The sequence below is a fragment of the Urtica dioica genome, chromosome 9, assembly GCF_054948205.1.
Source record: "Urtica dioica subsp. dioica isolate 48M chromosome 9, U.dioica_male_clone48M_v1_H2, whole genome shotgun sequence".
Taxonomy (NCBI): Eukaryota; Viridiplantae; Streptophyta; class Magnoliopsida; order Rosales; family Urticaceae; genus Urtica; species Urtica dioica.
The window spans coordinates 6,464,039-6,536,127 of record NC_142764.1 but is presented as its reverse complement, the minus strand read 5'-3'; the positions used below and the strand labels follow the sequence as shown (position 1 = coordinate 6,536,127).

General features: G+C 37.4%; 3 protein-coding genes and 1 long non-coding RNA gene across 5 annotated transcripts; 2 read left to right on the top strand and 2 right to left on the bottom strand.

Moving 5' to 3' along the window:
• Positions 1 to 28,933: 28,933 nt before the first annotated feature.
• Positions 28,934 to 32,159, bottom strand: LOC149384729 (hexokinase-1-like). The gene is made up of 9 exons (XM_089625750.1): positions 31,748 to 32,159; positions 31,242 to 31,392; positions 30,946 to 31,128; positions 30,707 to 30,781; positions 30,459 to 30,614; positions 30,270 to 30,368; positions 30,052 to 30,182; positions 29,725 to 29,806; positions 28,934 to 29,625 (listed from the first exon to the last, which is right to left on the bottom strand). The coding sequence occupies exons 1-9, from the start codon at positions 32,017 to 32,019 to the stop codon at positions 29,275 to 29,277; spliced, it is 1,500 nt and encodes a 499-aa protein (XP_089481876.1). The 5' UTR covers positions 32,020 to 32,159; the 3' UTR covers positions 28,934 to 29,274.
• Positions 32,160 to 53,349: 21,190 nt separating this feature from the next.
• Positions 53,350 to 55,525, top strand: IQD27 (IQ-domain 27). Of its 2 annotated transcripts, XM_089626000.1 has the most exons (4): positions 53,350 to 53,893; positions 53,983 to 54,389; positions 54,454 to 54,663; positions 54,754 to 55,525. In XM_089626000.1, the coding sequence occupies exons 2-4, from the start codon at positions 53,997 to 53,999 to the stop codon at positions 55,285 to 55,287; spliced, it is 1,137 nt and encodes a 378-aa protein (XP_089482126.1). In that variant the 5' UTR covers positions 53,350 to 53,893; positions 53,983 to 53,996; the 3' UTR covers positions 55,288 to 55,525. The 2 variants fall into 2 exon arrangements, with proteins under 2 accessions (XP_089482126.1, XP_089482127.1); XM_089626001.1 differs by having other exon boundaries at positions 53,350 to 54,389.
• Positions 55,526 to 57,570: 2,045 nt separating this feature from the next.
• Positions 57,571 to 58,286, top strand: LOC149384727 (uncharacterized). The gene is made up of 2 exons (XM_089626138.1): positions 57,571 to 58,148; positions 58,223 to 58,286. Exons 1-2 carry the CDS (start codon positions 57,571 to 57,573, stop codon positions 58,284 to 58,286), a joined length of 642 nt encoding a protein of 213 aa, XP_089482264.1.
• Positions 58,287 to 63,936: 5,650 nt separating this feature from the next.
• On the bottom strand, positions 63,937 to 65,007 carry LOC149384726 (uncharacterized). Its single transcript, XR_016301507.1, has 2 exons — positions 64,774 to 65,007; positions 63,937 to 64,183 (listed from the first exon to the last, which is right to left on the bottom strand). It is a non-coding gene; the product is annotated as an uncharacterized LOC149384726 (long non-coding RNA).
• Positions 65,008 to 72,089: the final 7,082 nt, after the last annotated feature.

The following is a 72,089-nucleotide window of genomic DNA, read 5'->3' as shown; positions in this document are numbered from 1 at the left end:
AGTCACTATGTATGAATTGCATCATGCTTACCTTAATCCTGAAATGAGACATGCCATTTCACACCTTAGTATTCTCATTTGAGAAAGTCAAAGTTCGGACTCACTATGTGATTCCGAACAAGGCCTATTGGTGAAGTACTAAGTTGTGAGTCTGTCATGAGTAACTTTGTGAAGTTCTCATAGATATGGAATTCATGTACAAGATTGCTGAAATGCAATGTATGTCACCTCATGCTTTGTTCCTTGGAGTGTGAATAAATGAACTGGCCAGTGTCCAAATTGAGTCCTGACTCTTTTGGATGAAACAATGTGACTTGTTAGCTCCTCGTCAATACATTGTTTCTAACTTATTCACAAGCGACAAAGGAGTTGAGGAAATAACAGCTAGAAGGGTAAAATGGTAATTTAGTAAATCCCGACTAGCTGATGACATTCATGAAGGGTAAACATAGATAATATTCAGTGGATCCACTCATCATAATTAGGTCGAATTCTTGAGTAGAAAATAAATTCATTTGAACCGAGAGATTTTCATTGTCAGCTCTTTAGTGGAGTCAGTTGGCATTAAGCTAAACTTGGAAAAGGTTTGTGAACTTTTGAGTCCAAGTGTTTAGCTCAAGCTTTGTTCATTTGGGTCCATGAGGTCACTGTCACGAATCACATCGATAGGAATAGTTAAACTGGAAGCTAAGTCAAAACAAGAACGAAAATTGTCGAAAGGGTATTTTTGTCTTTTGAGACATAAGGATGAAATGGATGTCAATAAATTTTGACAAGTTCATTTGATGACTTAATGTCACTCGGCCATAATATGATTAATTGGGCCTTGTGAATTAATTTCGTTTCATAAGAATTTTATTGAAAATTCTTAATGGGCTTTTCTCATATTGTTATGAACAAATGAAGAAGCTTCTAGAAGCTCCTTCTAGATGAGGATAGGCGCCCAAGTACCCAAGGAAAAGAGAGATTATTTTGTGCATAAATGTATCAAGATACTTGCCAAAAGAAAAAGAGGAAACAAATCTCCTCTATGAGGAAAGTAGATGTTCGGCCAAACAAGCCAAGAGAAAGTCAAAGGCAAGGCATGGAATAAAAGAGGAAACTAATCCCTTGGGGATGTGTTTGATGTAGGCGCCCATTTAGGGGATTTGGGCAATAAAAGATTGCTCAAAAAGGCTTGGAAAATAAGAGGAAACTACTTCCTTCCAAGGCCAACCTTTCTCCTATAAATAGGACCCTCATTCCTCTCATTCCATTCATTCCACACAAGTTAGAGATTGAGAGACTCTCTCTCTAGACATTGTGGCCGAACTCCTCTCTCTCTCTCTTTCTAGTTTATTTTCGATTTTTTCTTGTCTTGGCACCTAGGTCCTCACTCGACCTAGTGTTTAGCTCTGGGACTTCAAGACTCGTTCTTAAGTCGTAGTGTTTAAAAGTGCCCACTCACTGATTCCTTCTTTTCGAGTGATTTAGTGATAGAAACTTTCGTGGTTGCTCGAGGTGCCGAGGAAAGAAAGAGAGACGTGCTGCGAGGGGAGACGAGCGTTGCAAACTTTCCACAAGCTTCTTCAAAGTTCAAGCTTCAAGAAAGGTTAGTAAACTTCTAGCTCATATTGGTTTTTAATTACATGTACTTGCACTTGTCTAGGTTAGTAAAAACTGTTTTACTTGTAAAAGAAAATTTTTAAAATTCCGCCGCTTACCGAAGCGTTAATTATTTTCTCAAACCCTAGATCGATTCCAACAAATGGTATCAGAGCTATGGTCAAAGATTAGCATGTACATGTTTTTCAAATTATGAGCTTGAAAATCGTTTTCGAAAGTTTACTAATTTTGTGACAAGTTAGAATTGTAATCTTAGATTTTTTTTAATTTAATGCTCTTGTCTTTAAATTAAAAAGCATGTTGATTTTCTATGAGTTTGGGATGTTTTTAAAACACATTAGAATCATTTCTAAAAGTTTTTAATTTTTTATATTGAAAAACGTGTTTTAAAGGTTTGAGAAATTTCGAGTAAAATTTTGTGACTAGTTTTGATATCTTGCTAGTTTCTTATTTTTACTTGAATCGTTTTATGCATGTTGTTATTTTTTTTTATTCTATGTTATTACCCTGCTAATAAAACACAAATAAAAGCTTTAAACAACATCTTAAAACGTTCCGTTACACTCGATTCTTTTTCGCACCTAAAAAGGACCAAGCTTCAATTTATTTCTTTTTCTTCGAGCTGGAGTAAATCCGCATTAAAAGTGGCATAACTATCTGCTCAGAAATCGAAATTTAATGATTCTTGAATCAAATTAAAGCTCTATCTGTCCTCTGTCCAATGCCACCTGTTTCGGCTCAAAAGGACATCGGAGCCGCCAGATATGGCGATTTTACTCCGAGGTGCGCGGCTGTCTGAAACTCCAGTTTTTTTAGAAATCCGGATTTTCAAACCCCACTACCATGAGTTATAGAACTCTAATGAGAAAATTTTCTTGAGCAAAAATGTTTTTCATATGATTATAAACATGATGTGTCAGATTAAAATGTTTTGATTTTTGAAAGTTTAATTGAAATTGAATTTTTACAAAACTAGTTTGAATTTTGAAAAACCGTTTTCACTTTCAAACTTGAAAATATTTTGTCATCCAAATCAAATAAATTTTCAAAATGTTTTCAAAACTATATCTATATCACATATGTTCAAAATCTATATGCTCTTGAAATTTTGAGTGGGAGGTCTCCTTGTAGACAAGCCGAAAAATAAAAAGATGTGTAATCTCAAACTTTCAAGTGTTCGAGTGAGTTGAAGTTCACACTTCCCTCACGCACTTTCCCGAAATAGAAAATAGGAAAAGATCGAGTATGTACCTTGTGCCTTTATGCACTAATACTGCTCTGAACATGTCGATCTAGGATTCTCTTCTAGTTGTCCGCTCTGTCGCTCTCTAACTAGGAAATTTGTTTCCGAACTTATAAGAGTCGATGAACCAACTCCAAAAACTAAGTGGGAGGGTTATATTCGTTGTTTGTAACCCACGATCCCCAACACTAGTGAAAGATGCAATAACGTAGGACTAAGAGCCGCTCTTCCGACCCTCACTTAAATGTGAGTACTCCAAGGCGTTATTGCTTCGATCATTGCTCAATGAGCTACGTCCGAGAGTGATGCAATGATGATAAGGCCTCCCCTTGGGGGATAGTTTTTCAAAGCTGATCTTTTGGACTAAGTGGTTGGTTACACACTTAGGCTCAATCCCTAGTAATCCTCCCTTGAGGCTCTGCGAAACGATGTGAGTGATCAAACCAATTTAAAAGGTGGCTAGTCAAAATAGATGTATTGACATCTTGGCTTAGCATTAATGATGTGTCATTTACTTATAAATGGAGATTTTTTGCGGCCTTCTCTTGAGGGAGTAAATTATCGTTTGGTTTATAACACCTTTGGATTTTATAAAAGTCTTAATAAAACTTAAATCCTAAACCAAAGACTAATCATAAACTTGTTTCAACTTATATAGGCAATATGTCTCTCAACCATCTCTCTATCTTTCTTTCCTCGATCAAACTCGAAAACGAAAACTACGTAGATTCGAAACGTAACCTCGACATAATACCTACCGTTAACAAGCACAAATGGGTACTCACCACCCCGTGTCCTCCTCTGACGAATGATGATTCAACTCAAGAGGACAATGACGCCTTAGCGGCCTGGCTTCGATACGATGAGATTGTGAGGTGCTATATCTTGGCATCTATGAACAATATGCTGAAAGAGCAACATCGTGACTTCGAGACTGCCGCTGACATGCTCTACAATCTCCTTGAGATGTTTGGAGGGCAAAGGCGTCAAACAAGGCTACAAGCAGTCCGACAGTTTATGAACTGTCATATGCAGGCTAGGACTCCTGTTGGAGACTTTATGATATTGATCATTAGTCACCTGAGTAAAATGGAAATCCTAGGATCTGAGATTGATGGGAAGAATGTCATAGATGTGATCTTAGAAACTCTCCCTGCATCTCTTGATACCTTCAAGATGAACTACTCCATTAACAAGCTAGAGTACACTGTTACCAAGCTTATGGAGGAACTTCACACTGCTGTAGGTTTCACTAAGAGAAAGATGAATCAAGGAGGCACATGCTACTGAGCAAAAAGCCTCCGCCTCTGGAACTGTGAAGAGACCTTACAAGGCCGATAAAAACAACTGTCCCGCCTATCTCAAAGCAAAGGAACATAGTATTGTACTAGTTACCGAAGCATGCTTAGTAGCGGATAATGTATCATCGTGGATTATTGACTCCGCTGCTACTAACCATATTTGTTGTTCCTTGAATGGTTTCAAGAAAACCAAAAGCTTAGAGGAAGGCGAGTTCTGTTTCAAATGGGGTGATGGGAGCCTGGTGTCTGCAAAGGCTGTGGGATCCGTGACGCTGTCTTTTGAAGACCGCACTTTAAACTTGAATAATGTTTTGTTCCTACCTTTGGGAAGAACTTAATATCCGTTGCTCGACTTCTTGAGCAAGATTATTGTTTAAAGTTTATAAAGAATGGAATTCGTATTTCTTTTTCTAATTCTTTTGTCACTGATGCATGTATGAAGAATGGTCTTTTTTACATATATCCCACTCAACCTTCTCTTTTAGACACCGAAATAGATAACGATCTAATTAGGGAGCCAAAGAGGATCAAACTTTCTGAATCCTCCGATCTAACAAAATCAACATACCTCTGGCACTTAAGACTTGGTCATATCAGTCTAGTAGATAGGATTAAGAGACTTGTGAGGGATGGTCCACTCCAAGCCTCTGCAATAGGTTCACTACCTACTTATGAATCCTGCATAGAAGGAAAAATGACTAAGCGACCTTTCTCCGATAAGGGTCGAAGAGCCACTGAGTTGCTGGAACTAATACATTCTGATGTATGTGGTCCGCTCAACCAACAGGCACGTGGAGGATGTGAATACTTCGTTACCTTCACTGATGATTACTCAAGATATGGGTTTGTCTATTTGCTTAAACACAAATCCGAGACCTTTAACGTATTTAAGGTCTTTAGGGCTTTAGTGGAAAAGCAAACTGGCAAAATGATCAAAACCCTTCGATCTGATCGAGGTGGTGAGTATATGTCTGGAGAGTTCGATGACTTTCTTAAAGAAGAAGGTATCGCTTCTCAGCTTACCGCACCTGGCACACCTCAACAACACGGAGTGTTAGAGAGAAGAAACTGAACTCTTATGGAGATGGTTAGATCGATGATGAGTTACTCATCACTCCCGCTTTCCTTTTGGGGATATGCCCTCGAAACAGCCGCTTACATTCTGAACCAAGTTCCGTCTAAAACGGTTCCTGGTACTCCTTATGAACGATGGACTGGCCGTAAAGTGAATCTTGGCCGCATCCGAATTTGGGGTTGCCCTGCACACGTGCTGAGGCAAAAGACTAGCAAGTTGGCTAGTAGGTCAGAATTGTGCCTGTTTGTAGGATATCCGAAGGAAACCAAAGGTTTTACTTTCTATAGTCCCGAGGACGATAAGACTTTCGTTAGCACGAATGCTCGTTTCCTTGAGGAGGACTTTATGAAGGATGCGAAACCTAGAAGCAAAATTGTGCTTGAAGAAAAGTTGGGTGAGGAAGCTTCTACCTCATCTGTAAGAACTGTTCTTACCCCAACTGAAACACAACCTAACTCATCAGAATCTCGTCAAGTAGTACTTAGACGTAGTGGGAGGGCTACTCAAAAGCCTGACAGGTACATGTCTTATGGAGACTCTCTTGTAGCCGTCTCCGACATGGATGACCCTGTTTCCTATAGCCAAGCGATGGCTTGTTCTGAATCAAACCTTTGGCTTGACGCCATGAAAGTTGAAATGCACTCGATGTATGTCAACAAAGTCTGGAAACTTGTAGACCTTCCTGAAGGGATTAAACCCGTAGGGTGTAAGTGGATATACAAGAAGAAAAGGGGTCCTGATGGGAACGTTGAGACGTTCAAAGCACGACTTGTGGCAAAGGGTTATACCCAACAAGAAGGGATTGACTATGAAGAAACCTTCTCGCCAGTCGCGATGCTTAAATCCATCCGCATACTCCTATCCATAGCTGCAGCTCTCGACTATGAGATCTGGCAAATGGATGTCAAGACAGCCTTTCTGAATGGCAATCTTGACGAGCGCATTTACATGGCTCAACCAGACGGTTTCGTGGATAAAGGTCAAGAGACCAAGGTTTGTGAGTTGCTTAAATCCATTTATGGACTAAAGCAAGCATCTAGGTCATGGAATATTAGATTCGATGAAACTGTGAAGAGCTTCGGCTTTGAACAGTCAATAGATGAGCCTTGTGTTTACAAGTTAATACACGAAGGCAAAGTTGTGTTTCTGGTACTATATGTCGATGATATACTACTCATTGGTAATGACGTGGGTAAGTTATCTGAGGTTAAGGTCTGGCTGGCAAAGCAATTCGATATGAAGGATCTAGGAGAAGCCGCGTACATTCTGGGGATCCAAATCTTTCGAGATAGGAAAAACCGGACCCTGTCGCTCTCTCAAGCATCTTATATTGATAAGATAATGAATCGCTTCTCGATGCAAGACTCCAAGAGGGGTCAAACACCCTTTAGGCATGGAGTTTCACTCTCTAAGGACCAGTCTCCCAAGACTACACAAGAGATTAAAGACATGAGGAAGATTCCTTACGCCTCTGCCGTAGGAAGCCTCATGTATGAAGGTTTTGGGTTTGTTGATAGTTTAGGGGAAACTCTGTTGAAATTTCGGTAGACATTTTAATCAAATAATCTAAGATATCTAATTTTTTCGATCATCGTAATTATCCCACATCAAACTACAAAAATAATGTCCATTCTTAATCTCGTTACATATATCATCCAAATTATTTCTAATAATATTTTATTCCCAACATTCAGCATTATGTCAAATCCAAGTAGAGATTGGATTACTGAGAATGACTGAATGAGTCTTCAGTAGCAGTCTGGCGTGAATGAGTTTATCCGTACTGCACGTTTCCGACTTAATAGTGATGGAGAAGTCACGTGTCCACTGCGAGCCACAACATGCCATCGTTCCTGTAGAAGAAGCAGCTGTTGAGAATGAGCGAGACGGTGGCGGATTACACGACGCCATTCACGATATCATGAATCACAATGATTATGATGATTTCGGCGACCCGACCCCGTATGAAGTGCGCGAAAAAGAGCAGATCGATGATCTCTTCGTCGAGTTATAAGCAGAGTTGTACCATGGTTACAAGGAGTTTTTGTCTTTGTGATTCTTGGTTTCGTTGATGCACATAAAAGTCACGAAGCACTGGACGAACAAGTCATTCACTGAATTATTGCAACTTTTGCGAAAGTCGTATCTTGTGTTGTCAATGGTGCCCACAAGAAGAGTAGTAGTGTCTATTTATGTACATTTGATGTCATATAGTCTTACGAAGACTCTTGCTTGTAATTGCTTATTCATCAATAAAAAGTTGAAACGTTCATTCATTCTTTCTTTGTTTGAAGCTTTATGATAAAACCTTAGTCTTTTAGTCCATAAACAAACTTAACAACTTACGAAGAGACAAATGTAGATTTGCATGAACAAACTCTTCGTAGTTTGCTTAAAACGATATATTCGCAATCTTAGGGTCAAAGGACTATTGACCTCAGTATGATGATGTCTGGTTATGAGGCATTGAGAGTTTGGGACTCTATAGTTCTTCTAGGTATCTTCCGAAGGTACTGAATTGACCAGTGCACTTCTAGAGACAATATAAGAACAAACCATTTAACCTCTTATGTCTCGAAGTCACTATGTATGAATTGCATCATGCTTACCTTAATCCTGAAATGAGACATGCCATTTCACACCTTAGTATTCTCATTTGAGAAAGTCAAAGTTCGGACTCACTATGTGATTCCGAACAAGGCCTATTGGTGAAGTACTAAGTTGTGAGTCTGTCATGAGTAACTTTGTGAAGTTCTCATAGATATGGAATTCATGTACAAGATTGCTGAAATGCAATGTATGTCACCTCATGCTTTGTTCCTTGGAGTGTGAATAAATGAACTGGCCAGTGTCCAAATTGAGTCCTGACTCTTTTGGATGAAACAATGTGACTTGTTAGCTCCTCGTCAATACATTGTTTCTAACTTATTCACAAGCGACAAAGGAGTTGAGGAAATAACAGCTAGAAGGGTAAAATGGTAATTTAGTAAATCCCGACTAGCTGATGACATTCATGAAGGGTAAACATAGATAATATTCAGTGGATCCACTCATCATAATTAGGTCGAATTCTTGAGTAGAAAATAAATTCATTTGAACCGAGAGATTTTCATTGTCAGCTCTTTAGTGGAGTCAGTTGGCATTAAGCTAAACTTGGAAAAGGTTTGTGAACTTTTGAGTCCAAGTGTTTAGCTCAAGCTTTGTTCATTTGGGTCCATGAGGTCACTGTCACGAATCACATCGATAGGAATAGTTAAACTGGAAGCTAAGTCAAAACAAGAACGAAAATTGTCGAAAGGGTATTTTTGTCTTTTGAGACATAAGGATGAAATGGATGTCAATAAATTTTGACAAGTTCATTTGATGACTTAATGTCACTCGGCCATAATATGATTAATTGGGCCTTGTGAATTAATTTCGTTTCATAAGAATTTTATTGAAAATTCTTAATGGGCTTTTCTCATATTGTTATGAACAAATGAAGAAGCTTCTAGAAGCTCCTTCTAGATGAGGATAGGCGCCCAAGTACCCAAGGAAAAGAGAGATTATTTTGTGCATAAATGTATCAAGATACTTGCCAAAAGAAAAAGAGGAAACAAATCTCCTCTATGAGGAAAGTAGATGTTCGGCCAAACAAGCCAAGAGAAAGTCAAAGGCAAGGCATGGAATAAAAGAGGAAACTAATCCCTTGGGGATGTGTTTGATGTAGGCGCCCATTTAGGGGATTTGGGCAATAAAAGATTGCTCAAAAAGGCTTGGAAAATAAGAGGAAACTACTTCCTTCCAAGGCCAACCCTTCTCCTATAAATAGGACCCTCATTCCTCTCATTCCATTCATTCCACACAAGTTAGAGATTGAGAGACTCTCTCTCTAGACATTGTGGCCGAACTCCTCTCTCTCTCTTTCTAGTTTATTTTCGATTTTTTCTTGTCTTGGCACCTAGGTCCTCACTCGACCTAGTGTTTAGCTCTGGGACTTCAAGACTCGTTCTTAAGTCGTAGTGTTTAAAAGTGCCCACTCACTGATTCCTTCTTTTCGAGTGATTTAGTGATAGAAACTTTCGTGGTTGCTCGAGGTGCCGAGGAAAGAAAGAGAGACGTGCTGCGAAGGGAGACGAGCGTTGCAAACTTTCCACAAGCTTCTTCAAAGTTCAAGCTTCAAGAAAGGTTAGTAAACTTCTAGCTCATATTGGTTTTTAATTACATGTACTTGCACTTGTCTAGGTTAGTAAAAACTGTTTTACTTGTAAAAGAAAATTTTTAAAATTCCGCCGCTTACCGAAGTGTTAATTATTTTCTCAAACCCTAGATCGATTCCAACATCTTGCTGGAAACAGAATTCCAGAGAAGTACTATGAGGCGAAGGCGAAGTTGAAGTGGTTCGGCATGGGCTACAAGATGATCGATCTGTGCGCGAATGATTACGTCTTGTTTTGGAAGGGATTGAAAACCGTTGGCGTTTGCCCCGTCTGCAAAAAAAGTAGATGGGTAGTTGGGAAGAAAGTACCTTGTAAAGATTTGCGATACTTCCTGGTAAAAGATCGACTCAAGCGGTTGTACGCATCTCGACACACGTCTCTCGAGCCTTTTATACTCACGACTCAAGCAAAACAAGTCTTCTACTTGAATTACCCTCGTAATATTGATGATGGAGAATGGAATGTCGTCGAAGATTGTAATCATCGATTTGTGTGGGATTTAGTAGACATCAACTCCTCGTCTTCGGTTGTAGTTCCATTATCAGTACAACAAACCGACTTTGAACTTCTTTCGCATCGTCACGAAAATTATGAAGCAACTCTTGTGAGTGACGATAGTAAAGACGAACCAATTGATTTTATAGACAACGATGAAGACGAGGAAGATGTATCTCATGTTCTTGGAGATAATGTTGATGACGATATTGAGATAGAAGAGAAATGAATTTATATGCGATGGTGACGAATGGGTAATGTTTTAATTGTGATTTTAAATGTTTTATATTTAATTTTAACTAAGCTTTATATTAGGAACACTTTCTAATTTTTGTTTTCAAATACAGTATGTCCACAAGCTTAGGTGATAGAGGCGGTGATCCACCGGAGACACCTCCATATGGAGTACGAGGTGTTACGACGAGTGTCGGTTCCCAAAAGGTGAGAAAGGGAAAGAAGGTTGTCATAGTTTTCAATCCGATTTTACGGCAGTTTTTTCCGCTTAAGAAGAAGGCACTGCAAGGCGATAAGGTCAAGAAAGGCGAGAAGATTGGCACATTTGCCAATAGTTTCGGGGGTTTGGTACGAGCACATATTTCTCCCGTCACTCCATCGTGGAATGATGTTATACCATAACAACAAGCGGCTATTTTGTCTGGTCTTCATGCAGAGCTCGACTTTGTGTCCGAGGACATGGAGACTGGGGAGTATCAGCCGGCTGATTGTCATCACGCTCTCATCGACAAGACTATCGTCTATGAGGCGAAAAAGCATTTTCGTGACGGAAAGGCTAAATACAGTTCCCGATCCAAGAATTTATGTGGCGACAAACGAGATGTAGCATTGGCTAACATGCCGAAGACGTTGACTGTCGATGAATGGACGGCTTGCATTGATAGGATGGAGACCGAAGACTTCATGGTATCAAAATAATATTATTACAAGATAGAAAACTGACCAATTGCATTTCTCGGATGCTCTTGCTCAATACGACACAGATCTTTGATAAAAAGACTTATCAAAGATGTATCATTTTGAGTATAAAGGATCTGAGAAATTCAAGCGAATACCTCCACTTGGTTAGTTTTCTAACTTGTAATAATATTATTTTGCAGAAAAAATCTCGACAAACACTACCAGAAATATGGGATACAACTACAATTTTTTTTTAACTCCAGTTTCGCCTTTTAAAGGAGTCTTTTAATACAGACTACGGTCACCCTTTTTTTGGCATATATTAGACTCTAGTCGAATATAAAACTATAGCTAATAGTCTTTTTTTTTCTCTATAGTCAACATAAAAAAGTAGTATACTCAAAAAATTAAAAGTTACCAGAATTTCACCATTTTAAAATGGAGGGAAATTTCCCACTAAAATTTGGAACATTTTCACTACAGCCAAATCTAATAAAGTAGTGGTAACACTAAAAAAATAAAAAATTTCAAGCATTTCACTCTTTTGTTAATGAAGGGAAATTTCCCACAAAAAATTTGTTTGGCGGTATATGAAAACAAGGGTCGACTTCCCGGGGGTTCTGGTCGGGATCCCGGGAACCGGAGGGGACCGGGACGAGACTTGCAGAAACCGTTCCCATGAACCAAACCCGGTCGAATCCCGGTCAAACCGGACCGGAACCCCCCGGACCGGATCCCATTTTCCATTTAAAATATTTTGCTCCTCATTTCGCGAAACCCTACTGTCCCGAGCTTGAAATCAGAGGATCCCGTCCCCGCCGAATCCCGTTTCTTCTCTTCTTCATTTGCTCAAATCCCGGCCAGATCCCGCAAATCCCGGTGTTTCTGGTGTGCATGCCGCCGGATCCCTCTCAGCGGAAGCCATTTTTGTCCAGATCCCGGGTAACCCGAGAGGTATCATCCGAGTTTTTCATTTTTTAGGATTTTTTTTCAATTTTTTTCTTATGAATTGATGATTATTGTGATGATATTGTAGAATTTTAATTAATTTCAAGATTATTTGATTATTGTCATGATGATGATCTTGAAATGTTGAATTAATCTTCATTAGATTATGAATTGATGGTTATTGTCATGATTAAGTTGAATTACTTGAAATGTTGATTAAAATGAATTTGATAATTATTGTGATGGTTATATTGAATTGAAATTATTTTGATGATTGTTATGGTGATTTGTGAACATGTGGAATTGTAATGATTATGATTATGAAGTATGACATCCGACCCGGCATACAAGTATTGCGAGCCTGTCGAAGGACGACCGAATGCAAGCAAATGCAAATTTTACGGGTACATCATTGGCGGTGGTGGAATCACTCGTGTGAAAAATCACTTGGCGAATATAGAGAAGACAAAAAGTGTGAAGATGTGCGACAAGGTTCCTTATGAAGTACAGGAGGAAATACGGGAGTTACTCTACGTACGTTCTCAAAACAAGAAGGAACGTGAGAGTTTGTGTGAGTCGATGAGAGCTGACCTCCGAAAAAGTCTAGAGGACTCTGACGAAGAAATAGACGAAGGTCCCGGTGGATCTTCGGGGTCCTCTGATCCAAGAGGATCGCACTCCGAGATCAAGAGGTTGGCCAAAGCCGTCGACCGATTCTTCATTCACGAGTGACGAGACACTCAAGACACTCCACGTTATACATATGTCCTACGATTATCACTTCCGTACGTGGTTCAACACATATTCTAGTTCCATGACGTCGTACCAGTATAACATGATGGTGGATGATCAACCACGCCGCAGATCTAGGCGACGTAGATTTCAACCCCCGAGACACTCCACTTATAGTTAGTGTATTTTATCGTACGTGTTGTAATAAATTTATACTCTACTTATGGTATTTTTTGTTTAAGAACCCAGTTTATGTTTGGTATGAACCTTTGTTTGAAGTTTGAACTATGAAACCTATTTTTATTATTGTAAAATATTTATCTGAATACCCCTCGGGTTCCTACATTTTTTGTCGGGTTCCTCTCCGGTAAAAGGTTTCCTACCGGTACCGGTTTCCTTTTTTTGTCAGAATCCCCATCGGTTTCCTCTCCGATAAGCGGTATCCCCCAAAATTGGGGTCCCGGTACGGTAACGGTACGGCGATCCTTGGATGAAAATGGATTAAAATTGACTATGTATAAGAAAATACACTCTCTCTCTCTTTCATCTTGTATATCTCATCTTTCTCTATGTCTGAAACACCATCCTCGTCTCTATATATCCGTACTTGTTATTCTCCTTCTTCATCGCCATGAAACCCCACTAAGATTTCATTTGGGCGGTAGATGAAAATTGACCGAAATAGACTATCTCATCTTCGTATATCACAATCTGTCTTTCTGTCTCTTCTCTCATCGTATAATACTAGCCCTAGTTTATCATATCCGACCTCCCCCTCTCAAATACCTCACTCACAACATTAAATCTTAACCTAGAAATATAAAGATCTCCAAATTTGCCATTGAATCTTCAAATCAACATAAAACCTAGATTTCAGGACTGATTCTCTTAGTCTCGTTGCTTCTCCGAGGCAATCTCTTTAATGCACATTAAGTTCAATGCACATTAAGTTCACAAAGAAAAAATGTGCATCAAACAGCAGTGAACCTTGAAATCAGAGTCATTTTTTCTTTGTGAAATTCAATCTTGTTTGGGTATTAGATGTTGAAGAGATTGAAAATCTTAAGATTGGACTATGACTCTGATTCTGAGATAATATTTTGTTTTTTAAATAGGAAACGACATTGTTAATTATATTAGTAAAGCTAAAGCACATGTGTAAATATAGTTGTGTTGGGTGTCTTTTCATTCTTTATATACATAATAAACCTATGATGCTTTTAATCGATAATTTAGTCTTTAATTAAAATATGGCGGGAATAAGATTTGTTTAATCATGAGATTTTGTTTGTGCATCTCATTAGTTATAATAAATCACAGAATTGTCACAACAAAGATGAGTAAACATAGCAATATATACATTATTGTCGGTGAATTAGCATCATTTAAGCTTTTGATGCCGCAATATCTTAGACTCAATCAGGCCCAACTCAAGAAGCGGTGGGAGGCATGGTCCAATGCTTGAGGATAGGCTTCAACACCTTATTTACATCCAGGACGTTCACACCGAAAATGGTACAAACCTCTCTCCCCCCTTCTCTCTCTCTCTCTATCTCTCTCTCTCTCTCTCTCTCTCTCTATATATATATATATATATATATGTGTGTGTGTGTATATATATATGTATACATGGATATTTAATGATGTATTTGTGTTATTATGTTGAAGAAATGGACTGAGTTTATTTTGTATGCGTCCAGTTATGGCTTGTCAATCCGTTGCAAACATCGTCAAATCGTCTCTCGGTCCTGTTGGCCTCGATAAGGTATTTAATGTTTTTGAGTTTTGAAAGGTATGAAAAAAGAATAGATCAATATGAGATGGCTGGTAGAAAGTTCAAAATTCTTATGTTTAAACGAACAAATTTTTTTTTTTTGCTAACTAGATTCTAATAACGCTATCGAACTTTTTTGGTGGGCATACTCTGTGACCATGATTAATAGGCAGCAAAGACAGCTTTATCACTCTTAGTATCTGAACAATAGTTGAGTATATTTTATGTGATTTAGTTTGTAAGAAATAATTCTGGGAATTGATTGTCGTCCTTGGAGGAAAAATATTGTGCAGGGGGTTACCAAAAGAAATTTCTTATTCTGAAGTGAAGATAATCATTTGAGTATTGATGCATCGCTCGATAACCTAGATAAAGATTGTATTGTCAATGCAGGCTCTCGAGGAAGATATGAAGAAATGACTTGGTTGAGATCGACGAGCAACGTTCTAGGGAAGATTTAAAGTGCTGTGACGTCTCTAGAAATTTGGGGTAAGCTTTACTCATTTGGTTTGTGTGTATGAGTGTGTGACTCTGTACATATTGGTTCAGTTTTTAGTCCTCGACAAAGCTGATTAGATGCTCGCTGTCGGGTGCAAAATGATTATGTAGAAACTTACTACCCTTCGGCAAAGTTTGTTCTTCACTAACACTTTGCCCACTTAGATCAAGAAGTTGGTGAGGAAGTACTTGGTCAATCTGGTATTTTTTTTTAATAAATGTTTGTTTTAAGTTTTTATGTCATAACTTGTTTTGATCTGGTTTCTCTGATTCTCTGCTCTCAAGGTTGGCGACCAAGATAAAAAGCTCACAGAAGGAATTAGACTTTATGTCGTGCGATCCAGCCACTCTCCCCGCTGAAACTTCATTGCGTTTTGTTTAATTATTTTTTCATGTGACTGAGTATATTAAATTTTGCAGATACATTAGCCCTTTAATAACAGTGTGAAGGTTCAAGATAAGCCAAGGTTCAAGGCAGATACATTAGCCCTTCAAGTTGATTGAAGCAGCTAACGGTTGTGAGTTTTTTGTTTTAGGATTAATTCCTTTTTTACCCCCTGGACTCGTACCTCGACTTCATTTCACCCCCTAGACTGGAAATGTTGCAGAACTAATCTCAGAACTTAGACACGTGTTACAACTTGCCACTTCCGTCAGTATTCGGACGTTAAATTTAACTTTTTGATGACGTGGCAATATTTTAAAGGGTATAAGAGTATTTTCTATTATTCTAAATACTTTTAATCTTTAAATATTATTATCAGATATATTAATTGTTATGAAATAATTAAATATAAATATTATTCTCTCTCTTTCCTTTCTTCTTCTTTTCTTCTCTGCAATTTTTTTCTTTCCTGGTTCGCGTAGGTTGTGTTTTGTTTCAGCTGGGTTGTGTTTCCTCCTTACGAAGATGCAGGAAACAAGTATTAGAATGTATTAACTAAATTACCATAACTAATTACCAGGAAACAAGTATCATAACCAGCTTTCAATTTGAGGTCCTTGCCACAGTTTTGTTTGTACACGGCGCTCCAGCTGTTGGGCATCAAAATTGTACCAGTAGCTGATCCATTAATTGATTAGAAAGAATAAGATGATGACCCATTCCATACATACATGGGATTACCTGAGTTTGTGAGAAGGGGAGAATCGGCGTTTGAAAGCCAAAGAGAAGGCGTTTGAGGGGAGCGAGAGAGAATGGATCAAGGACAACTCGTTGTCCTTGAAGGCGAATCTGAGCCTGAGGCCTTGGTCGGAGTACTGGGCGGAGCAGAGGCCGCACACACTGAGAAGGGCGGAGACGGCGTCGGGGTCCATGTCGAGGTCGGTGATTGGGCATTGGAAGAGCGCGGATGGGAGGGCTAGCAGACGGACAAGAGAGGAGAGGCGGAGATAGTAGGTGTTGGATTTGGAGGCGGCAGAAACAAAAACCAGGAACCGAAGGAGAGAGATTCGTTTCTCTCTCTTCGTTATTTTTTTTCTCTCTCTCTCTCTCCCTCTTCGCCAATCTCTAATTTCGTAGGGCTAGGTATGTGAACCTGCTTTATTTACGATTTCGACATTTAGCACCCACAAATGGGATTGGGTTACCATGACGAACCAGTTTTTGGTTTTTTTTTTTTAGAAAGAGATGACGAACCAGTTGAGAGCACAGAGTTTGTTTTTGCTTCTCTTGCCTTGGAGGAGAAGCTGCACTGATTCTTGATTTTAAATCAACTATCAATGAGTTGTGAATAATTTTATGTTGTGATCTTCTATTTTAGTTCCCGCTGGGGTGGATGTCTTTGCCGATGGCGGTGATGTCGAGCCGGGGCATGCTGAACAGGGCCAACTGCCGGCCGTGCAGGGCGGCGTGCGGCGGCAAGCGAGCTGAGGAAATGGTGGCGAAGCTGAGGCGGGACTACAGCTGGATCGAAGCCGTCAACGACACGGTGGATCTCTGCGATGCGCGTGGCCCTTGGGCTGCCGGCTGGGAGGAGAGGTTTGACGCCGACGCCGAAGAAAAGCTTGCGGCGGCACGGAAGAGAGTTATGGGGCTGAGCGTGGAGGACTACGTCACTGATTTCTAGGAGATGAAGAGACGCTCCGGCGGCACTTGGGAGGCTCCGGCGCCGGAGAAGGTCTGTAGGATGGGCATACACAAGAGTTTTTTTTTAATTTATTATTATAAAAATAATAAAACGAGGGTATATTGATAATTGCACATATTTTAAATCTCACGTGACAAAAAACGTGACATTCAACGTCCAAAATTAGACAGAAGTGGCAACGTGTAATAACGTCATTAGTTAAGAGATTCTCAATGCAACATTTCCGAGTCCATGGGGTGAAATGAAATCGAGGTACGAGTCCAGGGGGTAAAAAATGAATTAATTCTTTGTTTTATTTTAGTGGTATTTGTTGAGTGAGAACTGTAAATTTTGTGGTGTTTGTGGAATGAGCTTTGAATTGATATTGCATTGCTACTAAGTTTAGGAAGACATATTCACTAGTACAAAAAATAGCATTGGGTGCGACTTTTTTCGCACCTAAAAGTCAAAAGTCGCACCCAATGATACCTTTAGGTGCGACTTTTCCGCACCCACAAGTCCGCACCTAAAGATCTTGGGTGCGAAAAGTCACACCTGAAGGTCATGAATTTTAGGTGCGACTTTTTTAAGTGCGACTTTGCGCACCCAAAATCGCACCCATAAGTCAGAAAAGTGATGTTGAAAAAGTCCCAAATTTTGGCGGGAAGGCCATTGGGTGCGACTTGTCGCACCCAAAGGTTTGGCGGGTAGGCCTTTGGACTTCCGCGCCAAACCATTGGGTGCGACTATTCGCACCCAATGGTCTTCCCGCCATAATTTGGCGGGGAATATTGACCTTTGGGTGCGAAAAGTCGCACCCAATGGTCTTCCCGCTATAATTTGGCGGGGAATATTGACCTTTGGGTGCGACTATTCGCATCCAAACTTCTACCCGCCTCATTTTAGGGTGCGGATAGTCGCACCCGATAGTGTTTTTTTTTTGTTATGCTTATATATTCTATGATTGTAATCAAATAATATGTACTAAATAGTTTATTAATTAGAAAATTCATTAATGAATATTCATAATTATAATAAAAATTATCCGTTTGTTGTTCGATTACAATAATAATTATAATGTACGACAAATAATTAAAAAAATATATTCAATCTTTTTCTTTTTCTTTTTCCTTTCCCTTTCCCTTTCCTCGGTTTGTAAACCACTCCTTGAATGTTTTACCTTCTCTTCCGCCAAATCATCCTCCGGAACTGCTGCAACCTCCTCGTGCATTGCCGCTCGTACGCTCTTGCTGAAACTCTGCTTAAGCTGGCGGCGTCATCTGAGCATCCGCCATTGAAACTGATGGCGGCGTTGTCTGATGCATAGGTTGCATCTGAGGCGACGGGTGCATCTGAGGCAATGGCGTCGTCTGAGGCATCTGTGGCATCATGCCGGACGACATCTGAGGCATCTGTGGCATCATGCCGGGCGACATCTGAGGGACGAAGAACTATGAAGGTGAAATTATGAATTTTATGTTATCTGAAGTCGAATTGAAAAAATTAGGGTTTTGAGAATAATTGGTTGGAAACTCTATTCGAAATTTCGGCAGAATTTCCCCTATAATTCTAACAAACCAAAAACCTGCAAACTCATTTATAAAGCATATACAAATCATCCAAAACTATCCTCATAATCAACTAAACCCTAAACAGAACCTCCGTGGCTCGATTACAACAAAAATTCAATAATATCAACTCCTTTATCAAAAATATGTAAACTAAAACTAAATTATACAATAAGTTAACTAAATTCAATTTCATGATTAACAATTGAACAAATAACTTAAATTATATCATATTAACTTAAAAAATTACTAACTAAATTAATTTCAACTACATAAACAATTTTACCAATTTTACTAATTGTATCAAATTAATTTCAATTACATGATTAACAATTTTAATAATTATATCAAATTAATTTCAATTACATAAATAATTTTACCAATTTTACTAATTATATCAAATTAATTTCAATTACATAGTTAACAATTTTAATAATTATATCAAATTAATTTCAATTACATAATTAACAATTTTACTAATTATATAATATTTACCAATTTTAATAATTATATCATATTTAAGATTTACAATTATCAAACTAACTACATTATTAATACACACACACATATATATATATATATAACTAAACTATTTAATTACCTAACTAATTAACTACTAGATTAATTATACTAATTACAATTAATCTAAAGTAATTAAAAATACATAATTAAAAGGGCTGCCAGAGGCAGGAGGAGCACGGCGGGGCTGCGACGAAGCTGGAGCACGGCACGCGGCAGAGCTGAAGCACGACACGGTTTTCCTGAAGCACGGCACGGCAGAGCTGTGTTCTTGTACCCAACCAAGACAATAATTCAATCCAAAATCCAAAGTCTTAAACAAATTATCACAACCTCAAAACAACAATACAAATCCAGAATTCTTAACCAGAAACCAAAGAATTCACACGGCCAAGAGTAACGAAATACACTAAATTCATCCAAAAATTAATCAACACTCAAACTGCCATTTCCAATCAATACCCAAACACTTTAAGAGCCACAAAACATCACAGAATCATCAATCAAACTTCACAAATCAAAAAACCCCCAAAAACTCGGGTTCTCTAACCCTAGTTCATCCTAAAATTCGGTCAATCATACCAAAACCAAGAAATTTGAAATCAATTGACAAAATCAAGACATCAACATCAATAATCAGGCTCCAACATCATCTAAACACGGTCAATTCCACAGATTTCAACCCGGAACCAAAACCCCCAAAAATTCAAACCAATAACCCTAGCTTTGAATTTTAATCCAAGGAAGAGAAATTCTCACCTCAAACCAAGGAATTTCTCGTTCCCACAGCTTCCTCATCCTCTTCCTGATGGTTACCCCTTGGTCCGGCGCCTCAGCGGTTCACGGCGGCGTCTTCTCTCCTCAGTTGGCGCGCGCGGTGGTGAAGAAGCTCGGCCGATAGCGCCCTATGCACCCTATCAACATGTTGTTAGGGTGCATTGGAAAAGAGGAAGAAAAAAAAAGGAAGTCGGAGTTTGGCGAATAGTCGGAGTTTAGCTGGCCGGAAATTAAAGAGGAAGAAAAAAAAAGAGGGAGAGGAAACACACCTTAGGACGCTCGATGGTGGTGGTACCCGTCGGTGGTGGTCGGAGAGAGAGGCTCGGTGGAGAGGACGCTCGGAGTGGACTGGTGGTGGTGGTAGGAGAAAAAACGGAGAGAGAGAGAGAGAGAGAGAGAGAGAGAGGCTCGAAATAGAATGAATGAAAATCGAAGTGAAAATTTATTTTATATCCTGACCTATATTTTGGGTGCGACTTTGTCGCACCAAATGACACTTTTGGGTGCGACTTTGTCGCACCCAATGACCCGTGTCAGTACTTTTGGGTACGACAAAGTCGCACCCAATGATATTTGTAAAAAGGGGGGGGGGGGGGGAATTTGGCCGCGGAAAAATTTAGGACATTTGGGTGCGACTAAGTCGCACCTAATAGTTTTGATAAAGTATTGGAAGTCGCACCCAAAAGTTTTGACGGACTTTTGGGTGTGAAAAGTCGCACCAAAAGTTAAAAAAATCAGCGAAAATTTTCCAATGCTTGTTTGAGTTTTGGGTGTGAAAAGTCGCACCTGAAAACCTCATTTGGTGCGATTTTTTTGTGCGAAAAGTCGCACCTGAATGTCTTCCGAACCGGAAAACAATATTTGTAGTAGTGATTTAAAAAAAAATTAGGAAGACATAATTGAGTTGCATTTGTTCAGCCATTTCTTTTGACATTATCGAAAATCTTAACACTGTCATTTTGATGCAAAACTATGTACTTGACGCCGAATCCATATTTGGACAGTATTGACTGTATTTAATCCATCTTGACAAAACTGTAAAGCCTTATTATTGACAATTTTTATTTTTGAATGCTAATGAACTGATCTAAAATTTTAGATATTGATGATTTAATGGAATATGAGATTTATTTGGATATCATGTGTTTTTTAGATATCCATTTATTAATAATGTATTTAATTTTATATTTATTTAAATATATTTTTATTTAAAAAATTACTCTACATAAATAAGATGTAGTCTATATTGTTAAAATATAATTTCATGAATATAAACTACACTTAAAAATGTAATCTTCAAGAGAAAAGACTGGAGTCTTCATTGCAATAGATGACACAAAAACACAGTAGTCTGTCAAATTCAATTAATTAAAACTACTTTCTAAAGCTGTAGTGTTTATACACTCTTAACTTCAACAACAACATTTTAAAGATGTAGTCTTCAACAGAAAAGACTGGAGTCATAGGCAAAGAGATAAGACTCCAGTGCAATAGATGCCACAAAAGCACCGTAGTCTGTCAAATTGAATCAATTAAGACTAGTTGTTAAAATTGTAGTGTTTTTTCTTATGTAATTGAGTTCTATATAACTACAGCATAACGTTGTAGTATTTATAGATGAGATTAGTAACACTACATCTATAAAATGTAGTCGTATATTTTAACTACGGTCTTATAAAACAGATAAACAATACAGCAAAAAACTGGAGTCATAATCAAAGGAGATAAGACTCCAGTGCAATATATGACAGTCGGTAAACTGTAACCGACTTAAAATGACTACGGCGTTCTGTAGTAGTTAGATGCCGAATTTCTGGTAGTGAAAACAAAGCCAACCAAGCAAAAAAGATCACACAAATTCGATAAGAGACGGTATCATTTGCTCACTCTCGATGGATGAACATAAGTTTTTATTAAAGTATAACTTATTCAACTTATTTAACAAGTATACTAATTTGTTATCTACTTTTGCAGAGACAGGCTAATGGTTTGATGCTGAGTCTGCTCATTGCGTAGGAGAGACTCCATCAAACCACTCATGGGGAATGGACGACGTCTGCTTCTGGACAATACTACGTAAGTTTAATTTAATTTTCAATAACGCTTCATGTTTTCAATTAATGTAATTAATTTTGTAACTATTGTTTGCACGCGCGGATTGTAGATCAGGTAGTTGATATACGACGACAAGCTGAGGCGCGAGGGGAATCCCGGAGCCGAGACGCTACGGAGGGGCTGCCATGGCTATTGTTCTCGGCATGAGACATGGTTAGGCTACGGGGATAGGTTCATTGATCCCTCGTTCGGATCTTCTAGAAGCCCAGGCTCACGATATCGAGGCAGGACCTTCGGCAACTCAAGTCTAGGAGGAAGAGATGTCTATGCTTCGGGAAGCAGTGAGAGACTTAGCTGGTGCATACGACGCAATGTCTAGAGGAACGTTCGACCCAGAGATTGCATCGAGGTTGAGCCAGATTGTGAGCCATTACAGGCCGTCGGCATCGAGCTCCCCGCGTACATCCGATCACATCCCAGAGGAACACCTGAGGATCCTCCATCGTCATCGGCTCGAGCAAGTTGTCGCCCCAACCCTGATGAGCCCCGATATAGACCAAGTGGAAGACGCGCCTCACGAGGACGACGTTGAGCATAATTATTCTTATTTAGACATTTTATTATGTACAGACACATAATGTTTCATTTTTATTTTGCTAAAACTTATAATTAGTTTTAATTTTGGTATAAATGAAACTTTTAATTTTAAGTTTCTAAAAATTAAATTAAATTAAATTAAATAAAAACCAGCACTTTTAGAAGCGACAATCCGCTTCTAAAGTCGCTTCTAAATATTAAACGCGATATGGCGGGAAAGATTTGGAAGTGTCAATACACTTAAGTTGCTTCTAAACCATTCCCATCATTTCGCGGGAGCTTTTTCCCATGCCAAATTTTTGTTTTAGAAGCGACTTCAGAGGTGACATGTCGCTTCTAAAAGTGTTGCTTCTAATTTTTAGAAGCGACTGACCTTTAGAAGCGGACTTTTAGAAGCAATAAAATCTTCTAAAATCGCTTCTGAAGGTCATTTAGAAGCCGACTTTTTGGTCTTTATAAGCGACTTTTTTCTAAAGGCCATTTTTGTAGTAGTAAATATCTACCAGAATTTCTTTCACAAAAACGCACACCTTCTCCTTATCCAATCCACGTACAATATCATACACAACATCCTCCTCCGCATGACCAACCTTCTAGGTCCCACCAACATCCAACCGAAGACCCTTACCTCGTATATCAAGAACAACTACGTAGATTTCAAGACCAACACAAGTCACCTCCTCCACCACATCACCATGAGCCACCTCATCCACCACTTCACCATGAGTCACCTCTTCCACACAAGAAAACCCACAACCTCAACAACCGAAGAAGAAAAGAAAATCAGGTTCCAAAATGTGAAAACACTTCCGGGAAATCGTTGATGACGAAGGAAAGAATGATCTATGTAGTAAATGCGGGAAGCTCATCAAAGCCGACTCTTCCTCTTACGGTACTTCCTCGTTGCGCCACCACTACAAGATGTGCATCCTTATGGGATCTTCTTCATCTTAGGTCACGTTGAGTTTAGAAAAGTACTTGCTAAGTATATAGTTTCTACCGACCAATCATTTTGTCACGTAGAAAGTGAAGGCTTTGGTAGATTTGTGCATTATCTGCTAAGTATATAGTTTCTACCGACCAATCCTTTTCCCACATCTGAGTCTGAGTACATTGCAGCTGGAAGCAGTTGCACTCAGCTTCTCTGGATGAAACAGATGCTTGCAGAATATGGTGTCGGACAAGATGTTATGACATTATTCTGCGACAATATCAGTGTCATCAATATTTCAAATAATCCGGTCCAACATAGTAAGACTAAGCACATTGAAATCAGGCGCCACTTCATTCGAGATTTAGTAGAAGACAAGAAGATCAAACTCGAATATATACAAACTGAAAAACAACTCGCAGACATCTTTACTAAAGCCTTGGATGCTTGCCGATTTGAAAGTCTCAGGTCCTCCCTTGGATTATGTGTAATTGAACAATAGCAATTACTGAATTATGGAGGGGAGTTTGTTTGTATTTTTCCTTTCCTCTGGGCTAATTTGTCTCTGATTTATGCTATTGCATTATACATAACTATGTGTTTGGTTGGCTCATTCGACCTATTTGCTGGGCTAAAATGCCATCTAATTTGAGTTTGGGCTTGAGCTGGACCAAGGCTCATTTATTTGTACGGTGTCGGTTTGATCATCTTCAGCTCATCAAACATGCAACTGACGGTTTATTTCTCAAGGAAGGCTAGGAAGTTACCTTTTTTTCTAATTTCGCTGAAGCCTTCTTTCCTGTTTTCTCGCCCTCTTCTCACACAATTTCTTTGAATTGGGTAACCACCTCCCCTGACGGTTATTTTTGTGGTAGTTATCTCAGTTTCTCCTTCACTATGGTGGGTGCAAGAAGTGGCAAAAGCACAATCGGATCAGAAAAGAAAGAAAAGCCTAAGATGAAGACGAAGAATGTCACTAAGAAAGGGGCTGGGCATGAGCCGGAAAGAAACAAGCACGGAGTCCGGGTTCGTGGAATGTGACCTAGTAATCGCGCCGATGGTCAGGCTGGAGGTGCCATTGCTGGGTCGTCAGTTCCACCTGTAAACCATTCCCTTGCCACCACGAGAAATGCCATGATCAAGAAAGCTGCATTATCGATCACCGACATTACAGGCGATGTCAGTTCCAGTAGCGCGTCTGAAGAGAGAGATAGGATGTTGATGTCGCTGCCATGGAAGAAGCCCTCACAAGCGCCTCTCCTCTTGAAAGCCGTCCTCTGATCTCACTTCCAATTACTCAGTCCTCTATCGCATTGGCATTGCTAACTGGGATTCCTCTTCTCATGGGTCTAGCATCAAGGCTGAGCTGTGATCTACCAGATAGGTACACGCTCTTCCTTTGATTTTGGAGAATTTATATTTGATCATCTGGCAAAACATGCCAAATCTTATGCCGTGAAGCTTCCCATTGGATTCCCTTCCATCATCTCTGGCATTCTTCTTACGCAAAACAAGAATATTTTGCGTAGCACGGATGTAGCAGGGAGAAGGCCTGGTGTTCTTACAATCAATCACAAGCTTTTCGAGGGGAAGCATGCTCGTGATCTTGTCAAACCTTCTGTCGCAACATCTTTCGCCTCTGGTAGCACGATGAAGATCGGTCCTATTTCTGATAAAGTTCAAAGGAACATTTTGAAAGAGTTCTTTGAGGAGATTGCCATCCTCAAGAACACCATCGAAACCCTTTCTCGCAGGAAGTCCATATGGGAAGGTCTGGTTCGCAACATAACTGCTTCTCCTGGTAATGATGATGCGGCTACTACTCAGCCTGGTCAAGACAATGATACTGGTGGTGATGAAGACAGTGAGGGGTCTGGCAACAGTGGCTCAGATGGCCTAGGTGATGAGAGTGATGGTAACTCCGCCCATACTGCTGCTCACTAGTCTTCTTTGTCTACGGTTTGTAACTTTTGAACTTCTGCTTTTCTTTTTTGCTTGTTGATGTTGTGTGTACCGGTTGAAACATCCCTACTTCTTTTTGTGTTTAACCTCTGCTACCTCTCTGGTTTGTTTGTTCAAGACTAAGTTCAGACTTTGTTGGGTGTTGATATATCTTTTGCTTGATTCAGTTCTCTTGTGTATGCTCAGACTGTTTGCTGTTTTTCTTCCCTCTCTCTTGGTCGATCCTTGCATTTGGTATGTTTTTTAGGCAATCAGGGGGAGAGGCGTCATGAGAGTCATTTATTTTGACACGAGGTCATTTATTTTGATGCTCTTTTCTGGCCATGACACTTGTTTGAGAACTGCTATAGAAGTGTTTTCCTAAAAAATAGCCAAAAGGGGAGATTGTTGTCACGTTAAGTTGGCCTTATTTTTTAGTGCAAGTTGTATGGAAAGATATCGGTCTTCATGCTCCAGCTTCTGATAAGACATCATTCCTCCTGTGCGTAGACAATATTTCTGGCAAGTTTCCGGTTATGCCAGATTGCCTCGCTGGTGACTTTATTGCGTGATATTCTTGCAAGAATGGGTAAGGAAACCCTAGATACACTTCCAAGATTGTACATCTACTATAAAAGCTCTGCGCTTCCCCCTTAGCAGCCTTGACGCTTTTTCAAAATACTTAGAGCTCCTATACGTGCAAGACCGGCGGATTGTGAGGCTTTGTGTTTTGATAAGAGCGGTGTTATTCACCAAATACTATTCGAGAAGATTGAGTGTTTGAGTGATTTGGGTTCTGTGTTTACGTGATTGAAGACTCACGTGCGTTTGAAGACTAAAGTCATCCGAACATAGGTGTTTTCTCGAAGAGTGGAATTGAGGAGGATCTCAAATTCAGGGGGAGTTCCTGGTCCAGGTATTCACTCGTGGTAATAGTTTCTAGGGCTTTGATTTTGTGTTGTAATCATATAAGACCTTGCTTGTACTATTGACTACTATATAGTGAAATCATTTCCACTGGCAGAGTGCCCCCAGAAGTAGGTGATATTGCACCGAACTGGGTAACCATATTGTGTGTCGCTTATTTATCGCACTGTTTGTTGATTATCCATTATCCGTGTTCAAGCAAGTTGTCGGACACATTGTCAACACATTGTGTGTGACATCTTATGTTTGTGACTAATCAGAATTTCAAAAATTACAATTTTCAAAAGTTCAAGAAAGGCATTTGACACCCCGAAACCCACGTAGCTCCGCCCTTGGTCACAAGGAAAAGATACGAGTAATTAAACTCAGATACATCATACACAAGCACAAAGGTAGGATTCTTTTTCTCAACTTTTTTTTTAAATATTTCCTGAAATTTAAATAAGAAAATATAACTAAATCATATAGTTAAAGCTTGTTTAGCAAAACCCAATATTTGAAATTATAACTCGTTTAAAATTGTTTCACCGAATTCGGTCTAGTAGTAATTCCACACTACCATCAGTCAAGATTGAAGTAGTGTTGTCAATTGGGTCAGACGGCTAATGGTCTAACCGGTCCGGCCATTTTTTTTTATAGATTTTGGGAAGGTCATGCCCTTTTTAGCATACTGATCTTAGAGTCTCTTCGCCTTGTATGAGCATATTGATTTTTTATTTTTTGACATGATAAGTATTGTAAGTATACATTACTTTTCTTTCTTCATCTTCCTCGTTCTATTTCATTTTTGGAATTTCCTTCTTTTTTATTATTGAACCTCTTGAGAATTTTTTTTAAGCAACCGCAAGGGAAAAACGGCCAAAGTCTAGGGACGGGAGGTTATTTCTCGTTCGATCTTAGACTCGGTGACGTATTTTCTATTGCTTATTGTATTTATGACTAGTGTACACACACACATATATATATATATATATATATATATATATATATATATATATACTTTTGACACGTTTGTTATCAGGATGTATACATTTGTTTCCTTCTCGTAATCGAATGTATGAAACTATATTTTACTATTTTTTGTTATTTTAAATGTAAAATAAAAACAACTTAAAATGTAAATTGTTGAAGTAAATCATAAAACACAAACAAAGAAGGGCTGGAAGCGACATGTGGCTTCTAATCAGAATCCCGGAAAGATCTATTAGATGCAACATGTCGCTTATAATGGGCTCCTCACTATATGACATTAGAAGCGACATCCTGCTTCTAAGACGTCTCCCGCGAAATGACGGGAATAGTTTAGAAGCGACATGTACATTCTAAATCTCATTTTTCTACTAGATTGATGAGGCATTGTAGGCGACACCATAAGTGACATGTCGCTTCTAGTGTGTCACTTTTAAAAATTAGAAGCGACATGCCCCTTCTAAAAAATTTAGATATCGACTTTTAGAAGCTATTTATGTCGCTTTTAACGAATTTTAGAGGTGACGTTTTAGCTTTGTCGCTTCTAAAGGCCATTTTCTTCATAGTGCTTAGGGTCTAGTTTTCTATTATTGATGTTGAACTAAGGATAATCAAGCGAAAGATCCTGATCCAAAAAACAAACATCTTCGTTGGTTAATTAGGATCAATTTATTTAGGCAAACCCTCCCATATGATTCTTTGTGAGATGTTGACTTGTGGAATAGAGCCCTCTACTTATCCCATGTTATTGTAGACTGTAGAAAAAATATACTCCCCCGACCAGCATGATTTTAAAGCCGAGCAACAAGAGAACAATCTCTAGCAGGATTACTAGGTTAGATATGATTATACCGAGCGCAATCATGATGATTGGCAACAAAGGTCTTTTAGTCCATTGTTACCTAATATTGGATAAATTGTGGGAGATCTTGTCATTCTATAGAACATAGAGATTATTGTCACATCTTTTGATCAACGATTTTTCAATCATCTCATAAGAATGGTTATAGTTAACGCTATGATCTTAAGAATCGTAGGGGGTATTCCTTTATTTCTCTTCATCACTTGAATCCTTTCATGTTTGAATTGGCTGCAACGTATGTAAACTTCAATTTCTACCATGGCCATTATGTGGAGACTAGTTTCTTTAAGCATTTGTGTATGCCTCATCAATTGTCATTTCATTGAAGAAGGTTGAAAATTCTACGCATGCCCTTAAAAAGAAATATTTTGATTAGTATATACTTATTTTTAATACATGTGTCTCGATATCTCGTCCGCTTCTTAGAATACAACCCTAGATTTACATTTGATTTATTGCGGAAATATATTTTAAGATAACACAACCCTTTTCGTTAGATAACGACCCACAAGTACAAACCACAAGTTGCAAGAGCTTCAAAACTAGAATCAAGTGATAGCACATCATGTGTAAACTTCCAAACTTGTCCAAAAGATTGAAATTTACGGTTTATGTTCTATAAAGAGAAAATAGAAACGTGGTCCGAGGGAGAGAAAAGGGGTCCAACATCAATATTTACGGAAATTTGAGTGTATATTTATAAATTTAAAAAACTAGAGCAAACTAAAGATTTATGAAGTTCCGGGGATAGAAGAGAGGTTTAAACAAAATGCAAAAGATACATTTAGACGGAAATTCTTTATATTTAAAGCCAAAACCTACTTAAAATCCTAGCTAAAACCGCATTACTATAGAGCAAATATATCAAAATTGGTAATTATCTGTGGATAAAAGAAGGGCAAAAAACAGTGTAGAAAATAAAACTCTACGTGGTAGGCCGAAAATAAATACTGGGGCATATTATTAAGTAGCATGCTCCTTATTATATGTTTATGTAGAGCAAAGACATGGATTTCAATGAAGAAGAAAAAGAGACGAACAAAAAAGAGAGGAAAAAAAGGACAAAAATTTGCAGGCCGAAGCAGAAATATCGCGCCGCTTGCAGGTCCCGCCTCGCTTTCTTAAGTAAATTAAACTTCCTAGACCGGCGAAAAATAAAAACAAAAAGGATGGGCTAAATAATTTAAGAAGAAAAAAAAATCCCTTTGGGTGGCTGAAAAAAAAAAAAGAAAAAAGAGAGAGCTCAAAACTCGAAAACTCTATTGTTAGAATCCTTAGTTCTCGTCGGCTCCGAGGTACTGGGAGTGAGAAGCAGCAAGGAGGGCAGCTCCGATTCCAGAGCCGTCATTAGAGTGTTGGACCACAATTGTCTCTGCCACCTTTTCGCCGAGCAGCTCCGTTATGGTGGTCTCTAGGCACTTGCTGTAGCTCGCATAGTGCTCGTACAGCCCTCCATCCATCGCTATGATAGTCTTCTTCTGGCTCTCCCCATCCTCAGCCGTGTCTCTCCCGATCTTTTTCAGAATACCCAGAATGCCAGCCGCAGCCAGGCGGGCCCCACGCGACGCCACAATGTCGCAGATCCGGACCACGAGTTTTCGGATGCTCAGCGACGCATTCGATATCTGATGAAACAAAAACCATTTTATATGATGTCGTTTTTGTATAACTAAGAAAAAACTGTGCAGAATGATTATAACAAAATTAGGGAGTCAAGTACATACCCCCAAGATGTCTTTCAATTTTTCACCGACTACTTTGAGATCAGAGGTTGTGTCGTGATGCATCGCAGACATGTGAGGCGTTCTGTAGAAAAAAAATAATAATTTTCAAACGCTCAAAATCAGTCTATTTTTAACAAGCTCTTTTCTTAAGCTTTATGATCTCAAACATAGTATAAATAAATAAATTACCATTTACCCTTCAGTGTTGTAACAATTTTTTTTAAAGTGTTCAAAGCAACAATATGGTTAATTTATTAGGCACTTCTAATTTAAGACTTTACAGCGGAAAATAGAGGCCGTACTGATAATCAAAGGCCGAGAGAATACCTCAGTACAAATTGAACTTTGAGTTTTTCTGGAACAGAGTCGCCGAAGAGGGAAGATTCTTCAGCGATCCTAACCAGAACCCTCCTGACAACTTCTCCCAAATACATTCCAGAAATTATCTTCTCGAAAATCTGAAGAAAACAGCGGAAATATAAGATATCTAAATAATTAACCTAAGAAAAACTGGGGGAAAAAACATGTTCAATATTATATATTACTTGTTCCCCAGGATTCAGACTCTCGATATCCAATGCGGTATCATACTCTGTCAGTGGCAAGTAAGATGACCTAAAGTTACCCCACTCCATGTTGATAACCTGGAAGAAAATCTCAATCAATTTTAGTTTCCACATTTACCCGATCAAGTTCCTAGATTTACGCATATCATAAGCAAATCAACAACTGACCATCTCTCCAGATTTAGGCAGAAGACCCTGCCATTTCGGTATAGCATTGGCACGCTCCACATAGGCCGCGTTAGTTCCGGTACCTAAAATCACAGCAGCAGCGACATCATTGTTCTCGTATCTTCCTCCGGCGAGTGTCCCCACAGTGTCATTGACCTGGTAAGAAAAGAAAAAAAAAAAGAAATAGAATCACTCAGGCCCGTAAAGGCGACAACGTTACAAAGAAGAGGATAATGAGCAAGGCTTACCAGAGCTGACACCCGCATGTCAAGGCCTTGTCTTTCCATTGCCCGAGACAGCTCAGCAACAACATCTTGGCCAATCTACGAAACCCCACAAACTCAATAACAATAGTTCTAAATTCCACAACTCTAATAGGCAGCATTATGGTAGACAATACACACACACAATTCCCTCAATGTTGAAGCCCAACCATAGTTCCCTAAAGACGATACACACACAATAGTTCTATAAAAAGAATATTCACCGCGTCCTCGATGTTGAAGCCTTTGGTCCACTTGATGAGAGTCCCGGAATCAATTGAGGTTTGCATCACCGGGAATGAGAAAGTGAAACCCAACTCCCTCTGCCGACCGGGAGGTAGTTGAAACTCTGGGCCTTCTTGAGAAACAAACTTTGCAAGCTCCACAGCAATGTAGTCAAACAACGCCTGAAACAATAAGAAGCCAAAACGACAAGTTCAGGACACCTTTTACGAGGTAACGGAGTATTAAATATCAGCATTTAACAAGGAAAAAAAAAATATGATCAAATGACACTTACATCAGAAGTCCCAACCATGAGGTCTTGAGGGATCGAAACCTCGGCGAATTCTTGATTGACAATTCCACCTTCCTTACCCCCCAATTGGACTCGCAGTACACGGAAGTTTGTTCCTCCGAGGTCCAATGCATAAAACAATCCCTTTTCATGCCTATAATAAGGAACAGAGAGTAAAAACTTGTAACCCTAATACGGAAGAGAAAAAGTAATCCGCTCATACAAGATAGACATAAATCCACCAATAACTTTTTATTCCCATCTTTACGAACAAGAAAAAGAAAAACAAAATAATCTATCCTTTAACACACGACAATCAGAATTCAAAATTATCCAACTCAATTAAATTTAAACCAGGCGGCCGAGACATGCAAAATCATCCTAAATCCTGAATAAACCTTCCGATGTACAATTGAATTAATCAAGCCACTTAATCAAAAGCTTCAAACTTGAGGATCGAATGGGATCGAATCGAATGAAATTTAGAATCGGAATCGTAAAATCGTTACCCGGTGGGAAGATTGTCGACGTAGCTGATGAGCATCTTGAGCTTGCTACCGCCCTCGGAGGCGAGGCCGGCGTGCATCTCGACGGTCATGGCGTCGGCGACATGGACGAGCTTCGAGAGAGGAGTTCCACAGCGCTCCTCGAGATCGGCCACGATCGCCATCGCTCGCGCCCACCGTGCCGATCTCCGCATGTTCCGCCGCACAATCAGAGCCACCGCCGCGCAAGCCGCGGCCGTGCAGATCACCGCCGTCGCTGTCACTGCCTTACCCATCGCCGAATAGAGAAAGAGAGAGCAAAGAGAGACGATCGAGGTATGTTCTGAGTTGGCGGATATATCTTCTCTCGCTCTCTCACGCTCGCTGATATTTATAATATTTTCAGTCCCTCACTCTCTCCAACCGAAAACACAAACCCAATAACAGTTTTTTTTTTTTTTTTGTGGGCTTTTTAACTTCATAAATTTTCATACGTGGCTTTAGTCGCATTTGTCATCATTTTTTATAAATTTAAAATATATATTTATGTAACTACTTTATTCTCGTAATATTTGATATCATATATAGCGTCCCGCATTTCGGAAAAATCGTGTTTTCAGTTAAATGTAATTTTGTTTTTATAACGATTTCATATATAAATGTTTAACTGTTGCAAAGAACCAGGGATGTTTTTGTAATTAGATATTGTTAGTAATGAAATTAAAAAAAAAAAAATTATTATTGTTTATTTGATTTTAATGGGTTCATCTTAGTTTTTTCAGGAGATTAAGACCGAATTTTTATATGAACAACTGTTCAAATAGTGATATCAATATTAATACTGAAGTTTGATTTTAGTGATATATCAACTAAAAAGTGTTGTTCTTAATGTAACCTAATTGATAATTTTATAACACTTTCAAAATAGAGGTTCTGGGTTTAATCCCCACTCGCAACAAACTGCTTAAAAAAAAAAAAAAAAAAAAAAAAAAAAAACCTATCGAGTAAGCCATAATAATTTTAATGTGCAAGTCATAATGATTTTAATGCCACTACCGATATATATATATATATATATATATATATATATATATATATATACGATATATATATATATATATATATATATCGATTCAAAATTACGGATATACCGAATATCGATATGCATATCGATAATTTTAATATGAAATAACATATACAAAAAAAAATGTTATATGCATACATATATATTATAATTACCTCGATAATTTTTCATTCCCTAAAAATAAAAATAAAAAAAATAATTCTATATATTTCTTTTCTAATTACCTCCATACTAACTTCTTCTTTTGATCTAAGGCCCAATTTTACTTTTTTGGATGTAAGTTCATGTTGATCATATTGTCTCTCCATTTTTATCCTCTCTTTTTCTTTACTTTTTTCTTTTGGTTTGTGTGAAAAAATCTATTTTTTATTTATTTTTTTATTTTAGAAATCTGAATTTGTTTGACAATTTGTTGACATGTATATGTCAACAAATGACAACACTGGAAAGTTGATTGATTTGTTAACATAAATGTCAACGATTGTCAATAATTGGCATAAGTTGTTGAAATAGATATCAACAATTGACACATATGTCAATAAGTGAGACAATTTGTTGATATGTATATATCAACAAAAAGCAACACTGAAAAGTTTTTTTTTTTTTTTGAAAAGTTTGTTGATAATACACGATTTGTTGACATATTTATGTCAACAAATGACAACACAGAAAAATTGGTTGAATTGTTGATATTTATGTCAACAAATGACATAATTTGTTGACATTTATGTCAACAATTGGCATAATCTATTGAGATCATTGTCAACAAATGGCTTTTTTCTCAAATCATCATTAGATCGTTAATGAGAAATTTGCCTACTTAATAAAAAAAATTAAAAAAATTAAAAAAAACCACACACAACCAGCTACACAAAACTATTCCAATCTCACAACTTGTTTGTGATAATTAATCTTTATGAGTTTCCGAATGAGATCTGAAACCAACATGAGAAAAATTACAAGTTAAAAATAGTTGAATCTTTGTATAGTTTGAAGTTCGTACATATTTTATTCAACCCCAAATCAAACTCTAAAGCATCGATAAAAATAAAAATAAAAATAAAAAAAGAGCCATAACATCTTTTTTCTTCCAAACATAGCTAATCAACTAAATGCGTGAATGTCAATAGAATCCTACCAGAATTGTTAGGTCATTGATGCAGAGACCACTAAAAATCAAGATAACATGCTTTGTCATCTTCATTTTGCTACCACAGTCTTGATCATTTTGAATCAATGTCCATAGACAAATCAAGCTCGACTTCTGAACTCCCAGGTCTAACCCTAACCTACACAAACATATAAAAATAAATAAAAGAGAAAAAAGACCATAATATCAAATACACCAAATACGATATATATATATATATATATATATATATATATATATATATATATATACATATACATATGGGAAGACGAGCTTGATTAAGTTGGAATCAACAATGAATGACAAGAACATAAGATCTGTAATAGGAAACTAACACTTCAAAAGTTTAATAACCAATACCAAAAGACAAGACACGATTAGATATAGATCGAAAGACAAGATCTATTTATAGTTGAGGTCGAATCATCTTCATCATCGATATGGAGGACACGTGTTCGGACTCGAGCTCTTAAAGGAGGTTCGTACGTGTTGACTTGAGTTGGTGGTGATGAGAAGATCGGATTAAGACCATTTCCTTCGGAGTGAGCGCCTCGTCGTATTGGACACAGTTTTGGTGGTGGTTGAGGTCGTCAGACGAACTAGGCTTCGTTCTGGTCAGGCTGGATAGCATCGGCAGATTTTATTTTACTTGGGCTTCCGACCAAATGGAGAATTCTGGGTGAGGATGTCGAATCCTACCCCTAACAATTAGTCCCCTAGTATAATAAATAAATGTATTTATTAAATAAATAGACTAAAGAAAAATCAAATGCGCTGGATTTTTCATTGATTTGAAATTTGAATTTCTCGACACACAGAAGTGGAGTTAGGCACGTGACATATCGTTTTTGTATCAACATGACATATGTATACACCGAGTTGGTTGGCGTTTGAGATTTTCCGGTGAGTCTATATATTGAGATTCCTACTCAAGTGGGAATTTTGAACCGACTGACATGATGGGCTCTTGAATTAACGTCAATTAATAAAAGGAAAATGAAAAGTTCTCATTTTTTTACTTTTCTTTCATTTCGCTCTAAAATTATTCTCTCTAGAATCTTCCAAAAAAAAATTAGTGTACCATTAGAAATAGGATTTTCTTGAGCTTGACCCTTAGAAATTCAGTTCGACTCGGTTCACCTTGAATTTCTTGAGTGTGTTCCATATTTTTTATAAATTTTTCCAAATTTGACCCAGATATCAGGATATCGTTTAGACCGACTTGGGTTTTTCTTAGGTTGTTCCAACTTAAAACATATTAAAGATGTCGAGTTCAAACAAACTCAAACCTCTAGATGAGAAGTTAGATGAGGTTACTCATGATCTTAGATCTTCCTCGACTCTTAAGGAGATGGATCTTGAGAAATACTTCGAATAGTTCGACCTTCCCTCGGGGATTCGTCTCATCTTGCCGGGTCCGAATCGACGGCGACGACTATTCACTATGGTTTTTGTTGCATCTACGAGATATTTTTTAAGGAGTGCGGACTTTGTTTCCCTCTTCCTCCTATTCTATTATAGTATTTTGACCTACTCAATATTTCTACAAATAATTAACAAAATAGCCAACTCAAACGTTGAGAATGCTAAATAGCCAAGGTTTTGTAAATATTAGGTAAATAGCCAGCAGATTTTAATTACACATCTAAGTTTACTAAAATGACCAAATTTGTTCCCGTCCAATCGATTATTTACATGTATTTACTGCAGAATATGTAAAGTTCAAAAATTGTTATATCTAATAAGGAAATAATATATACTCGGATTCAGTAAATAAGAAATAAATAACATCTAATATATAAGGACACAAAATAACAATAAAACACCCATGTAAATTTCAGTTGCTACATATAAGGAAACGAAATTAAACCCCAAATTATGTTCACACTTAATTTAGGGAATTCTGAAACAAATAACGAGATTATTTACATGTATTTACATGTATTTAGGAGATTATTTACATGTATTTACTGCAGAATATGTAAAGTCCAAAAATTGTTATATCTAATAAGGAAAGAATGTATAATCGGATTCAGTAAATAAGAAATAAATAACGTCTAATATATAAGGAAACAAAATAACAATAAAACACCCACATAAATTTCAATTGCTACATATAAGCAAACGAAATTAAACCTCAAATTATGTTCACACTTAATTTAGGAAATTCTGAAACAATTCAAAATTCAATTTCTGGGAATCCTGAACAATTCAAAATTCAAATAATTTCCGGATTCAAATCTAAAAGGACAATCTTCGGAATTAAAAAATAATCTGATTCGTCCACGTCATCCAAATGGATATTTACCTATTATTTACAAAACCTTGGCTATTTAGCAATTCTCAACGTTTGAGTTGGCTATTTTGCTAAATTACCCATATTTCTATGCCTAAAATATGTCTGAACATTCTTAAGACAGTTTCAGGAATCTTACTTTGGCCAAAGAGAAATGAGTCGAGCTGATCATGATAGACCTACCTCTGCTCATTCATGGAAATGTAATTCCAAACACACTCTCACTACCTTCTACTTAGCCAAGACACAAGTCCGCAGTGTGATAGAAGACCACCTAGGCAAAGACAATCACTGGGGGAGAATATATTTTTACTTTGAGGTTACAAAACTTTCATTCATTTTGTTTCATTAGAGTATTAGGCCAGAGTAGGCGGACACTCTTGGTAATTTGGGCGAGCTGATTTCAAATCGCCGTTTCATAACAATTTTAAATTATTGTATTTTTACTCATATTTTATTTGAGTTGCAGCTAAACTTAGTGCATCGGCAGCTAACAAAGCTTTCAACGAAAAGCTCGCCGAGCTATGTATTGGCCGGTGAGTGGTCTTCTTTCAAACCATCTTGGTTATTCACCTCAGGTCTATGGGCGAGCTCAAGTCAAATTTGAGCTCCACCAATCGGTATGTACATATTCTTGCATAAATACTTGTCAGTATTTTCAAATTTTTTTTAAATAATAGTTCAGTTTTGCTCATTTTGTTTGTTGGTGATTATTGAACCTTGATAATCATATTAAGTGCGGAAATAATTAATTACACTAACAAGAGCTAATTAAAATTATCGTCTACATAAAGCACTAAAAAAACCACTGTCTTTCCCTTTGAGTACTTGTAAACACAAGACTCAAAAAGGTTTTGTTCGAAACCATAGGTCTTGATAACCTCATCAAACATTTGATTCCAAGATCTAGACGTTTTCTTAAGTCCATAAATAGACTTCACTAATTTGCAAACCTTGTGCTCTTGACCATTTTGTATGAATCTGTCTAGTTGGGCCATATAGATTTCTTCTTCCAGATAGCCATTCAAGAATGATGTCTTTACGTCCATTTGTCAGATTTCATAATCATAATGAGCGGAAATGGCCAGAAGAACTCTGATGGATTTAAACATGGCCACAGGAGAGAAGGTTTCGTCGTAGTCGATTCCTTCTCTTTGGTTGAAACCCTTAGCCACAAGTCTAGCCTTATAGGTTTCGACTTGTCCATCAGCTCATTTCTTTCTCTTGTAGATCCACTTGCACCCAATCGGCATATTTTGTTCTGGTGCATCTACAAGAGTCCAGACTGAGTTTGAGTGCATAGACTCTATCTTTTGATTCATGGCTTCTAGCCATTTATCTTTGTCCAAGTTGACCATTGCACGGGGTTGTCGTCCCTCGCATCCAATGCAACGACGTTTGCTTCAAAGCAAAGATATCGGTCAGGCTCTCTAGAGACCCTCCCACTACGATGAGGCAATGTAGCACTTGGACCAACATTTTTGTTTTCTTCTTCATCTCCCACTCTCACATCAGTTGTAGGTGAAGATGGTTCCCATCGGACGTTAGTCTTTGGTGTTGGTCTAATCATTTCCTCTACTACTATTGTACTACGAGGTTTATGTGATTTAACATAATCATCTTCAAGAAAAGTAGCATGAGTAGAAACAAAGGTTTTCTTATCCATAAGATCATATAATATACCTCATATGTCCCTTCTGGATATCCAACAAAGAAACATAAGTTTGTTTTTTGTTCCAGTTTACTCGCCTTCTTTTTCAAGACGCGAGCGGGACAGCCCCATATACGGAAATGACGCAAGCTAGGATTAGCTCCGTTCCATAATTTCAATGGGGTTTTGGATATTGAATTTAGAAGGAACATAGTCCAAGACGAATACAGCAGTTTGCAAAGCATAACCCCAGAAAGATGTTGAGAGTGAAGAATAGCTAATCATGGATCTTACCATGTCTAATAGAGTTTGGTTTCTCCTTTCAGTAACTCCATATTTTATGGGTTACCAGGAGCCGATAATTGCGACACAATATAATTTTCAAGAAAATAATCGGTGAACTCAGTATCCAAGAACTCACCTCCCCGATCAGATCGAAAGGTCTTAATAGTTTTACCTAATTGGTTTTCAACACAAGCATGAAATTCTTTGAACTTGCCAAAAGTTTCAGATTTTTGGTGCATTAGGTAAATGAAACCATATCTAGAATAATCGTAAGTGAAAGTGATGAAGTATTTATAACCGCCTCTTGCAGCTTCACTCATTGGTCCACAGATGTCAGAATGAACTAGTTGCAGAGGTTCGATGGCCCTTAGTCCTTTGCTGGAGAAAGATCTCTTGGTCATCTTTCCTTCAATGCAGGATTCACAAACATGTAGAGTTCCCACTTTAAGGTGTTTCAACGGCCCAAGCCTTAAAAGCCTCTCTAGTCTGTTTATATTAATGTGACCAAGTCTTAAGTGCCGTAAATATGTTTTATCATCATTAGATACCTTTATTCTTTTATTAGATGTGGGTTTAGCTACTTTAAAAATCTCAACATTAAAAGAAATTTATTTTCAGGAGATACCACATATAAACCATTGTATAAATGAGCACCACACATAATTCTTCCATCACAAGAAATACTAATAGCATTTTCATTCTTTGACAAAGAATATTTATGTTTTAGTAACTCAGAAACTGAAATAAGGTTTCTACAAAATCCGTGAATAAAATAAACTGAATCAAGTATCAAATATTTATTTTTAAATTGGAGTCGAACTTCTCCTAAAGCTTTAGCCGTGACGGACTCCTCATTCCCCACTCTAAGCTGTAGTTCATTTCCATTCAGTTCCTCCAAGGAATCAAACACCTGTAAATATGTATAAACATGATTAGTAGTCCCCGAATCAATTACCCAGGACGAGAATGAATCTTCAGCATAAAATGTCTCTAAGGCTCTGGGTACGATTCTACTACTTCGTCATCGTCATCAGAAATGTAGATAACCGAAGGCTCTCCCACTGCGAGAACATTCTCCATAGGTTGTCTTAAAGGAGAGTAATAATGAGATGGGATTACCACACCAGCAGAGTGCAATCTATAAAGACACTCGTCATTTACTAAACCATCACGTCAGGCTAGAAGTTGAACTTGGAACTTCTTCATGACATACTTTGGACGGAAACCACGAAAGTATTCTTTGAAGCCGACGTACTCCTCGGCGAGGGATTAAAGAACAATCTTCACTCAAGTAGCTTCATTAATCCCAGTGCCAAAGTAGCCGATCAGATTCAATCTATCAGTCATCGACTTCATGTGGTCGATGGCACACTCTCTGTTCTTCATCTTAGTATCCATAATTTCTTTCAACAATGAACAGTTTGAAGCCATGCTGAAATTTAATAAAATACAAGTACATAAATAATTATTCGAAAAGAAAAACATTCATCACAATAGTTTAGGAAATAAAAACACGATGCAATAAGCACGGGGAAAATACTAATCTTTAAAAAGACCCAGTTTTTATATTCCATGGAATTCACCAATAGCCACAGTCCGTTTCACTAAGGTAACGTAACGGAGTGCACCTAGCAAAAATGAGGACCATCTCAGATTAGTAAAGCAATCGTGGTTCATGTACATTCATAACTATGCTTACTAACTACTAGTTTTATAGGAATCATTCGCCATATGAGACAACCACCGGTCATCTCATACTTGAGTCGACCCAACATTTCAGCAGACAAAGTTTAGCCCGTGTGTGCTAGGGAAGCCTAGGTCAGACACGAGATCCACTTCTCCACCTATCGTCAAAAACACAACCTTGGTATTGAAATGCACTTACACCTTCCGAAGGGAATGGACCACCATGTCTAAAAGACCGCCGGTCACGAGGCGTGCAAGGCGACCCTTACGGTGTTGTGTTAATGTTGGAGGCCTTACAGACTCCATATACTTTTAGTATTTTAATTTTCCTAGCATTAACATTAATCTAGGTGATTCGCTTGAGTTAACTAAATCGTATTAAAAACTCGAGTGTTTCTAATCTACCCTTAAAAACATAAGTTTCGATATAGCTTAGTTATTAGGAATTTCATGACATCTAGTCTAGTTTATCCTAATAGTATTCCATCTGGGAAAAGCTTCATGTTGGGAGGGAAGACCGTATTTTATTAACCCCCCAGTTTAGCCTCTTATCGGCTTGGTGAAAAAGCTCTTTCCGATTCATTCAACTCATTCATTAATTAACTATCCTAATCTAATTAGATAATTTCAAATTAATAAATGAAAGCCCATGATAACCCACGACACAAGTTCCAAGATATATCAAGCATGGCAAAATAATTAAATAAACAAGCAAAGCAAGCATGGTTTGAATCGGTTTGATCGTATCTTATTTGACTCTTAATAAATAAAACGAGATGAACCCAATATCAAATTGGTTCATGATAAGTTATGGGCCCATATCAATGTCCGATTGGAAAATAAATCAATATCAAATTATTTATTTTTTCGTTTTTTATTAAGTGGGCCCACTTGGCATCTGGGCCCAAGCCCAGACTAACCTTGAGTCCACCCACCACGGAGGACTCGACCTGAGCGGTCGGACCGTGTGCCAGGTGGGCTACACGGCCACAGAGGCGCGGCAACAGAGGGACGGCAGACGTGCTATCTACCCCTTTTGGTCATCGGCCCCGCCACCATGGCGGGGTAGTTCTTCGGCCGTGGAGGCCCTCCTTCGGTCATTCACTTCTCCTCATTGTGGTTCCGTCTCTCGCCGATCATTTTGATCAAGAACGTCACTCGTCAGATTACAACAATAAAAATAATAAAGTTTACAAAAAACCTATACCCTTTGAATTTTGGATTTAACATAAAATCTAGAAAAGCGAGAATCAAATATTCTACGATTAACCCCGAATCACAATTCACATAATCATATATTGAATTGCATGAAAAACATAAGCTAAATATTTTTTTCATTCAAACCATTTAAATTAATCACATGAACGAATCAATTAATAAGTAAATCAACTAGCTCTGATATCACTTGTTGATGATTATTGCACCTTGATAATAATCATATTAAGTGCGGAAATAATTAATTACACTCACAAGAGCTAATTAAAATTATGGTTATCTAACAAGATCTAGATTTACTTATTAATTATTTATGAAAGCAATGTCAAGCAACCAATAAGAGCAAGGTTTAGAGATTCAGTAATACTTATATGATTCGGATCTGCTACTGAATCTTCAAGCTTTGACTCCTCCGTCTTCAGTCTTAAAAGACTATCTTCAAGCTTTAGGTCATTGGCGCTCTGAACTCATTAGTGATGACACCGTAATCTTCCGAGGCGTAATCTCCGAGACGAATAAGAAAGATGAGTGGGCACAATCTTTATCTCACTACGATCTATAACGAAGTGTTTAGATTGCACCGTGTTTATGGGATTTGAATCACGTAGATCCAAGAGGGGGAGAGGGGCATCGGCCAAGAGAGAGAGGGAAAGCTCTTGGTCGAATTTTTTGAAGCACAAAAGTTGTGTTTGTTGCCTTCTCATGAACTCCTATTTATAGTAGTGGAAAAGATATATTTTTGGTAGTTTCTAAAATATATTATTTCCTTTTATTGTGTTCACACTAGTGAATCAAAGCTTAGCCATTGGATCTCATTTCACGAATCCTATTTTCTTTCTTAGTCATCAGATCAGTATCTATGAGATTTTATTTTTTGTTTAAATAGAAAATATTTATTAATGAGAGAATAAAGGAAATATCTTATTTCTTTTTAAATATTATTATCTCATAATATTCATGAGAGACAATAAAGGACAATATCTTCTTTCCTTTCAAATATTATTCTCTCCTAATATTCATGAGAGAGAATAAATGATAATATTTTATTTCTTTTTAAATATTATTCTCTCTAAATATTCATGAGAGAGAATAAATGACAATATCTTATTTCCTTTTAAATATTTTTCTCTCCCCTTTATTTAAACAACTAAAGAGAAAATATTGGTAAATTCCAATATAGCATGGACGAATTTTCGGCACACGGCCAAGGGGGTTGGCACAAATCCTAATGCTCGACCCCAAAAAAATCGTACACCTCATTTTTGTGCAAGGCCCAATTGCTTAAAACCAGATTAATTATTTATTTACTTGATCCAACAATAAACAAATAAGTAATTGATTAATTATTTACTCGATCAAACAATAAATAATTAATACTACCATAAATAATTATTTAATTCTGCAAATACCAATATTTCAAAATTGATGTTGTCAATCACAATTACAGCTAGTGAGATTATAATAATGAAAACATTATTATTCGAAAATTCTTATCCGCCTTTATCAGAGCCGAACCGGGGACTATGGACCAAGTATTAGAAGCGTAACAAATTCGATGAAAAGACGAAAAAGTCATTTCACTTTTCCACATCGATTTGTCTAATCTTGATCAGACTCCACATTGCAAGCCAAGACTAAATCCTCCTTAGTACTAGAATTATATTTACTCATCGTGACGAGTGTCTACTGCTATAGTTAGTTCGTGATCAAGATCCTCCAGGTTCATCTCGTGTCGAGAAAAGTCAATTATTCTGTTATACAAATCTATGTGGAAAAGAGAAATGAATTTTTCGTCTTTTGATCGGATTTGTTAAGCTTCTATTACTAGGTCCATAGTCCCCGATTCGGCTTCGATAAGACGAATAAAGACCTCTAATAATAATGTGTTTCATTATTATAATCTCACTAGCTGTAATTGTGATTGAGCATCAATTCTGAAATATGGGTATTTGCATAATTAAATAATTATTTATTGCAAGTAAATAATTAATTAATTACTTATTTGTTTATTGTTGGATCAAGTAAATAAATAATTAATTGGGCTTTGAGCAATTTGGCCTTGCATTATTTGAAGTGGACGAATTTTATAGGTTATGGGCACAAGATTTACGTCAAACACCTCTTGGCCATAGGTCAAAATTCGTTCCTCGCCATATTGGTAGTTACCAATATTTTCTCTTTAGTTGTTTAAATATAAGAGAGAGAAAAATATTTAAAATGAAATAAGATAATGTCATTTATTCTCTCTCATGAATATTATGAGAGAATAATATTTAAGAGAAAATAAGATATTGTCATTTATTCTCTCTCATGAATATTAGGAGAGAATAATATTTAAAAGGAAATAAAATATTGTCCTTTATTCTCTCTCATGAATATTAGGAGAGAATAATATTCAAAAGGAAATAAGATATTTCCTTTATTCTCTCATTAATAAATATTCTATATTTAAACAAAAAAATAAAATCTCATAGATATTGATCTGATGGCTAAGAGAGAAAGTAGGTTTTATGAGATGAGATCCAATGGCCAAGCTTTGATTCACTACTGTCAACACAATAAAAGGAAATAAATATTTTGAAAGCTACCAAGAATATATCATTTCCACTATTATAAATAGGGAGTTCATGAGAAGAGAAAAATACACTTGTGCATTCAGAAAATTCGACCAAGAGTCTATCCTTCTCTCTCTTGGCCAAAATTATCTCTCTATCTCTCTCCCCTTGGAATCCCTCTATTCCGTTCGTAGAAAATAAGAGTGAGATCTTGAAACAATATTTGTTTTTTGATCATGTGAGATTAAAGAGTGTGGTCTCACGCCGTATTTCTTTATTCGTCTGAAGATTATGTTTCGAAAGACTACAGTGTCATCAAGAGGAGTACGAGGATCTGAAATCTTGAAGAATGAGATCAAGGCGTTCAAGTACGAGGAACTGAAGCTTGAAGAAGGAGATCAAGGCATTTTAAGATGGATTGTGAAAGCTAGAAGTTTCTGTTCGTGAGCCCAATCTGTAAGTTCTCTATGAACCTTGTTCTTTGATCTTATTGGTTGCTTGACATGTTTGAATGCTTTCGTTATTTAATTAAAAAGTAAATCTAGATCTTGTTAGATAACCATACTTTTAATTAGCTCTTGTTAGTGTAATTAATTTATTCCGCAACTTATATGGTTATAAAGGTGAGCACATAATACCGACGAGTTGTATCGGAGTAATCGTTTGTGTCCGATCCCCCCTCGTTTCCTTACAAGTAGTATCAGAGCGACTGTTCGTGTCTGATACCACCACTGCTTCCCAACAAGTGATATTAGAATGATTGTTCGTGTCTGATATCCTACATGTTTCACCAACACATTCCCCAGCGAAAGATTCTTTCGAACGTACAAACTTCGGAAGAGCGCGCAATCTATCGGTTCTGGAATCAACCCTTAGGTGAGAGAATATTTACCTTCTTTCAGGAAGGCTGGATTCCATATCTGTAAATCACTTCCTACTCAAACCATGTTCCGCAACTCCCAAGACATAAGCTGTGATTAGCATGATCGTGGTCTTTTAGCGAATTAGTCAAAAAGTGCGGTAACATAATCCAGTATCCATGATCACTTCAGGATTTAGATCAAGTCTCACTGTGACCATCATTTGTGACATCGGTTAGTGTGTTGTAATGGTCCTTAAATGATACATCTACAACCAAGACTTGTCCGGGTCGTACATTTACCACAAGTATAGAATGCTCCCACTAAATGATCAACATTCACTTGTGTTCTACATATATGATTTCAGATTCAGCTACCTAGGCATGAACCAATCATCGACCAGTTTTAGTTCACCTCTCAAGCTTAGATGTCATGCATATGACTCAGTTCGATACGGAGACTATGGGTTGATGAATGTTTGATAAATTTTAATATATAAGAAATAACGCTTTCGATTTGAATAACTTATAAATGTCAAAACTTTATTTTATTAATATTTCAGCGAGAATTTACAAAAGCATCTTCTCGTGGGAAAGAATTCCTAACATAGTTAGGGGTTCCTCAAGCCATCAGGTGGATGCAAAAATTGACTATTTCATCGAGAATAAAAAGAGTGAGGCGGGCAAAGAGCGAGGCAGCAAAAGATCCAGCTACCCAGACGGCGGGCAATGGTTTGGTTCCCCCTCCCACAGAGGTATCGGTGGCGGCAATAAAGACGACATTGGTTCTCTGGCATGTTAGTTCACCCGTTGCGGTGGAGGATATCCCTGTCAATGTCGGATCGAGATGGTCATTGAAGGAAACCGAACTTAAAGAGGCCGCAGTTGACTAGTAGGCCTTTAAATACATGGCGTTGGAGCTCCAAAATTCTCGATTCAAGATGGAGAATAAAATATGCGAGCTCAATATGGCTGCGAGAGAGGGTGACGAGCTCCGGAGACAAATCGCCGGATTCAAAGCGGTGAACATGGCACTTTCGGCCAACGTGGTTAGGCTGCAGGGCAAACTCAACAGAGTTAGTGCCCACGTCGCTCAAGATTACCATGGTGGGAATAACGTTTATATAATTTTTTGGGTGTGGTTAGTCCAACCCTGGGGTTGTTCAGACCATACTCTAACATGTTACATTCCACGTCAGCCTGACTTGAGTTTTTTTTTTGTCTTTATGGATGCTTTATCATCCGTCTATATTCTTGTTTCATATTTATTCTTGTGAATGAATGCATGCATTTCGAAATTTTGTATGCTGAACTTTTGCTAAGTCTTTCAGGTCGGTCTGATAGACCAATTTTCAAATAATAAATTATGCTAAGTCTTTCAGGTCGACCTCGCCAGGTCAACCTGAGAGACGATTTTTAGAAAAGGTTAACTTGCCTTCGATCCTGATTTTTGGTAGTCGACATATGGTAGGGGTTGAGTTCGAATTTAATCCTTGTGATAATTTATGATTAATATTTCACTTTTACTTAGATAGTTTGAAAGCCTCGACGCTCCGAGATCTGAGTTTATCCTCGTCCCATGTGTTAATTTACAATGTACTCAAGTAATTTTCATTATTATTTAGATAATTCGAGAGCTTCGATGCTCTAAGGGGATCTGATTTCAACCTCGTCCCCTATGTTAATTTACGATGTATCCAAGTCATTTTTGTCACAATTACTTAGATAATTCAAGAGCCTCGACGCTCTGAGAGGATTTGAGTTCGACCTCATTCCATGTATAGATTTGTCACTTGGTCAAGTACTTTTTGTAAAGGCGCTTGGATGAAATCAAGAGCTCGTCCCACGGATGTGTTTGTCCGACCTCGACCCGTGAGGGGTCTGTAATTGTTGAGATTGGGGCTGGACCTTTTAAGCAATGTTTCATGCATATGCATAGAATCGGATCAAGCCAAAACGTTGTTCGATTATATTAGTAGTAGTAATGTTTTTAGGTTTATGATATTCCAAGATTTTAGAACGGGTACACCTCCTAAAGTCTCAAGGTCATAAACTTCTGGATGAACCACTCGTGTTACACAGTATGGTATTTAACAGTTCGCGCCAAGCTTCCCGGTGATGGCTTCAGCGTATTCTGGAACACTTTCCTGAGGATGAGGTCTCCAATGTCAAAATTTTGTGGGTGCAGGTTTTGTAATAGTATCGGGCAATGCTTTGTCGATATTGTTACATTCTGACAAGCACTTGTTCTCTTTTTCTCGTATATGAAGTCGAGCGAGTCGTGGAGCGCTTGGTTATTGGCATGCTCATTCTCGTGAGCATATCTTGTCCTTATTTTTTGGATTTCGTACTCCAAGGGCATTATAGATTCGACACCATGGACAAGAAAAAATGATGTTTCACCGGTGGGGCGCCTAGGACTAAAACGATAGGCAAAAAGAACTCTGGGGTTCGTCGATCCATCATCCATGTTCGTGAATCTTTTCTTTAAAGAATTCATAATCGTTTTGCTGGCGGCTTCAGGGTGACCGTTGCCTTGAAGGTATCTTGAAGTTGACATTCTAAGTTCAATTATGTGATTTTAACATATGGACTGTGCGTTATCTTTAAGTCTTTTAGATATGGACTGTGCGTTATCAGCCACGATTTCTTGGGGCGCGCCATGACGATAAATTGTTGCAATATTTATGTACGCAAGTGCACATAATTGCTCAGGTAATAAAATCGTAAATAGGAGTCGATCCCACGAAGACTATGCTTAATCGAGAACTAAACTAATTAGCCACGAATTGAACTAAAATCAACAAGGATGATTGTTAATTGAAATTGCATAAATAAATAAAGCAAGAAATAAATATGGCTGAACTGATCTGAGAAAAATAAGGGCAACGTCGTCGCAAAATCTCCTATGGTCGGGATTCTTAAAACTAAGCACGATTTTTCAATTCTCTCTCTACTAATTAGACTCACATAATATTATTGATAAATCTCTCTCGAGCTTCTAACAACCTATTTCGACACCGGATTTTTATTTTTCGATCTCAAACCCTAAAAATGCGACAAGCATTACAAACAAGAGAGTTAACACAATTCCATAGCAGCCTAGCTATCTCTAGCCTAGGAATGTACAACATTGAAATAATTCTTATGCACGATTGTTAATTCTCTGTTGAGTAACTAAACAATCCTATAATTTGTGAACGAGCTAGCTAATCTCATACAAGCATTAAACACGAAATTAATTTAAGCGATAGAAAAAATGAACAAAAAAGAATACTTCGATTAAAACATAATGAATCCACAACCATATTCAAGCAAAGCTAAGTCATCACTCTCAAGGGATTCCGTTCATGGCAACGACAATAACATAAAAATAAAATAAATAAAAGCAATCGATGAAAACTAAATTAAATCAAAGCATAATAAACACATGAGTTCCAGAGATAAATAGAATATTAAAAAAACGCTGAATCGATGATGGAGGCGACAATGATGAACAGGTCTTCTTCTCTGATTATCCTTATCTCTCAACTAGCCAAACAATAAAACTAAAACCTAAAATAAACAAAACTTGTGTCTTAAGAGGCTCTAAGTTGTAAAGGTGGATTACATGGTGTTTTCAGAGATATATGGGCCTTCGGAATGGATCCGATAGCTCAAAACCGGCTAAAATCACGAAATTCAAGTTTGCTGATCTGGGCATCTCCACAGCGTGCGGATCCCATTGCACGGATCAATACTATTCATCAACACGCACTCGTGCTATAAATGGCAATAAGTTCTAGCTCCGATGTCCGATTTTCGCAAATAAATATGAGTTGGAAAGGTGAGAGAAATATGTATCTAATGATAAGTAGAATTCATCCTAAATATTCAATAGAAAATCTCAAAAGCGTGGAGCAAGTGATGCTGCGTTTCATGTTTCGTTCTGAGTTGCCGGAAAATATCTGAATTGTCTTGAATTGCCCCGAAACATTGCGCCACGACCCAATAACATCTTGAACACCAAAATATTCTCTCAAACCTGAAAATCACTCAAAAGTATATTAAACACACTAAAAATCACTTGAGATTGTGTGGAATTCAAACCAGAAAATATGAGTTTAGCGCGCATAAAATGCACCTATTAAATACTCTCAAACTTGAACCATCACTTGTCTTCAAGTGATGAAAACAAAAAATAAAACACACTCACGAAATTAACTAAAAAGAATGGAAAATTTTGGTGATCGACTTGCCTTATCAAAAATATGCATGCCTCAACTACAAACTATAGATTTATAGACTTATAATGCAAACAGTATTGGAAATTTTCATATATAGCCATATGAAACATTGGAAAATATCATATAACCAACGTTGCATAAAAATTTTGATAAATAGCCACAACAATTATTTACACCGTTGAAAATACGTAAATACCCACCAAAATTTTCGCCTCAAATATGAATAGTTGCTGGATATTTACGTATTTTTAGCGGTGTAAATAATTTCGGGTTGTTATTTACCAAAAATTTGTGAAACGCTAGCTAACTAGCAATTCCACTACTTTTGTTGGCTTAGTTCGTTAATTATTTGTTTTTTTTATCATTTTTTTCCTCCTATGATCATATATGTGGATATACCTCTTGCACCAATGACATACTTGGTAGTCTTTACTTTTGCATAGTTATAAAAAATTTACCGAACACTATTTTTTCCCTCTCTTCCTCTATCTTTCCCTCGCGAACTCCTCTCTTTCTCATTTTTTTTTCTTTTATAGCGCTTTCATTCCTTGTTTCTTTCACTTTATCTTACGGTGACTCTGTCGGTTCCTCTCTTTCTCTAGCGTCTCCCTCTATCTCTTATGTCGGATCTTCACGGTCTCTCTCTCCCTCGATTTCTCTCTTTCGGTAAGTTTGGTTATACTTTTTCAATAGGTCACAAAATATTCATAAGTGTTTAAAAATTTGTTCCAAAATCTTCATACATATTTGCGTTTTGTTTGAAGATTGTGTGGCAACTTTGTCACAAAATTCATCATTTGCACTATTTTGAAACAACTTTGTCATGAAATTCATCATTTGCACTATTTTATGATAGGATCCAATTAGTGGAAAAAAAAACATATTAAGGAATAAAATCTATTTCAAGAGAAGGAAAATATGCAATTCAAGGTGGAGCTAAAAATAGATGCAAATGGAAACACTAAAATAAGTGGGCGTGTAAAGGCTCATGAACAACTTTCAAATGGTCTACCAAGAAAGTGGGCCTCTCACAAAGTGTATGGCCATCAAATTTAATATCTATCTAAATGGGTTGATTCACCAAGTATGCTCATTTGGCCAAAGGTTGTACATATCAAATGCAAGAGAGCTTAGTTTTGATAATTAAGATTCTAGAAGGGCAATCAAAATGCCATAGACGTTTTTTTAGCATTGGAGCCATTAATTGAGTAATAAATGAGGCTATTCACTATCATCTAATAAGCACTCAAGATTGTTGGATTTTTTGAGGTGTTTACACTCATTTAGTTTGTTGTTTTGGTGGGCGTTTAGTGTATTTTTATCCTAAAAGCTGTCAGTTTCAGTTTACAAGTTCTAACAGCAGAGAGTTATGTGTTAATGTAATATAATACAATCATGGATTATGAAAATAAGAGTGTTTCTTTTTGGGTTCATGAACCGTTTCGAACTTGACTTGTCATCATGATGCTTGAGCATTCTTCTTGAGTATCTTGGTATGGCGTATTATGTTTATGTTTTGTAGACTTGGTATTGGGTCAAGACTCAACATTCTTGTCCTTTGCAGATTTTTGGTTCTTTTTCAATCATTGTATTGGGTCTTATCACACTTGTTAGTAATCACATCATTTTGTGACAACATTGTCACAAAATACTGAGATTTCGTGAGAAATATTTCATGACAACATTGTCACAAAATATTGTAATTTTGTGACAGCATTGTCACAGGTTACTGAAATTCCATGACAACTTTGTCACGAAATTGCACTATTTCGTGACAATTTTGCACGACATCCGACAATTTTGTGACATTTTTCTCATATTTCACTGGATTTTCTTACAATTTTATGCATCTTTTTTTTACTATGTGTTGTGATGTAATATACTTTTATATTCGTCAAGCATAGAGGTAGATGGGTCAAACATGAATTTTACGAGGATGGTAGAGGATTCGTAGTCGTACGAGGAGGGGGAGGATCGTATTATTACCAAAGAATAACATGTTATGACTTCATGATCCAAATATATATAAAATGTTACATCTACAATTTTATATTCCTTGTTTTTTTACATTACATGCGTCTCTTAGTCAAATATCAATAATCCAGTGATTGAGATTGAATTGGAACCAAAATTTTAATTTCATGACTATATTGTCACGAAATTCTTAGTTTCGTAACGAAGTTATCACGATAACATGGAGTTTTGTGATAACTTTAGCCCGTAATATTGAGATTTCGTGATAACATTGTCACATAATTCTCTAGGGGTGTAATCGGGTTGGGTTAGTCGGTTTTTTCATGTTCTACCAACCCGAACCGCTACAACTAATTTTTTAATTTTAAAACCCAAACCAACCCGATTGAAAGGTAAAACCAAACCAAACCAACCCGAAAATAATCGAGTTGGTTTGGGTTGGTTTTTTCGGATTATAATTCTCGACGAATGACTTTATAACTCGAATGAAAATCATATACGTATATTATATATAGAACGTTTTGTCAAATAAAATTAAAATTTTACTTATCTTTAAAAAAATTACGTATTAAAATATAAATTACGCATATTTTTAATTACCAAGTTTTCATGTATTCGTAAATAATAAAGTATAATACTGAGTATTTTTTGTTTAATTATAATATTATTAAAAAATAATATTTTTTTTAACAATAGTACATATAAAATATTTGCAATCTTACAAAACTTAAATAATTAACACTATCGGGTTAGTTTGGTTCAACCCAATCTCACGACTATAAAAAAGCCAAACCAACTCGAAACAATTGCGGTTTGGGTTGGTTACAACCCAAACTTCATCGGGTTTTAATGGGGCGATTTAAAAAAGAGTGTGGTTTGATTTGGATGATCGGGTTGTTCGGTTTGACGGTTTTTATGAATACCCCTAGAATTCTCATTTGACTTTAGTTTTATGTTTAAATAATTGAGACATGAATTTGCGGTTTATATCACCAGACCTTTGGTATCAAAGTGGTTTTTAGAATGAGCAGGATCAAACAGTGTAGGACATTATGACCATTCTCATAACATGTGCATATTTCTCTGGATTCATCACTCTGGATTCAATGGTATCATCATATTATCCAACACTTGATGAGAAATTTCATTAATTGGGCTTAATAAGCCATTAAATATCAAGATTAGACCCAAATGTTTAAAAATATCTAAATATGGACTTTTGACCCAAAATCGGACAAAAAAACCCTTGATTCAAAAAACCCATATTTTTCTCTCATTTTCAAATGATTTTCATCACAATTCTTTTTCACAATTCTTTTTCATGTTCGAATCATATCGCATCGTATAGCATCGTACAGTATCGTACGACATCGTACGACATCGTATGTGTTCAGTTTCGATTTTGAGGGTTTCACATTGTATTTCATCGTACGGCATCGTATCGCATCGTACGACATCGTACAACATCGTACGATATCGTACATTATAATGTGTATGAATTTTATCGTACATTATAATGTACGATGCTGTACGATGTCGTACGATGCGATACGATACCGTACGATGAGATACAATGTGAAACCCTCAAAATCGAAACTGAACACATACGATGTCGTACGATGCTGTACGATGCGATACGATACCGTACGATGAGATACAACGTGAAACCCTCAAAATCGAAACCGAACACATACGATGTCGTAAGATGTCGTACGATGCTGTACGATGCGATACGATACCGTACGATGAGATACAATGTGAAATCCTACCGAAAATTCTAATCCTAGCGCAACCAATTCGAACATGAAAAAGAATTGTGATGAAAATCATTTGAAAATGAGAGAAAAATATGGGTTTTTTGAATCAGGGGTATTTTTGTCCGATTTTTTGCCAAAAGTCCATATTCAGATATTTTTAAACATTATGGTCTAATCTTAATATTTAATGGCTTATTAAACCCAATTAATGAAATTTCTCCACTTAATACTACTAGTAGTTGAAAAATGAAGATAATCCCACATTTATGGAAATTCAAATCCCGAGATCAGCTTCAACATGTGCCTTCTTTCCCTGTAGTCCGAATTCCGAATAAGCAAAGTTGTAATCTTCCGAAATCCATACTCAGAGCTGATTGACTGGTCTCGATTGGTAAAGAGACCACTTTTCAACCAAAGTCATTGCCTCAGAGATTATCTGCGCTGCGCACAAACTGAGCTAAAAATGATGGAGAACCAGTGATAATTCAAAAGAAGGAACATTAAAATCTTTTATTTATTTATTTTTTTTTTCTGGCAAGGAAACTCAAATATTTTTATTTATTTGCTTTTAGAAGTTCCATACATGTTTTTTATTTATTTAAAATAAACAATAAAAACAACTGAGAAAGCGATGCCTCAGATTCAGCATTGTATTTGGGTCAATTTGTTTGGGACAAAAAGAGAAGCTATAAAATGAAGTCTTTAATTTGGCCAAACAGCCTTTAATGTTCGCTCAGCGAACTTGTAGAAATTTGTAGTAAATTTGTACGGAGAGAGAGATATATGAGGAAGTTTACGGCTATATATATTGAAGGACATGGAAAGATTTATCAGAGAAATTAAAAACAAAACCACCTCTCTCTCTCTCTCATTTATTTTGTTAATATGTAAAACCATACTCAAAAGAAGGGTGGTCTTTAGTCTTGTAACTATTCTTATTTTCATGCCTACGCATTGCTCCAGATACAAAAACAAGAGAAAGTTTTTTGTTTTTTGTTTTACTTTGTTATTAGAGAGAGTGAAAGAAATAGATAAATCGGCGCACTGTTTTTGAATTTGAGAAGCTGCTAGCTATGTGTCATGTGTGTGTGTATGTTCTCTCCTCTCTGGAGAATGTATTAAATTTATCCTATTCTAATTTTTGCCCATATAATAATCAATAACCATAATTCATTTTTATATTCTCGTCTCTCGGCTCGGCTGAGATTTAAAATAAAAAAATGTATAAACTTTTAAGTTTCAATTGGGTTTAAAAGTTGAACACACTCTGTATCTTTCTGTGACATCTTTTTGTCTTGTAACGCAGTTCTTCACGAGGCTTTGTCAGAATTTCTTTTCAAACGAATAATTTAAATATACACACACAGACATTTTAAGATTCCAAATATATACGCATATTGCTACCACCACACCACCTGGAGTTTTCTAAAAGGTATTTGAGTTTCGCTTCGTCTTCTTCTCCTTCGACGTCCGAGAGTGCTTTTTAAACAAACATATTTTTTTGGTGTTCTTTCTAATTAGTAAAGAGAGGCGAAATGGGAAAAGCGACGAGGTGGTTCAAGGGCTTGTTGGGATTGAAGACAGACCACAAAGACTCTGATTCTCATTCTCAGACTCACACAAGCAAAGACAAAAAGCGGTGGAGCTTCGCAGGAAAGTCGTCGGCCAAGCAGGCTTCTCCCTCCGGCGTGATTCCGACCATTTCGGCTTCCGACGCCGCGTGGCTCCGGTCGTACATCGCCGGCTCCGGAGCCGAGCAGAACAAGCACGCCATCGCCGTCGCCGCTGCCACCGCCGCTGCCGCCGATGCAGCTGTGGCGGCGGCTCAGGCTGCCGTTGCGGTGGTCCGGCTCACGAGTCACGGCGGCGCCCGGAAGCGCGATCGCTGGGCCGCGGCGAAGATTCAGGCCGTCTTCAGAGGCTTTTTGGTAATTGTCTCTTATTTTTTCCCTTTCTGAATGGAACAGTGAATGAGAGTGTTTGTTTACTTAGGCGAGGAAGGCATTGAGAGCTCTGAGAGGCCTTGTGAAGATTCAAGCTCTGGTGAGAGGCTTTCTTGTCCGGAAAAGAGCCGCGGCGACTCTTCACAGCATGCAAGCTCTGATCAGAGCTCAGACCGCCGTTCGGACGCAGAGAGCTCGCCGATCTTGTAACCGGAATATTCTCTTAGAGAATCAACACAATCCGAGAAAATCCACCACCGTAAGAAGAAAGATATCAATCTCAATTTCATAATCTGATTGATTGGCGACGAGGATTATAATTCTGATCTGTTTGTTTCGTCTGTAATAGGATCGGGAATCGCAGAGCAAGAGGATGTCTGGGAGCTTGTACGACAACAATGGCGGCTTGGACGACGATTCCCCCAAAATCGTGGAGATCGACACGTGCAGGCCACGATCCAGGTCACGTAGATACAGCGCCGCCTCAGAATGCTGCGGCGGCGGAGGAGACCACCACCATCAGAATATTCCGATATCGTCGCCGCTTGTTTTCCCGGGAAGAATCTCGGTCCCGGAGTGCCACGACTGCTTCGATTACTACGCCGGCGATTTCTGCAGATTCTCGACGGCGCACAACACGCCGAGATTTGGCCTGGCCGCGACGGCGACTCCGGCGAAGAGCGTATGCGGCGGCGAGTGGCCAAGCTACATGGCGAGCACGCAATCGTTCAGCGCGAAGCTGCGATCTCACAGCGCGCCGAGACAGAGGCCGGAGAAGAAGAGGCTGTCGCTGAACGAGATCTTGGCCGCCAGAAACAGCGTTAGCGGTGTAAGGATGCACAGATCTTCCTACGCTTTGTTTCCAGATCCTCCATTCCAATAGTTCACGGATCTCTTTCTCGTTTCCTTTATGTTTAGGTTCAACAATTAGTACCGTACAGTTTTTTTTTTTGTTTACGTTATTATTTTTCAATTTGAAATGTTCTACTTCTTAATCAGCAATTAGTTTACGGAGGCCGAGATCTTTTCGTCTCTTCAAAATCAATTTCTTTTGTCTTACATTCTTACTCTTCTTTGCTGTGAATGAAAGTTTGAATTATTTTTTTCCGTTCAATAAATGAAAAAGAAAGACGGTGAACAATAAGTGAATCTCTCTTATTACTGCTGTCTCTGTGAATATGAATTTATTTTTTAAAGTGGATAATTGGTGAGAGGGTGAGCTTTCTTTGTCACAGTCAGTTTCTCAAAGTGCAGAGGATATTTAGATGGATAGGCTTAGAGTGTTGTCAGTGTTTGAAGCATATAGGTGAAGCAAAAGCTTCAGATTATTCACATAGTACTTGATTGTATGACACTACAAAAATAGAAAACAATATTATTATTTTTATTATTACCTTTGTTGTAGGACCAGTTGGCTGGTAAATGAATAATTGCAAGAACGCACACTTAATTTCTGAAAGATTGTAAAAACGGTTGCATTTTAATTTAAAGTACGTGTACGTTCTTCTCTTTTCTTTTCTTGCAAAAAAAAGGTACTTTTGAAAATTCATACTATGTTCTGAAATTTGAATCCACTCATCTAAAAAAAAGAATTGAGAATCTTTGACTAGACTCTTCTTTATGTACTTTTACTAGCTAACACAAAGTAAGTGCTATGCATTTGAATAGGATGCTATCTCATTATTATCTCAAAGTCAAAGTTTTTGAATTTTATCCACTCTTTTTTTTTTTTTTTTTTTTTTTTTTTTTTTTTTTTTTTGTAAATGGTCTGTTTATTTAGAGGAAATCAAATCTCTTATCACATACGTATTTAGATTTAAATAAAAAATAGCATTAAAAGATTGTGATTTTTTTTTTGTATATTCTATACAGTTCAAACTTCTTTTGTGTATATGCCTATGGTCTATAACTCGCATGCTATAATAATAATTTGTTGGCTTCTTTTGGATTTTACATTACAAAATACCTATGATCAATGTTGTTTCTTTTTGTTCTATTGTAGCTCAAAACAGGGGCGGACCCACATAGTCAACGGGGGTGGCCCGGGCCACTCCCACTTTTCAGAAATTAATAATTTTTTAATTAGTTAAAAATTAAATATAAATAAAAAAATAATTATAATACACTAATAATAGTAAAAAGACCAAAAAGTCGGAGTCAGTTGCTATTTAAATGAGAAAAACCCTATTCTTTGATTGTTTTTTTATTCAGAATAAATTTCTTTTTTAATCTTCCTGCGTCACAGCCACACTGCTCTGCCTTCCTCTCCCTGCCGCACAACTCCCTGCCAGACTGCTCTCCCTGCCACACAACTCCCTGCCACTTCGCTCTCCCTGCCACACAACTCCAGCAAATAAGGTAATTTTTTTTCTTTTACTCATTTAATTCTTTGTATATTATATTGCTTGAGTAAAAAAATAAAGAAAAGTCAATACTCACTTGCGTACACTACCACCAGGTAAAGCAATTCACTTTATTTTATCTATTCATCTATTGTACTTTTTTTTTTCTTTTTGGGTTGTTTGTTGAACAAATTAGTCACGCAAAGCAATTGCTTTTACATATCCTGACATAATTTTTTTTTTTTTTTTTTTTTCTCTTAGCTTCAAGCGAATTTGAGGATATGTACATGTGTATATTATTTTTTATTCAATATATTTTTTCTAATTCATTATTTTTTATTCAATATATATTTTTTTAATTCATTATTTTTTTTCAGATGAAAACACCCACAATTCATTCGTTCTTCAAAAGAAAAAATATTGAATCTTCATCTTCAGATAGTCAATTACAGTCTGAGGATCATGCTTCAAAATTACAAAGAGTTGAAGTTGTTGCCGAATTTGATATCGATAAATTAGAACGTGATCCAGGTTTACGACCACAAATATGGAAGTATCCACTCGATAAGCGTGACGAAGTTCGAAGAGCTTATATTAAGAATGGACCATATCAGCCTATACTTTCTATGTATCCAAAATCAGGTGAAAAACATTCTCGAAGTTTTCAGCCATCTATGTTTACCCGCTTTTCACCATGGTTGGAATATTCTCCTGCAATAGATGCTATATTTTGTCTATCGTGCTTCTTATTTCATAAAGAAGATGGACCATCAGGATCCAATGCATTCACTGTTAATGGTGAAGCATGTTCAGCTTACGAGACAATGACTTCTTATTACTTTGTCTTCATTATGCATCTGATGAAAGAAATTCTAGAGATCACTAGCATGCTTTGCAATGCTTTGCAGATTCAATCTCAAGATATTTTAAATGCAATGCAGCTTGTTTCATCAACTAAGTCACTTCTTCAGAAACTTAGAGATGATGGGTGGAGCAATTTGGTTGAAAAAGTGAGATCGTTTTGTGGAAGTGTCAATATAGAAGTGCCTAATTTTAGTGCTTTTCATGTTGCACGGAGGGGAATGGCTTGTGACATTACAGTGGAGCATTATTATAAAGCTGATATATTCTATACAGTGATAGACTCTCAGCTGCAAGAATTGAATAGCAGATTTAATGATAATACAGTGGAGTTGATGATTCTCAGTTCAGCTTTAGATCCGAAAGAGATGCGCGCATCATTAAGAGGTGATGATATATGTAAACTTGTGCAGAAATTTTACTCAGAAGATTTTGCGGAATATGAGATGACATTGTTGCATATGGAGCTTCAACATTTTGATCAGGTTCGACAACTTCCAGATTTCATATCATTGACAACGATTTCTGATCTATGTCAATGGTTGGTGAAAACAAGAAAATCGGAAATATTTCCTTTGGTGTATAAAGTGATAACTCTTATTCTCACACTTCCAGTTTCTACTGCTACTACCGAACGTTCTTTTTCAGCGATGAAGATAGTGAAGACTGCACTTCGTAACAAGATGGAAGATGATTTTTTGTCGGATTGTTTGCTCATTAATATTGAGAAAGAAATTGTTGAGATGTTTAGCATAGATTCAATAATAGATGATTTTCATGATATGGAATCAAGACGCTCTTTATTTTAATTAAATTATGTATTAGGATACATTTTTTTATGATATTTAATTTATATAATTTTTTTTTCTTGGCCACCCTCAACTTCAATTCCTAGTTCCGCCCCTGGCTCAAAAGTAAGTAACGTCTTGATTGCTTTAATATTAGATACTCTCTCTCTCTCTCTCTTTCTCATTGTTACGCTTACGTACATTAGACTTTAAGCTCATAAATAGCTCCTCAAAATTCGGGTGGTAAGTAATGTAGATTTCAAATATGTGTAACCAAAAATAACTAAAATATTATTCTTGTTTGATTTTGATATATATATCTTGAACGATATCTCTATGAATTCAGATTAAATGATTTTTTCGATTAAAATTTGGTGCATTTTTTCCTTGTATAAAATGAATCTTATATTTCAAATCAGCAATGATTAGGGTTTGATTTGATTGAAAGATTTATCGCTTATATTTTATTTCATTACTTTTGAGGTGGTCTTGGTACTTGTGTGAGAGAACTTTGCTTACATCACTAATAATCTGGCCCACGTGTTCTATGTGTAAAAAAGACGCCTACTCAGGGGTAATTTTGGTACCTGAGCTGGTATTTGACCGAATCATTATCCCCTTTTACATCATCCACATGGACATTTTCGTGCTGCGTGTGGCCTCAGTTTTGTCTTCTACAATAATCTTATTTTCCATATATAACCTCATGATTTTCCAAAAATTACTTACTACACCAAAAATTTGAAAAATATAACTTGTCTCCAACTGCATTATTATTATTACTATTATTATTTATTTATTTTTTGTTTTTGCGTTTCGTCTTAAAAGTATTTTCGCACATATTTTATATTTTTAATATTAGGCAAAGAATCTAATTACATGGCTTATGTTTGTTATATTGTTTTTTCGAATTCCTTTTACATATCCAACTATTATTATACACAATAACTCTAAAGATGCTTTTATTTTATTAATGGAAAAATAACGAAATGAATGAGATAAGTTTCAATTCAAATCTTATTCAAATACCACTTATACCCCGGCTCACGAATATATTGTATTAATTGGCGGCAATATACATATATAAATATTGAATATTATTAGCACATACATAAATACTGCATATTATTAGCACATACACTGTTTGAATATGTGAGAGAGAGAGAGAGAGAGAGAGAGAGAGAGAGACGTTTGAGAACGGCTATTAACAGAGTAATTAAACAAGTATTTTCTCCCTAATTATCAGTATGTCTCTTCTGATTCAAACAGTACTGTGGAGCAAGAGAATATTATATGGAACTAATACATGTATATTAACTAATTAGAGCTTGGTTTAAGAGCCTAATTGCTTTCGTCGTCAAGGAGTGAGTCCTATGATTAAGATAGTTTAAGGTACTTATTATAATATTTAATCCATTTCAAACCAAGTGAGTTAATACAAATCTAGGCCTAGCTAGGTTATTAACTATCTAGCTAAGCTTGCTATACATTTTTCTTGATTTTGAAACTTTGAAATTTTAAAAAGCTTGGTGGGTAAAAGAAAATGTAAGAAAGTTAGAAAAAAAATTAATTAATAACGATAATGTTGGGCAAGTCAATTTTTTCATTTAACACACTACAAGTTTCAATTCGTTTATTTGCAAGTTTTTTGAGCTCGTACAGCAAACAGAAAATAACGAGGGAACGAAAAAGTCTAAGGAAAGAGATGAATGAAAAATCACATATAATCACAGCTCGACTTTGACCATCTTGGAGTGAGGCTCTTATTGGCATTGAGAGAATTACCATCTTAATTGTTTGGTGTAAACATACACAACATTAATGCAAATAGATAACATTGATTAGTGGGGGTTTATGTTTAGTTGAGCATTTCATGTGCTAACCACTATTAATTCAATATTAGAATATTTATTTCACATTGATTTTAACCATTCCACAGGCGATTTATTCTCAAACATTTGTAATCTTATTATATTATTATTGGACATGCTTTGGATTTTAGAGGGTTTCGTAAACTTCACTTATGGACTAAAAAAACTGTTTTGGGCGATTTTGAAATCGCCCTAGAAATACAATAACGTAAAGAAAAAGCTAAGTATGGATGTTTTTCCTCATTTATTTATATTTTCTAGGACGAACATCTAAATATTTATGTTTTTTTAGAAGCGTGGTTTGCACTTTGCAAACATATCATTCCAGCTTGGAATGTTATGGTTTTAAGTTATCATTGTGTTTTTTTGTTTTAGCCACTTGTTTTGTGTCTGAATTATTCGGTCTAGCAGTGATGATTATTAGGTTCATTATACATGCACAAGGCTTTTTTTTTCTTAATATACATTACTTGTTTTGCACGGTCCATAAGTTTTGGGGCAAAAAGTTCAAATTTTATTTTATCAATGCAAGATGGCACTTTTAAGTTTAATGACATGTTGACACTCGACATTGTGTTTAATATTCTCTTACCGATTTAAAATTTTGGTGCATTAATTAACTTTTTATGAAACTATTTTATCACTATATCTGGCAACAGCTTGATTCAGAACTCCATTCCCAACATTGAATATGTACAAATTTTCATATCATAAATTGTTTGATAAAATACAAATATCATATAAAATATACGATTATTTGCCATAAAAATATATTCGACCCGTCAAATTGTTTGGAATTATTTTTGTTCTAGATTATAGAACTCCCGGTTGATGGTATATTATTTGGTGCTTATGGTCAATAAAGTGTTGAGATTTCGTCAAATTTAACTTATAATGTCCAAAGTCCTTTGTTTATCTTTAAAAGACTATATTTATTAGGGGAGAACAACAACTAATGTAACCATTTTCCTAAGATAGCATTTTACACCGTTGAATATATATCACCATAATTGCCTAGAAGTTTACAGTTTATTAGAAGTATTTTATTATGACCAAGTAGTTTACAAGTAGGGATGGCAATTTGACCCGTTACCCGCGTTCCGGCCCGTTACCCGATTTATTCGGGTCGGGTAATACCCGTTCTTTTTGGGTAAACGGGTAAACGGGTAATACCCGTTAAGGTTTTAACGGGTCCGGGTATGGGTAACGGAATAGCCATCCCGTACCCGGTTACCCGGGACCCGACCCGTTAACTTTTAAATATTTAAAAATATAATAAATCATATGTTTACCTAATTAGATGATATATTTTAAACATTGTTTTTATACATAAGAATAAATAAAAAAGTTGGTTCTTTCATATAGACTACAACCAATCTTTCATATAGCACTTTAATATTTTTCACCTAAATTTTATTATTTTTAAACTTTATATTGTTGAGAGATTTTTATTTTATAAACGGGTAAGCGGGTCTACTCGACCCGCTACCCTTTTTTTAAACCGGGTAAACGGGTAACGGGTCTAATATTTTTAATCCGCTTACCCGGCGGGTATCCCCGTTATCCGGCCCGTCTCAAAATTCGGGTAAACGGGTCCGGGTAACGGGTAAAAAATTATAACGGGTACGGGTAACGGAATAGGTGTACCCGACCTTACCCGTACCCGTTGCCATCCCTATTTACAAGATTTGAATCTGGCAATTAAAATAATAGTCAAGTTTTAGCTCATGTCAAATAGCCAAGTTACCTTTGACTACATAAAATACCATGTCCAAATAATTTATTAAACAAACTTGTTATATGGTCAAAAGTGGACTCTCGAATACGGGTGGAGCCAGGCGAAGCCTTCGCCGGCCAGGGAGCGGGACCCAACTATCCTAGGGAGACCATGCGAGAGAGCAGGTTTTTTTTCTCGAAAGGCAAGTGTCACGACCCGCAAGCGATAGCTCGCCCACGAACCGCGACTGATCAACTCAAATCTGTACACAACTCATAATATAAACACATAAATTAAACATAATAAGATAGTTTGCGAAAATTCGGGGAAATTTTTCGCTTTTATAACTTAGAGTCTTATAGCGACTCCTATACAAATATGTTCCGGAACGTTTTAACAGAAGACACTAACCCCCGATTAAGAAACCCCATAGCCCATAGGTCAAGGCAATACGCGCTCGGTCTCGGTCTTCAATCTCGTTTCCCGCTTACCAGCTTTTCCCTTATCTACATTACCAATGGTCATAAAACTATGAGTCTATCTATAAAGTAAAACGACTAATGCCATGTGATGTGCAAACAAATACACAAGAATGCAGAATGATTGCTAGATATAGCTAGAACATAACATTAGAGCATGACTGACGCGTGATATCACACTCTATTTATTCACTTGTCGTTCTGCAAGATCGTACATCCTCTTCTGCTACGATCTCCACAACGACAATAAGCCAGCCTCAGACCTCGAGCAGCAGTCTTACGGCGGCTTGGGTGTTTTAAGATTGTCTGGGATCCACTAGTGGTACCATCTTCATCTGACGTCGGCGCATGTGTGCCCCCTTGGCACGACAATGAGTTCACTCGAGGCGACTGCTCATTGCTGAATGGGTTCACTCTAGGCGACTGCCCATTACCATCGAGTTCGCTCGTGGCGACTGCCCGTTATCGTTGGGTTCGCTCGAGGCGACTGCCCTTTACCATCGGGTTCGCTCGTGGCGACTGCCCGTTACCGTTGGGTTCGCTCGAGGCGACTGCCCTTTACCATCGGGTTCGCTCGTGGCGACTGCCCGTTACCGTTGGGTTCTCCCCAGTTTTGAGTACTCAGCGCCATACAGACCACCTAGGACTGCCACAAATACAAGTCGTTGACTTGTGGGTACCACCGACACGAGTTTAATTAAAGTTTGGGTACTCTGCGGCTAGCAGCGTACACGTTAAACTTATATACAGAAGAGCGTAACGGGATAAACCCCGAAAGAAATTATTATTTCTCTTTGAAGCTCGTTAAGTGTTTTAAGCTGAAAGCTCGAAATGTGACTTTCGAACTCTCTACTCCCGATTGAATTCGAGAGTCTATCGCTCTTCCGTCCTCTCGATTCTAACCTACTTCCTAGAGTTAGAAGAGAGTCTAACTATACACAGAGTAAACGTGGCTGGTTCAAATTAGCGTTTGAACCTAACGGGCGTACTCGAACTAAATTTTCAAGCAAGAGTGGCAGAAGCCTTAACTTTCATGTTTATTCATTTTAGGGCTTTCACCTACTCTTGTTTACTAGCAAATAAATGCACAAACAAACAGGGTTATTCCCTTGGTATGTAGTTGACTTATGTCTCCACACTTACTTGAAATTGTTCGACAGAAAGCTCGACGATTCCCGTAGATGTCTTGCTTCGCACGTTCTTCGAGGCACTTGGCTCTTATCGAAACGTCGAAAGAACTAGCATCCGGAGTTGAAAATCCGTTAGTTATTGGATTCAAGTTTACTTAAAGAGGATAGGGTTCGTTGTCAGGATAAGAGTTGGTTCGAAATTCGAGAATTTAATTTATTATTCCCCGGTTCTTCGGAAGTTAAATTTATTCAAGTCTCGCGTATTCTCGTACCGAGATGGATACGAAATAAAATTCAACAATTAATCACGAGTCTCAAATAAATTCAATAATTCGAAAACAAAATAACCGAGAATTCCAAACGAATAATTAAATTAAATTCAAAAACATCATTAAATAAATAATTATAAATTATTTATTTAAATACTGAAAGTACATATCTAAGAGTATTTAAACGCTATAAGCGATTTAAAACTCACGAGTTAATCGAGCTTTATTTCGATAACTCTTTCACTTGATATCTTCAGAAACTGATCTCGTCGCTCTTGACTCGTCTGGTTCCCGTTCGTCCGTCAAGATCTGTAATTCAAACCTGGAACCCAACGACGAGTTAACATCTTAAATTCCAAATCCTTATCAGTTTCAAAATCCAAATCCCGATATCACAATTCAAAACCCGAACCCATAACCAAATCAAACGAACTTAACACAAATCCAATTAACCGGAACCGTCTTAACACAATAATGATCACAAACTCAACAACCCGAGGCTCAGAAATACATCACATATAGTCTCAACACCTCACATGACCCAACATAGCACACGGCCAAAACACACAGCCAAACCAAACACATCAACAACTCACGGCCAAGCAGCTACTCAACCCAACATATATAGGTTCACAGATTTATCATCACAGCCTCAGATAAATCAAACAACAACTATCAGACTTTCAACCAAACAGAATCAAAACAAACTTCAAAAGATCCCACGGCCAAGACATGTGACAATCCAAAGAAAATTCGTCCAAAATTCAAACAACCACTATCAACCAAAACCCAAGCTTTAAACAGGTTTAGAAATGTCTCAGAAACATCACATAACTCGCAGAAATCAAAAACCCCCAAATACCAAGTATGAAACCTAGATTTCAAATCCAATCCAAGGAAAGGAAATCTCACCTCAACCCACGGGTTCTAGCTTTCTCGGAGGGTCCTCTCTTCTTTCCCGGTGCTTTTCCTTGCTCCGGCGTCACGGCGGTCCTCGGCGGCGTTGTTCTTCCTCGGCCCGGAGCGCGCGCGATGGAGGCTCAGCGAGGATGATGGCGCGGCGTGAAGAAGAAAGGAAAAAGGAAGAGAAGGTGAGGTTGGGTTGTGAAGGTGAAGCTCGGTGATGATGTTGATGATGGCCGAATTTTTTTTCTTGTCTGGTTCTTTCGGTTGAGCAATGTGAGGAAGAAGAGAAGTGGAGAGAGACCGAGAATGAGAAGAATAGAGAGAGTGGGGGACGGTGAGGTGGCAGCGAAAGGGAGAGGGAGAGTGGAATAAGTGGCTAGGTGGCACACTCTCGCCACGCCACATGTACCCAAGCGGTCCACTCAAAAACTGCCACGCTTCTCCTAAAAAAAACCCATCTTCCTCTTTTTCTTTCAATCTCGTCCTTCGAAATGTTGCACATAGGTCCTTTTAGAATAAACTCTCACAATTCTGTCCTTAATTAATTAAAAATAATCTTGAAAAATAACCGAGAAAATTATCATTATTTCCCGTTATCTTGAATATATTTAAGGGATTCCGGAATTTATTTTTACTCTTGAGATTTTTTAAATCTCCGAGTATGTTTCGAATAATATTATTGAATTACTCGAATATTCTCATTCCGAAATTTCATCGACCTTAAACATTATTATTTTCCAAGATATTTAAAATCTAAGGACGTCTCATATGCAACAAGAATTTGAATTAAAACCCGTCCATTTTATTCAAATTCACAAGTAGAGCGTTTACAAAAGTTTATACATTACAGCAAGCCTCGCGGACTTCGAGCGGGATCCAACTGCCCAAGGCAGATCCCACTTTGAGCGGGACCCAGCCCGAGAAGGCGGCCCCCGCAAACCTCCAATGGTGCTGACATGGCCGATCAATTCCATGGAGATTGACATCGGAATGATTTACATGCTCTATCCGACGGCAGTATCACTGTGGACAGCCATAAAATAAACATACTACAACCTCGAGAAATGCATTACAAGTTTTCAAGATTAAATCCAAACTCAGAGATCAACTCCAAGGCAGCCTTCAAGTCACCGAATTTTACAATATATTGTGTACTTTGTGGCATGATTTAGATTTGTACTACAACAATGATTGAAAGTGCACTACTAATGCGGTAATCCACGCCAAATGTCCCGAAAAAGAAAGGGTATTCGACTTTCTATACGGACTCGACACACATCTTGATGATGTCTGTGGTCGTGTATTAAGTCAAAACCTCTTTCTGAGCATGTTGGAAGCCTTTGCTGAAGTTCGGCGAGAGGAGACTCATCGAAAAGTGGTGCTGGGTGGCTCTCAAGATTTAGAAAGTGATTCTATAGTGCTTGCCACTCCGGTCTACTCCACCAGATCCTACAACGACAACTCATCAAGAGATTCACGACCAAAGTCAAACCGACCATGATGCGAACACTGCAAAAAAAACTTTATCATGTCAAAGCTACATGTTGAAAGCTGTGGTCGTCCAGATACTCTTCCTAAAGGAAAGTTGATGTTGTTTCTGAGCCTCAACAATAAAAAAAAAAAAAAAAAACTAAAAGATTTTTTGGCTGTTTATTTTGATTTATTTATGTGGATCTAAGAAAAACGTCGTAAGAAAATGAGAGGATGGCTAAAAACGACTATCTTAAGAACAAGTAAAAATTTTTATTAAATATTCAGTCTAGTGTACACTGATCGAGATCGACTGATTATGAACACAATTGACGAGCTTAAAATTACAAATTGAGAGAGAGAGAGAGAGTATGCGGTAAAAAGTAAAGTAACATACAAATTATCTCTGAAGAAGAGAATTTATACAATGACAAGATGTGAAATCCTCGGAGATACGTGTTGCCGACTTTGACCTTCATCGTCTCTTCTTTTGCCACGTCACTATTGCGTTTAAACAGGCTTAGTAGAAATCATCAACTCTCAGGGTCTCTTCTTTGGCAGCCCAATATCAAATTATTTTATGGGGCTGAACTCTACCTCCACAAAAGCCGTCAGAGTCTTAAGGGATATATTGCTGAAAACTCATCTCATAAAGCTTCTCAATTCAGCCTACGTGTCATCCAATACCCTAAACACATGTATTGTTGCCTCAGGTACTCATCCAATTGCACCGAATGCTCTTAGAGACAACTCAATGATGGATGCGTGGGTAGTAGATTCTGGTGCCTATGATCACATGATCGAGGCCTCTCACTAGTTCACAAACTGTTCACCTTGCTCATGTAATCGGAAGGTTCGGGCTGCAAGTGGTCCTTTCTCCTCTGTGGCTGGGAAAGGAACCATACAGCTTTCTAAGAACATTCAACTATATGATGTTCTTCACGTACCAAACTTGGCATATAACTTACTATCTATTAGAAAGCTCATTAGGATGCTTAAATGTAAGGTACAGTTCTCATCTTTCTCTTGTATTTTTCAGGACCTCTTGGGGAAGATGATTAGGACCGTGAGAGGAGTATGACAGGATGTACTTCATCAAGCCAAAGTCGTTGACATTGAGAATACTCATCCATCAGCCTATTCGATTATTTCAAATTATGTTAGTGAAATCGTGTTATGGCACACTAAACGTATTAGAGTAAATAGTTTCCAAGTCTCAATATCAATAAAAACTTGCAATTTTTATCATGTACTATTTATCAAATAGCAAAGCACGAGTTTTGATCTCATCCATACGCTGCATCGACTCAATTCTCACTAATTCATAGTGAGGTACGGAACTTATTTCATCTAATGATTTATCTCAGCATACTAATAATGAAATATGACTTGGAGAGTTTCTGATCGCATTGCAAAAAAGAGTCAGAAATTGTACAAAGCATTCGCTATTCAAACATATATCATATAGGAAGCTATTAAAGCAATATCGAGCCTTCATTACCAACCTTCAAGCTACTGAGATTCCGAGAGACATCACTAAAGCAATAGAGTCCCTGGAGTGGAGAAAGGAAGCCCTTGATGAGATAAATGTGTTGAAGAGTAACAACACTTTGTCTTCTATGGAACTACCAATTAACAAGAAGACTGTGAGGAGTAAGTGGTTTTTCACCATCAAGTTCATAGTTGATGGAAATATTGATCGGTGCAAGGTCCGACTAATAGCTCGGGGATTCACACAAACATATGGCGTAGACTACTCGGAGACCTTCGCATCGGTGGCAAAGCTGAACACTATCATAATTCTTTTCTTTTTAGCTGCAAACTAAAGTTGGCCGCTTCATCAACTGGACGTTAAAAATGCAATCCTAAATGGCAAACTAGAAGAAGAAGTGTTCATGGAGATTCTACCCAGATTTAAGACTAAAGAAAACGAAGGAATGGTATCCAGCCTAAACAAAGTGTCGTACGGTGTAAAACAGTCTCCACGAGTATGGTTTGAGACCCTAGGAAGGATCATGAAAAAGCTGGGATACAACCAAGGTCAGTCAATCATAACACTATGTTTTTTGAACATATACTTCAGGGGGAGATTGTGATCCGCATCATGTATGTTGATGATATGATCTTGATGGGAAGTGACGCACTCAAGATATAAAGGATAGAGAAGGAGCTTGCACGGGAATTTGGGCTTAAAGATCTTGGGTTTCTAAGGTACTTTCTCGGCATGAAAGTTGCCCGGTCTCAAAGATATATCTCGATAATTTAAACCAAGTATATTGTGGATCTTTTTACGGAGTCAGGGAATGACCAGATGTAAACTAACATATATTCCACTTGGTGGACAAAGGGAGATATCAAAGGCTCGTTGGAAAAATGATATGCTTGGATCACACGTGTCCAGATATTGCATTTGCAGTAAGTGTTGATAGTCAGTTCATGCACTCGCCTCGAAGTCCACATTCACATGCAGTTTCCAGAATTTTGAGGTATCTAAAAAGGATTCTTGGGAGAGGATTTCTATTTCAAAAAGAAGAGACGAGAGGCGTAGAAGTGTACCCAAATGCTGATTGGGCAGGATGTCAAGATGATAAATGATCTACAACCGGATACTGTACATTTGTATACGATAATCTAGTGACATGAAGAGAAAATAACAGCCGGTCGTGTCTCCCAGCTCTTAAAAAGCAGGATTTCAAGCTCTAGCCAAAAAAAATATGTGAACTCCTAGGGATCCAAAGAATACTGACCGAGTTGAAGATGCCGATGTCTCTACCAATGAAGATCTACAACGAAAACAAGCAGCCATAAGCACCGCTCATAATCGTGTTCAACATGATATCGCATGAAGCATATAGAGATAGAGCAACACTTCATCAACGAAAATATCAATTCAAGAAAAGTGTATGTTGTCTACAATCTACATACAACAAGACAACAAACTGCGGACATACTCACTAAGTGGTTGTTTAGTGACAAGTTTTAGTATTTTGTAAACAAGTGGAGATGATTAACATCTATGATCCAACTTTAGGGGGAATATTGACGTATATAAATTATTTAGTAGTTATTAGAGATAATCTGCCTAGGTATATAATTGTGAATATATTGATAGTACTTTATATTATTCCTATTATATATTATTCTTATTATTAGGATAGATTTTCTCCTATAATTGTGGGGGTGATTCATTCCATTCATTCTATAAATAATAACACATGCATATAAAAATTATCATGCGATTTCTCTCAATTCTATATCTCAAATTCGCTCATCTCAAATTCACTAATAACTTATAACATATGATATGTCGTTGGGGCCATACAGCCTTCCTAAGTTATTGGGCTTTCCTAAGTTCATTTGAAATTTTGGTATAAGTGATATATTCGAGATCTTTAAGTTATCATATGTATGACACGCATCATTTGCTGGTTGTATCACGTTAGAAAGTCATTTCTTTAGCGTACATTGAAATCTTCACGCGGATTGGGGAGAAAAAATTAGAATTTCTCAGGATGTGGATTTTAACCGCCTTTATATAAGCATGTCAAGGGTCAGATCTCATCGCTTGGAATATTTAAGAGTGAAATTTCCAAGTAAATCGCTCTCACTTTTTTACTTTTCTTTATTTTGTCTCGCGCAAATTCTCTCTCTAGATAGTTCATAGCTTTGTTCAGTTTGGCTTAAGTTTATCTCAAGTTCGACAATTTGTTCATCAAAAACCCAATAGTTTGCCATAGTTTTTTTTAATTTCATTGAGTTTTTTTAGATTTACCACGTCAACATAGAAGTTTTCGGGACTTCGTCTAGAGCCCAAAATGATTATGTTGATCTTTTGTTGCCTTTGATAATTGATCTCGTCGGACTACAATCTTTCCATATGAAATATCAAATTCGCAAAGAGATTTCATTGCTTACTCCACCTTTGGGGGCGATCTTTCCATAGGAAATATCAAATTCCCAAAGAGATCGTACTGCTTACTCCACCTCCACGAGTGAATGTCTCGACTCTGATAGATAACTTTTGTTGTGTGCATGACGTATTTTTAAAAAAGTGTGATCTTAGGTTTCCTATTCCACCTCTCTTACAAGAAATCCTCAAGACCTAACTATCCCTCAAATATGTCTGAACTTTGTTTGTATGGTGATCGGAATCATTACTCTTGCTAGGGAACAAAGATGCCAACCTAACAGTTATGGATTTACTCCGTCTCTGTGTGGTTGAGGCTAAATCTTAGCATGATCCTCAATGCTTTTATCAAAGGGCTCTTGAAGAGATTTAGGTAAGAATACAGTGTGGGGTCACCGGTATTTTTATTTCTCCAACAATGAATACTTGTTGGATATTCATGTCAATTTCTTCAGGGTGACATGGGTCAAGAAACCAGGTATGTTATAGATGACCAGATTCCGTGTCTGCTTCGCGTTGACTACATTTTGCTATGTTCGCGTATTTTTTTTTATTACTGTTCAGATAAAAAAATTTATTGTTTCAGAGAGACCTTTCAGCTCTGCCACTGAACGAAGACTTCAAGACCAAACTCCCGAAGCTAAGGGCCGGAAAGGTCAAGTTGAGCGACTTCGGACCAGAGAGATATATCGTTGTTGGTCTGTGCTGAGTCTTTCCCCCTCCCGATGTCTTTGAAGATGTTTTGTTCTATTATTCTTACTCATCATCGTGTAACATCTTTCCTTTTTAAGGAATACCAACCTGAGTTTTATTATTCATGTAGAATCCATTTCATCAAGCCAAGGCGAGATGAATGCCAACATCGATAATCGTTCTGAAAAGACAAAGGTCTTAGCTATGACCAGGGCAGCGTCGACCTTGAAAGTTGTTACATCCAAGGCGATGAACGAGCCCCTTCCAGCAACTCAATAGGAGCTTTTGGTCGAAGAGGTGGTCATCGTGCCTAAGTCCTTGATCCCCATACTCCAACTGGATTCGGGACGGTTTCCAAGACCAAGGACCAAGCAAAAGAGAATAATGATTAGGTCACTTCTAGAGATAGGGTTTTCGGGACTCAATGAGATCTCGACTGATGTGGAGCGCGCTGTTAAGAGCGTCGCGATCGAGGTTACTATTGGGAATGTTGCCCACAAAAGAGTATTATAGTAATTACTCTCAAGTACCATCAAGTTTATTATTGTAATTACCAAAAAAATACTATAAAATGAAAAATATAAAGCCATAATCAATGATAGAAAAGATTATATATAAATCTTTATAAGCAACGACATTCGGTTTATTAATAGCCCTATGCATTAACTAAGATTATATCTCTACATCTACTTTGAGAAAGATATAAGTCTCGGGTGGAGTGCTTAAACTGGTCAGTGATTAGGCTATGCCAGAGTAGAAAGGAAATCACATATGCAACTCGATGTAGATTGGTTCAGACAAGTGGGAGCATTATGTATAGGGTATCATACATGACCTGCATAGGTTGTGGTTAAGTACATCATTTAAGCGGCCATTATAATGAGACGTATCGCAATCACAAATGATGGTCTTAGTATGCATCAACCTAAATCCTGAGGTGTTCATGGAAATCATGGTTATATGATCGGCTATTTGATTCATTCATTCATAGCTACAATGATGCTTATATACTTATGTTTTGGGAGACCGATGTATAATTAGTGATGAAAGGGAAACATCAAAAGTGGAATCTAGCTCATAATAAAGAGAGTCAATGTTCGCTCACCTGATAGCTAAATCCAGAATTGATCGATTGCCGAAACCTTTGTGCTACGAGCAGCAAAGGAATCTTTTGCTATGGAATCAGTAGAACTCAAAGCACTCAAGAGTATAATGATATATTTGACCCTTCGTGTCACGAGCTCAACCTGGA

Coding starts and splice junctions, on each gene's coding strand:
- LOC149384729 (XM_089625750.1), bottom strand. CDS start 32,019: ATGGGTAAGGCAGTGACAGCGACGGCGGTGATCTGCACGGCCGCGGCT. Junction 31,393..31,747: donor GTCGACAATCTTCCCACCGG/GTAACGATTTTA, acceptor TCCTTATTATAG/GCATGAAAAGGGATTGTTTT. Junction 29,807..30,051: donor AAAGTTCAATTTGTACTGAG/GTATTCTCTCGG, acceptor TTTTTTCTACAG/AACGCCTCACATGTCTGCGA.
- IQD27 (XM_089626000.1), top strand. CDS start 53,997: ATGGGAAAAGCGACGAGGTGGTTCAAGGGCTTGTTGGGATTGAAGACA. Junction 54,390..54,453: donor CCGTCTTCAGAGGCTTTTTG/GTAATTGTCTCT, acceptor TTGTTTACTTAG/GCGAGGAAGGCATTGAGAGC. Junction 54,664..54,753: donor ATCCGAGAAAATCCACCACC/GTAAGAAGAAAG, acceptor CGTCTGTAATAG/GATCGGGAATCGCAGAGCAA.
- LOC149384727 (XM_089626138.1), top strand. CDS start 57,571: ATGACTTCTTATTACTTTGTCTTCATTATGCATCTGATGAAAGAAATT. Junction 58,149..58,222: donor ATTTCTGATCTATGTCAATG/GTTGGTGAAAAC, acceptor TCACACTTCCAG/TTTCTACTGCTACTACCGAA.